The sequence below is a fragment of the Henckelia pumila genome, chromosome 4 (assembly GCF_033568475.1).
Source record: "Henckelia pumila isolate YLH828 chromosome 4, ASM3356847v2, whole genome shotgun sequence".
NCBI lineage: Eukaryota > Viridiplantae > Streptophyta > Magnoliopsida > Lamiales > Gesneriaceae > Henckelia > Henckelia pumila.
The window spans coordinates 58,802,411-58,874,499 of NC_133123.1; the positions used below are offsets into that span (position 1 = coordinate 58,802,411).

Below are 72,089 nucleotides of genomic sequence, written 5' to 3' on the forward strand. Positions count from 1 at the left end.
TCTCTCATCCTAATCTGATGATAACCACTTTTAAGATTAATCTTGCTAAATGTAACACCCCAAAATTTATCTTAATTGAGCTTATTTGAGTTAATCGAAGATTACAGAGTTCAAGAGCCGACTTTACTTTGATCAGGGTCTATTTTTCAATTTTTGGATTTTTCAGGGACTAAAATGAAAAATTGGAGTTTAATATATTATCTTGACTTGGTTGTCATTCTGGAGTCACTCCACCACCTTCCTCCATCGCCTCCTCCACCATTGTTGCGCCCCAACACCAATTCAAGCTTTCAGATTTCAGTCCGAGCTCAATCCGTCCGTTAGAATTTATTTTTGAAGGCAGTTTAGCGATCACCGCAGCGAGAGATTTGTTCTATCGTAAGTTTTTATTCGATCAGCTAGACTTATATTTTTGGATGTTGTTAGAATCGATTGAGTTTCGGTTATGTTATTCTTGATAGAGTTCTGATCGTTTATTCTCAATCGATTTTGAATTAGATTGTCGTTCGAAATTGTTATGATTTTTGGAAGATTATTTCGAAAATTGAGTTTTGAGATTTGAAGGATTTGAATTGTTATTGTTGTATTAGCATTGAATTGAGTTGTTTGCAATGCTGTACTGCTGTCTGCGTTTCCGGTTTTTTTAGATTATAGCCGTTATGCCGCCGATTTGAGTTTTGAGATTTTGAAACGTTTGAATCGTAGAACTTTTGATTTTGAGTTGGTCGTCATTGTTGATAATTTATTGTCTCTGAACAGATTCGTTTTAATTTGTTGAGCCTAGAGTTAGCAGCTGTCGATCGTCTAAGAGATTGGACGAAGAATGGTAAAGAGATTACCTTGAGCAGTTGTTATTGTTAGGTTGTATAGTTTCTGATATAACCTTTCATTGTAGCTTATCCAGAGTCGGAGCTAATTGTATTGAAAGGTACAAGAAGTCATCATTTAGCGGGATAGCATACTCGAGACAGTTAGTTCTTGAGTTTCCCTTAAGTCACATACTTGCATCGATACTTGTTCTAGAATGTGGGACTTGTATTTTGTTGTTTGAGATTTTATTATATGGCTTAAATGTTTTATGTTTTTCGTATGCATTTATCTTGAGCCAAACCTTTGTTTTCAGTGGGCAGAACGACCCTTTTTGTTTAAACGTTTTGGGGGCTATACTGCGAGTGGCCTGGGTTGTAGAAGTTCACCTAGCGTCAGCATACTCCTTATAGTCGCACCAAAGTATAGAGGTTTGAGTTACATGACACCACCTCGATTGGGAGAGTTAGTGAGTTGTTACGTGGTCTCATCCTCAGGATCCGAAAAGCATAGCAGCAATCCCTTGTTTATCAGAGTTGATATCCCGATTTTAAAGACGTAATATTATGTATGAATTGTTCTTGCAGTATTTTCTTGGTGGCGTGCCAAAAATTGTTAGAGGATATATAATTCAACGGAGACACATGGAAGGTACAAAATATTTCTTTGCATCATATTGAGATGTACTTTTATTTGAAAATATTGTTTCTCTCCTCGCCTGTATATTTCAATATTGTGTGTAAATCCCTATCTATCCAATTCTCCACCATCTTATGGCCATGTTGTTTAAACTTAAAAGGCGCGGTGATAGCGGTTATGAGTCCAACAGGCGGTGTCGGACGGTGCACGGTGGTGTGGGGCATGTCTTGAGGAGAGGCGGCAGGAAGTGGATAAGATGTAGTCGGTGGCGGTGATGGGCGGATCTGGAAAAGAGCCAAGAGCGGCGGACGAACTGCTTGAAAAAGGAAAACTCGCTGCGACTGATCTTGGAGAGGAAAGAGCCGAGGCAGCAGAGCTTGTAGAGGAGGGAAGATTTGGCAGCATGAGCAGATCGGGTAGATAGTGGTTGCGCGTGGTCGATCAAGATATTCGCAGATTTTTAGGTGACGACGAGTACATCCCGAGAAGAAGCAGGCGGCGGTGGCAGAGCTGGAGGAGACACAACGGCAGCTGGTGGTGATGGGAGACGGTTTGCCGACTGCTACATTCCCAGATTGAATTGGAGCTCCGACCATGGCTGTCGGCAATGGGCGGCGAAGGATTGGCGGTGAAGATGCGGAGGCGACGGGTCTTTGGGCCGTGAGAGAGATGAATAGATATATGTATATACACACTTATGCATATACATATATATTTTTCTTCCTTGACAATATATAAATATTGTTTATTGTTGTGTGCATTTGTGATAATAATTATTTTCTTTTTGGTTAAATACATGACCTAATATAACTTAAAATCACGAGAAATTGGATTTTCCCACTGCAACATATTTTTCCAAAGATTAAAATTATTATGACTCAATTAATGGCATTGAGTGGTATTTTTAAGAGGAATGAATTATGCATATATATTTTTAAAATATATATATTTTTGCAGGGTTTCCGTCTCGAGGTAAGGTATTATCCTTGTTGAGGGCGAACCAAAGTAATAATGTATCTCCTTGCACGGAGTATAGTGACAATAATGATTTTGATGGCTGTGTTTCTCCTTTGAGTGATTTAGATGCCCCTTTGCCGCGTGATTCGGAGAGTCCGACACCCATAAAAATTGTTAGTGAACCTGAATATTATGAAAGGAGTAGATCCTGAGGTTTATCGGAGGGGGTTGACGAGTGTGTATTGGGTAACTTGAAAATTTCAAACCCGTGCGAGAAACTTGAATTATTGAAAAGACATATTATGAAGATTCCTACAAAAAACAATTCTTGTCAGTACCCTTCCGCGGGATATTTCACCGTTTACTTGGAGTATTTCAATTATGGGTTTTTGCTTCCTCCTAATGCAATTTTGATAGCAATTGTTTGTAGGCTTGGTGTGAGTTTTATTCAGTTGACCCCAGGGGCTATCCTTGTGTTTGCATGTTTTCTACGTAGAATGAGAGAAATTCAATTGAGTTTGACTGCGGAGCTATTTTTCTCGCTCTTCGTGGTGCGTCGTTCCATGCTAGACTCTTATATTTATTTCCAACCTCGTGTGGACTGTAAGTTTTTATCCCGTCTTTCTTCTCCAAAGAGTGCGAGGAGGGGGTGGGGGTGCCCACGAGTTGGAGTCCGGGGCCTAAAAAAATCATACTTGGTAAAACTCACCGCACTTTGCAGCTTGAATGCCAATCCTTAGGTCTTTTTGACGAAATAGTTGATCCTAGGAGTTTGGTTCCTACTGGTAATGCTTTGCCCAGGTTGTTTTTTGATAATTGTATTTTGCGTCTTCTTGGGATTATTCTACTCGTGTTAATTTAAAATTTATTAAATTTATTTATGGATCATTTTCTCTTTTCTCTCTGTTTTTTTATAGGCGACAAAATATACTTGGCGGAGGTTCGTGCTTGCATAAAGAAAAATGAGAAGACTTCATCAAAGATGTCGAAAAAAGAGTCCACAATGGATCGGGGTATCCAATTCCCAAGATATTCCAAGGCAGAGGAACTCTCCCGGGCTATCCGATTGTGTCATTCATTCTGGTCCACCATCTAAAAATACTGACGTTAATGACAGAAGGAATAGTTGTAGAAGAAATGATTCTACAATAAGAACTGACGTCGATTCCAATATTAGGGAGTTCAATAATGGTAGAAGGAATCCAAAAGGAAAACGTGATGATGAACGAGCCGTCACTCTTGACACGCTTGAAGGTCGCCACTTGTTTGTGGAGGGCGTGAATCATAAGAATAATGCTGGCTCTTTCTGGGATTTGAAGGATCCAGAGATTGGTTGGATAACCGGAGGTAACCTCATTGGAGATCATGATAGGTTGCATCTACTGCCTCAGCCTACCGAAATGTTAAATCGTTCTCTTGCTTCGTCTGCCTTCTAGGTATATTATTATTTTCTTTTTACTTATTATGATTTTTACGTAGTAAATAATATTATTTACCTGTGGGTGTTTGCATATTTTATTGTTTTCCCATACTTTTAAATTTCAAGAAGAGAGATCTCGAAATTCCGATAAGAGATTAGATGAAGAAGTTGCGTCGTTAAGGGAGAGTATAAAAGACTTGGCGAGGAAGGATCTAAGGCTCGAGCTGATTTTCTCAAGTCGCAAAAGGAGCTTGAAGAGAAATCCAAAAGATATGATGCATTGTGCAAGGAGATGGAGCAACTTAGGGGGGGAAATATTCCCATGAATCAGAGACCAGTGAGACTTTTCTCAATTCGTCAGTACGCAAGAATATCTTGCGGAGTACCGGAAAAAGACAATAGAAGGCTACTGAGAATCCTCGGCTTTTAGAGATGAAGTGATTCAGCGGGCGATTGTTATTCATGAAAAAGTTGTGGTGGATTGTCGCAAAGAACTGCGGAAAACTAAACTAGTTCCGGAAGAAATTATTATGATGATTCACCCTAAAATTTCGGAGCCTAGTACTGCAAGAGTTGAGGATGACTCGGGCCTTCCCTTGGGAGAATTATTGGGAGGTTTGGGTGACGAGGAGATGATCGAAGCTTTGCGCTCGAAGTTATAGTTTGAGTAATCAATAACGACGATGGGTGCGTGTCGAAGCTGAGTAGAGACTACTCTTGGGAGCCATGGAACAGTTTAGTTTTATTATTTGTTGCCACTGGGGCAATTTTTTTATTTGTAATAAAGACTTTGAAGTCGCAGTTGGTGGAGGAACAAAGGAAGAACAATTATTCCTTTTTTTGTATATTCAATTTTGTCGATTATTATATCTCTTTTCATTTTGGAGTCTCTATTGCATACTTGTTTGATGAATAAGATACTATCGCTTTAATATTGGAGTATTTGGGAGGGAATCCGTCTCCCAAGATTTTGTCTTATGGGAAAGTCCTAAACCCACTTGGTGAGTGGTGAGGTATCCCGGGACTTATAATAATATTATTTCGTCCTGACCTCTTACAGCGTCATAAGTTCAAATGCCCCATGGGGCTGGACAAGCCTCTTATTGCTGGGATTTTTTTTTTTTTTAATTTCTAGGGTTTGTGACGTTTATGTCGTAAGTAACCGTTAGTATATGAGAGGAGATATGATATGGTTTTGACAAAGTAATATGCTTGTATAACAAAATAATCAAATTAGTTGAAAACTGCATCACAAAATTGTAATATAAAAACATAAGGAAAATATGCTAATAACAAAAAAGGTAAATATAGCCTATTATTGGTGAGAGTTGCAGTTTATGCATAAAACTTCTTCAGGTTGACCACGTTCCAAGGTCTGGGAAGTATTCTTCCATCTGAATGTTGGAGGCGATATGTTCCCATCTTCACAATCTCAATTACTTTGTACGGGCCTTCCCATTTTGGGTCCTATTTACCAGTGTTTTCGGAATCGGACCGGACCGACCGAGAACCGATTCGGTCCGACCCCAAAACCGGAAAACCGGTCCAACTGGTCAGAACCTGTCAAAACCGATCAAGCCGGCCAAGAACCAGAACCGGTTGAACCGATTTTTCGAATTTTTTTAATTTTTTTTTATTTTGAAAATTTAAATTTTTTTATTTTTAAACCTTAGATCTAATATTTTTATATATAAATACATTATTATTTGAAATTTCTACTTCATTAAATTTTTTTTTAATAATTATTGGTTTTTTTAAAAAATAAATAATTATTATTTAAATAATTTATAACTATTATTGATATTTTAAATATATTTACATATTTATTTAGCTTTTAAACTATGTTAAATATATATTTTATGTCTATTTATATAACTTTTGAGTTTTTAAAATTCCAAAATATATTATTTATTATATTAAATTATATAAACGATTTTACGGTTCAACCGTCCGGTTAAAACGGTTCGACCGGTTGGACCATTTTTTTAAGTAAACCGGTTCGATCACCGGTCCGGTTATTAAAACAGTGCTATTTACCCACGGACTTCAAGATGTCAGATTTTCTCAAGACCAGGTCTCCTACTTGAAAAGACCTTGGTTTGACTCTATCAATATATGCTTTAGTCATGCAAGATCGATATTTTTCGGCTCGTGTCGAAGCTTCATCTCTTAGTTCATCCACCAAGTCCAATAAAATTCGGAGGGCTTGATCATTTACAGATGAAGTGTATTGTTTCACTCTCCATGATTCCTCGCCTATTTCTGCTAGAGCCATAGCTTTCGCTCCATAGGTTAGGTTGAAAGGAGATTCTCCAGTTGAAGAGCGTGCAGTGGTTCGATATGCCCATAGAACAATTGACAACTCATCTACCCATTTCCCTTTTGCAGTTCACAGACGTGTTTTGAGGTGCTGTATAATAGTCCGGTTGGTGTCCTCGGTTTGCCCATTGGCTTGAGGATTTCCAACAGAGGTGAAGAACTGCTTGATGGAGAATCCTTTGCACCAGTCTTTTATCTTCGCTCTAGAGAACTGAGTTCCATTTTCCGAAACCAAGGTTTGAGGAATGAAAAATTTGCATACTATATTTTTCCATAAGAAATTGATTACTTCTCTTTCAAATATTTTGGCCAATGGTTCATATTCGAACCATTTGATGAAATAATCCACAGCAACTATCAGAAATTTTCTTTGTCCGGTAGCAGGAGGGAAAGGAACTACCAAATCCATTCCTCATTGAGCAAAAGATAAAGGACTTTCTAAGGGTTGCAAGGTCGTGGCTGGCTGGTGATTGAAGTTAGCATGTTCTTGACATGCATGACAAGGCTTAGCTAACTCAATAGCTTCTTGCTTCATCGTTGGCCAGAAGTATCCTTGGCGTAGTGCTTTCCCCGCGAGAGTTCTTCCGGCTAAATGATTTTCATATATTCCTTCATGAATTTCACGGAGCACATAGTTTCCTTTGGCTAGCGTTAAACACTTTAGGTAAGGTGAAGAGAAACCTTTTTTATACAGTTCTCCGTCAATGATCGTGAATCGAACATCTCTCACTCTAAGTTTTCGAGCTTTGACTTGGTTAGCAGGTAGGTTACCTCGCATCAAATAGTCGATTATTTCATCTTTCCAACTAGGTTCTTTGCTGTTAGCACAAAAGATTGTAACATCACTTCCATCAGTTTCTTCCTTGCAATATGTTAGGAATGTTATTTTCCTATTATCAATGTTGGACAATGAGCTTGCAAACTTGGCGAGACGGTCCGCAGAATCATTTTCCACTCTTGGTATCTGCTTTACATCGTAGCTGTCTAAACGCGAGAGAAGCTCATTCACTTGAGTCAGGTATCCAAGCATTTTATCTTCCTTTGCTTCATAATTTTCCTTAACCTGACTGATGATAAGTTGAGAGTCACTGTGTATCGTCAGTCTTTTTGCTCCTACCAACAGGGCCAATTTAATTCCCATGATGAAAGCTTCATATTTTGCCTCATTATTTGTTGCAGGGAATAGAAATTTGATGACATATTGAAATTTATATCCCCGTGGGCTCTCCAAAACTACACCCGCGCCCTTCCCATAGAGGTTGATGACCCGTCGAAATAAACCATCCATGTCGAGTTGGAGCTTTCTTCTTGATTTACTGTCATCTCTACTAGAAAATAAGCCAGAATATGTGCTTTAATCGCTGGACGCGGGTGATATTCAATTCCATCTTGACTCAGCTCAACGGCCCACTTAACCATTCTTCCTAATGCTTCAGGACTCGAGATAATTTGTTTGAAAGGATGATTTGTGAATACAATTACTGGGTGAGATTGAAAGTAAGGAAGCAATTTCCTTGCTGCAGTAACCAAGGCCATTGCCAGTTTCTCGATCTTCGTATATCTTAATTCTGCTCCGTGTAAAGTTCGATTGATATAGTAAAATTTTTTGTGCTCACGTCCTACTGCAAAGACCAATACTGCACTTACCGCCTCAGTGGATATTGCCTGATAAATCAGCAGGGTGTCACCTTCTTTTGGTTTTACCAACGGCGGAGAGGTCGGATGTCTTTTCAACTCGTCAAATGCTTGCTGACATTCTTCTGTCCATCAGAAACTTTTTACACTCCTCAACATTTTGAAGAATGGTAAACCATTGTCTGCAGATCTTGAGATAAAACGGTTGAGGGCGGCCAAACGTCCTGTTAATTCTTGGATGCCTTTCACACTCTTCGGGGGATTCATGTTAAAAATTACTTTGATTTTTTCAGGGTTGGCCTCTATTCCTCGTTTTGACACCATGTAACCAAGAAATTTGCCTCCTCGTACACTAAAAGTGCATTTATCCGGATTAAGTTTCATCCTGTTTTTTCTAAGTTTACCGAAGCATTCTCCAAGATCTTCCAAGTGATGAGATGCTTAGTTACTTTTGACTATAATGTCATCTATATAAACTTCCATGTTACGTTCGATCAAGAGTTTGAACATACTAGACGTTGATAGGTAGCTCCAGCATTTTTCAGCCCAAACGGCATAACGTCGTAGCGATAAATTCCCCGATCAGTGATGAAAATTGATTTTTCCTTGTCTTCTCGCGCAAGTACGATCTGATTGTATCCTTGATATGCATCAAGAAAAGTGAGCAACTCGCATCCTGCTGTTGAATCGACTAATAAATCAATTCTTCGGAGTGGAAACGGATCTTTGGGGCATGCCTTACTGAGATCAGTGAAATCGATACACAAATGCCATTTTCCTCTGGGTTTTGGTACTAAGACAACATTTTCAAGCCAATCTGGGTATGAAACTGGTCTGGTGTATTTTTTCCGCTAAGAGTGTTTCCACTTCAGCGGCTATATGCCGATTTTTCTCTGGGCCAAATGATCTTTTCTTTTGCTTCACCGGTCTTATTTTCGGATCAACACGGAGGTAATGGAGCGCATATTCATGAGTTATTCCGGATATAGGATCGTCGCCCCAAGAAAACACGTCCAAGTTGCGACCGAGGAAAATTTTCAGCTTTTGTTCCAATTCAGTAGGTAACTCGGTCCCGATATTCAGTGTCTTATTGGGATCATTTGGAATGATTTCTATGTGCTTTAGAGTTTTGGTTGCTGTTATTATTTCTTTGATCTCAGCTTCTTCATCCACCAAATGTATCCCATTTTCACGCAAAAGTTTTTCTGGTTTCGGTGCTCTTTCCTCACTAGAAACTTGTATTTTTCGATTTCTTGATGAACCCCATAGTGTCACTGCATGACACTCTCTGGGTAGATGATTGTCAGCAATGAATTCTCCTACTCTTCCTGGAGTTGAAAACTTCAACTTCATATGATAGGTCGATTCGATGGCTTGGAATATATTGAGACTTGGTCGTCCCAATATCATATTGTATGCAGATGAAGTCTTTATTACAGGAAATTTCACCATCTTAGTAGACCGCTTAGGGTAAGAACCCAAGGAAAGAGGAAGGGTTACTTCGCCCAAAGCTTCAACTATTTCTCCAAAAAATCCGACTAGTGGAGTGTTGACTGGAGTTAACTGTACATTACTAATACCCAACTTGACAAATGCATCATGAAAAATTATGTCAGTTGAACTTCTTGAATCCACCAGCATTTTCTTTACCCAAAAATTGGAGATTGTGGCTGAGATGATTAAGGCGTCATTATGGGTATCCCGAGGGTTCTCCAGATCTTTGTTGCTGAATGATAATCCACCTTGGATGGTTTCAATTTCATACAGCGGAAAGGATGTGGGGCTAGATAAATTGTTGGTTCCTTTTGCTGCCCGCAAAAGGGCTTTTCTTGCATTGTTCGATTCGCCACAAGCAAGCCTCCCCAGTTATTGCAGCGATTACTCCTCCAGTGGAAAAAATTTTCATCAGCTCATTCATGATGTTTCCCAGTTTCATCATGGCGCTTCTGATAGTCATGTTTTTGTTGTTCGTCCCGACGCCTGTCATCTCGCTTTTCACCACGAGACTTTTCCACAAAATTCCCTAAATGTCCGCGCTTTATGAGTTTTTCAATTTTTGCTTGCAAACTGAAGCAATATTCTATAGTATGACCTTTATCTTTATGAAAATGACAGTACTTGTCCAAACATTGGCGCTTTGGGTTATTCTGCATTGGGCGAGGGGGACGCAACAATTCTTGTTTTTCATCCACTACTAGTATATTGGTCATACGTGCATTGAGGGGTATATTCTGGAGGCGGGGGCTCTGTGCTATTCGCTTCTCGTCTCGATTCCTAATATCTGGTTTATCTTCTTCTCTCTTTATTTTATTCAAGTAGTGTGACTCTACAGTTTCTTCAACCCGTATATATATATATATATATATATATATATATATATATATATATATATTTCTTAGCTATTTCCAGTAATTCCTCTAGGTTTTTGGGTGGCCTTCACGCTATTGATTCCTTGAACTTTCGATGGCGCAAGTTGGGCTGCATTATTCCAGCTAACAAATCATGGTTCACGTGTAAGACCTCGTGAACCGCGTGAGTAAACCGCCGAACATAGTCCCTCAAACTTTCCTCTTCTTTCTGAATGATTGTGAACAAATACGCTACTGTTTTTTGGTATTTCTTGTTAATTGAGAATTGCTGGATGAAGCAGTCAGTAAGTTTCTCCAAATTGGCAATACATCCAGAGGGTAGCTTATTGAACCATGCGAGTGCTCTTCCTATAATGTTTTTTTGGAATATTTTATAGTATGCAGCATCCGTAAAGTCATACAAATCCGCTTTCGCGTAAAACTAGTCAATATGGTCTTGGGGGTCACTCCTTCCATCGAACTCAGGTAAGCTGGGGATTTTGACCCCCTTTGGTAACGCTTCAGATAGGATGTCATCAATTAAGGGACTTCGACGTGATGGCAAGATTGCTGACGAATTCTCTCCAGTTACATATGTGCGAGACCCATCCTTCCGGGTTGGATTAATGGTTTTGTTTTCGTCAGAGGTGTCGTGAATTGTGTGAACACTTGTTTTACCGTATTTTTTAGTAGTATTTTTCTTGGTACTGTCAGGCTCTTTTTCATTCACTTTAGACTTATTTTTCTTTGGATTTTCTTTATTTCGGTCACTTGATGATGAGCCCTCACTCTGAACCTTCTTCTTGGTGCTTTTGCGCTTACGGGATTCTAAGAATGAAGCAACTGCTTCGGTTGCTGCGCGTGAAGCTGTGTTTTCCATTAACACAGTCAAGGCTTCCTGAGTGATAGTAATGCTTGGACGTTTCCATTGTTATTATTTCCTCGAGAAATTTTTGAAGTAATATGTGCTCTCAATGATGTAGAGAACAATTTCCCACGGACAGTGCCAAGCTGATGTAGCCAAAAATTACTTGTATCTAACACGTTGCTTCCGAAAAATTAGGAGTATCAACAAATCCTTGGATGCTCCCTGTCGAGATCCTTAGTAGGTTGTTCCTATGTCACAAAACAAATTCAGAGGAGACAGGAGGGTTCCCGGTGAAGTTACTCCGACGCTCAAGTCAGTTATTACTCAAGGAATAATAATCAAGAGTAGAGCGTTATAGTGCTAAAGAAAACATGTACCTTAATAATGAGGTGACTTGAGCTATTTATAGATGATCGGAGAGTTTTACGGGCTTGAGCCTCTTATGGGCTTTTGTAGAATTCAGGGTCTGCTTGATTTAAATATAAATAATACTTAAATAAGCTTGTGCCTCAAAAATATTTGGAGTGAATATTTATGATTGGGCCTGGACCCAGTGGAATTTTTAGACATAACCCATCAATTATGTTGCACGTGTTTTCATATTGAGCTTGGATCTCCTTATAGATAAGCCGGTGTTATAGGGTGCTCAGCCCTTGTTAGGACATTTTGTCACTGAGAGTCACTATGACCGACGGGTATGTCGGACTCTAGTGATCTGGGGAAATTTGGTCCACGTACAGTTAGGATTTTGTGTTTACATCCAGTGGTTTGATTCCCCGAGATTACAGCTCACATCCTAGGCGCTAGTCTGAGCAGCTTCTGATTTGTCTACCCATATATAATACCAGTTCATCACATTGCATGCATCATATATGTATGTTTACCCGTACTAGAATACTGAGTTTTTGCGCTCACGTCCAGTTATTTTATGTTGTTTGGATAGCCCATTCGACGGGGCAGTTGTAGGCAGATCTTCCAGGGATTTGGAGATTAGGTGGTGAACAAGACAGGATTTCAAAGTTAGCCACTAGGTTTTACTTTACTTGTATTAAGTTAATATTCGATTGGGTTGTATTTATTTGGATTTAATTACCAGTTGTATTCTGCTGGTTTTGGATTTTGCTCTGATTATGTTCATTTATTGTTATATTGCATGCCTAAGTTTTTGATTAGTAGGTGATCTGGGCTGGGGTACTACATTTATGGTATCAGAGCATGCAATAAGATTATTTGGGACATAGTAATGATATTTGGATTATCCTTGTAGATTATAAGATGGATACAATGAGGATAACAGTAATAGGAGTTGGAATAGCAAGATATTTATCATTTTCCAAGATCGTCATAGCCGAAAGTGGCATTAGAGTTTCGCTTTATGAGGATCCCGGCAGGATGGAGTTGGAAGAGAAGATCCAGATTTAAAATATAGGAATTTCTCGAGATCTATTGGAATGTGGAAAGACGTAATCGTCTAGATTCCATATCATCCATAGATTCCCCTAAAGACTTTTCACAGGTAGTTGGAGAGATTGTTAGAAGATCCTGCCAAGAGAATGGCTCATGATGCTTTGAGCATCTATAATAGGATAACATATTTTAGATCTTGTAAAGAAGAAGTCTGCTGACATGCTTGTATCGATGCTTTTGTGTGTGACAGATGGGAAACTTCACGTTCAAGATCATTAGACAGAATGAAAGATTTCCATATATAGTCAGATTGTAATATTTTCGTTGTATTTGAGTTTTAATACTGTATTAAGATTTGCTGTAAACATTATTTTAGTTGTAAGTATTTGAATCATTGTATTTTGATTATAAACATTTGATGTATTAGTAAAATATCATTTTACATCCTTCGATGTAAATTGATTTGGAATTGTAATAAGAATTTTACAAATACTTGGGTTTATGATTATATTTGCTTGTTCCATTTTGGGACTGTAATCAGTTGTACAAATTTTGGTTTTGAGAATGAATTCAGAGTTGAAATTGATTCCAGTGTTTGGTTGACTGGTTATAAAAATTCATATGGACTGTTCTAAGTTGCTGTCAAGTGATGATGGTTTTTTATCAGGGCATGATTATACCAAGTATTGTGGACTGTCTGAATTATCTAGATGGAAAGGAAGTGCGAACCTATTTACCGCTTAATTCGATATTTACTAGCAAGTGAACTAGGTCAAGTAATAGTAAAGTAGACATAGTGTCCAAGTATCGATCCCACAGGAACTGTTGTCAATTCTCAAGATTTGATTATTTTACTTAATCTAGAAAAAAATAATAAAACGAGTGCTAAGAATTAAATAAAAATTTAATTACTAAAATAAAATAAAAATAAAAATAAAAATAAATTCAATTAAATAGAGACAACCAAGACACACGCAGATACCAAACAAATTATGCAAACAAGTGGACAAACTAGGTCCAGATTTAATCTTAAATCACAACGAATTCTCCTAATTTATTTAACAGTCTATTTCTAGAACAGTTAAACCTATTCAAATATTGATAGATTAATTTTCATAATTCTAATCAAATTCAAATGCATTGGGAATTATGAGAATTCAGTTTTCACCTAAAACTTCACGATGAAATCGAAAACTATTTCTAGTCAATTTTACCTCGTGTTAATTATTAGAGTTATCGAAATCAATTCCTCCTCTGTTGACTTAGAATCGATTAACATGCAAGCAAACAATTGGTCAGATCATTTAGAAGACAAATATAAATATAATAATCAATAATATAAAAAGAAATCTAAAAAATCTCAAACAAACATCCAAGTTTTCTACATAAATTTGTTCGGCCCAATCACGTGGCGTTGGTTGAATAAAAACTACTCAAATAACAAAAATATAATTCAAAAATAAAATAAAGAAGAATATAGGAAGATGCACGTAAAATAGAACCCGACAAGTTAAGAATTTTAATTTACAAAAATTATATTTTTTCTGATTCTGCGACATGCACGGACATTGGACATGGATCCGTGCATAGGTCCGTGAATTAAATTTCCGTTGCCAAAATTTTACGAAGATGCACGGATCCTTATCCGGACCTATGTCCGGGTCCGTGCATGTGTCCTTGCAACGCGCAACATTCTTGAAAAATTTATATTCTCAGTTCTAGTCGTCAGATCAAGATGAAATTTGGATATCAGCTTCAACACATCTTGAACTTTAATTTGAATGGTGGAGATCGGATTTCGATGTATATAAAATAAAAAATTCTTTTTGAATCATGACTGCTCCGTAATTCATTCATGCGGCTCTACTCTTGCTCCAAATTCTTGATTTCTTCAATATTTCCTTCAAATAAAACACGGAGAGTGAAATGAACATGCATGAAATAAATTATAAATAAAACATGTAAAAACACACATGAAACCATATGAATGCATGCCAAAAAAAATCTAAAAATAACACAAAATAATGCACACAAAAGACACTTATCAATTCGCCAACATTACTCTGGAAAGAGAGGCAAGTTGTCACCGTGATTTATATGGCCATATGAGATTCTGGAGAAGATAGACGATCTTTCTTATCGACTTGCACTCCTTCTAGCTCTTTCTAGCATTCACGATGTCTTTTATGTCTCTATGTTGTGATATTTGTGCCCGCAAGCGCGCGGTTGTCAAGTTTCAGTAAAGAATGAGTAGAGTGTCGATCCCACGAGAAGTAATATGAAAATATTCAATACTTTTAATTAAAATAGTCTTAATTTTATTTAGAAATTTAAACTTTATAGATTTGCAGGCAAATTAAAAAATTACTTAAGTTTGTAAGCACACGCACACACAATCCTTAAGAGATAATCAAGCAGAGAAAAAGGTCTAGATGTTTGATTTCACTTGATCTCGACAATATTCATTCCTAATTAATCTATTTTCATGAATTTATTTCAATTAATAACCAATAACACAGATTATACTATTTCCCTCTCCCAAGTGCCAAATAGAATGTATCAACTAGACAACTATAGATCAATTCTAATATACCTATTAAAAATCTACTTGTAGTGATATGTGTAAACGATATTCTTTCAAGGTTCTATTAAAGTTATAAACTCTCCCGAGATGAATAAAAAATTAATAGTGTGAATTCTATTGATCCTATTCAAATTTCCCTCTCCCGAGTGCCAGATTCTAAATAAATATAACTAATCAATTTATGGCCAATAAATTGAAAATACTTTCAAAACTAGAATCACAATCAATTTAGAGAAATTCAATTTAATAAAATCAAAAAAATATGTCTTAACCAGGCTACATCAACCTCTAGACTTAAAAAGATTCCGAATGGGGGTTTATCACACATTTGCACGTATGCCATTCATTTTTCAATTAAGCTCAAACAAGGTACTAGGTATAACATGCTTCAATAGGTAGCTTGAAAGGCACAAGCGAGATCATAAAAATTGCCTAAATCATTCCTAAGTCACAACTATGTTCGTATTTCTCCTCGAAGGATGTCCGAACTAGTTCTAGACAATCTCAATTCACAATCAAATCACATGAATTTGTCACCAGTGCAGAAAAGGAGCAATCATCAGCAGTAAACGATGATTTCAACAAGAGTTCAGAACATGTACCTAAAGTACTCATGTATCTTGTGAAAGCTCAAAGGGAAACTAAGGATATATTTAAACAAAATTTAGGCCCAAAAGATCCAAACACGCCTCAATCATATCAATGTTTGTATATGTCAAACTCGAACTCAAGTAAAAATCACAGAGTGTATAAGAAACCAGTTCAAAGTTAGTAAGACAAGCAGAAATTTTATAAAAATTTATCATCATTGGCCAAGTTTTCCAATTCTTTCTCAACTTCGTATTTACAACTCAACAACTCCAAAAACTCTTAAAACACTAGCGAAAATCAGATCAACGCAAGCAAAACAACAATCAACTCATCAAAATTCACAGAATTGAACACCCCCAAACTTAGGTACAATCATTGTCCGTAATGATTGAAAATAAGAAAAAGAACATGAGACATGTACCTACGATACCAAGCGTCAAAACTCGGCATCTATATCATCATCATCGCCGCTATCACCAAAAAAATAATCTCCCAAAATTGAGGCATGTGACTAGGGTGGTGGGGCAGCATACGCAGGATCAGAAGGTCCAGCTGGAGGAAAATGCTGAGCAAGAACGGCGTGGAAATCATGAACATAAGCCATGTTCTGTCACGTCATATCCCAATAGGACGTCATACGTCCTTCCAAGGCAGTAAATCGAACGAAAACAGCTTGCTCAAAAGGTGAAAACTGATGCTGCTTAGTGGTAGGCTGCAAAGGCTGTGGCATAGGCTGGATGGGATGTGGCATAGGCTCATCATCATCATGAGGTAACTGTCTACCCTTTTCCCGTCTCAGTGGTCCAACAAGATCAATCAGAGCCCTTGGCGATAAGATCAGCTCATTGTCATCCCAAACTACGCCAGCACGTTTACAAAGGCCCGTAATGACCGAAGGATGGACCAAGATAAGGGTGGTGGTACCCTTTATAGCATCAACTATAGAATCTTGAATAATACGTCCCACATCCATTCTCTTCCCAGTCACAATACAATAGACAAGAGTTTCTAGATTTTTTTTTTAATTTAAAAAGTGTGACTCGAGGGAAGCATCCGAGCCGCGACAAATTCATGCCAATTATTGGCCTCTCGGTTAAGAAATCTTGAGTGGAACGTGAGAGGAACCTTTTGATTATTGACCTTCCAAGTGGCTTCAACCGAGCATAAGGAGCGAATCACAAGTTCAGCTGGAAACTCTCCGCTCTTGAATTCACGATACTGATCACTCGATTCACCGGGCATGTTTTAAAGTGCATTGATCGTTTTCCTATCAAATTTTACCCAACACCCTCGCAATTTCACTTTATAGTTATCGTGATTGACCATCATATTTGCATAGAACTCACAGACGATGGACATAACCGCATCCTGCGGTGTTTTCAAAAAATCCTCCCAACCTCTTCGTCGTGCTTCAAATAACGCGGTAGAATTATACTCACGAATGTTCATACCCCTCTCCCGATGGATGTTCTTTTCAAGTTACTTGGCATAATTCTCAGCCGCCGTCGCGTCACATAAACTCTTCTTGTCATAAGATGCAACCGATGAATACGAAGCAAGGGAACCTCTTCCTTTTGTTTTAGGCAGCATATTCTCCGTCAAGCAGTCACAACAACTAAATTCAATACGTCACAATACTCCACAACGCACAAGCCACAAATTAACAATGCATAAAGTCTCTCTGACCATTCATCTAATACTTTGAACACAAGACCGTAACTCTTTCTTCTTCACCTAATTAAAACCAACAATTCTAGAATAGCCAAGAGTATAGCCAATTACCTGATTACAATCGACCCAGCATGATGAGAATAACAGAAATCCTTAAAGGAATGTGACGTAGAGCTTGTTCCGGATCCTTAAATCGGCTAGAGTGTCCGGAGGGTTGAATGTATCTTTGAAGACCCAAATACCACATCCAGAACAAGTGTAACAATGTGCAGGGAATGGAAGAGGTGTACAGGCCGATCGGCTCTTGAGTTTGAGGAGATAGATGTAAGCGAGAGGGCTTGAGAGGAAGAGAGAATGAAAGTACCCTGTGTCTTTTAATTTTGAGGGTGTTAAGTTTTTGCAGACACAATTTTAAATAAGTGGGTAGGCGCAGATGCCGTGAGTGAGGGCGCAGATGCGCGGAGTGTGGAGCGCAGATGCAAGGGTAAAGACGCAGATGCGCTAAGATTTATGTGAAGTTTCTGTAATTTTGTGCAGATGGGCCATTAGTAAGCGCAGATGCGCGTCCCCGTGGAATGAAAATTAGCGCAGACGCGCAATAAAAGCGCCGCAATGCGACTCAACAATCAATTTTCTGTCTTTTTTCGCTGTTGCGGGTGAATAGCCAACAGCTGCGCAATAATCTTTCTTAAACTTGAACCAACATTCGGAAAAGAACATGAAATAAAATTAAAAAGAAATTTGCAAAAAAAAAAAATAAAATTTTGAACACTCATAAAATAAATTAAAGCAGTAAACATGGGTTTCCTCCCAAGAAGCGCTTGGTTTATAGTCATCAGCCCGACTTTCACCAGATTTAGGCAGGGTCTTTGAGCAAGGTGCTCTCAGCACTTCGTACTTCGTTGCCAAAATAGTGTTTAACCCTTTGCCCATTCACCTTGAATGTCCTTCCATCTGTACATAGAAGCTCAATTGCACCATGTGGATACACCGTCTCCACAATAAATGGCCCAGACCATCGTGACTTCAATTTTCTTGGAAAAAGTTTCAAACGAGAGTTAAAAAACAATACTTTTTGACCTGATTCGAATTCTCGAGGCACAATGTGTTTGTCATGCCACTTCTTTGTTTGTTCCTTGTAGATCTTGGCATTCTCATATGATTTTCTTTGAAATTCGTCCAATTCATTCAACTGTAATTTCCGCAACTCCCCAGATATTTCAAGATCCATGTTCAGCTTCTTGACGGCCCAAAATGCCTTGTGTTCCAACTCCAATGGCAAATGACATGCTTTACCAAACACCAACCTATAGGGCGACATCCCAATAGGTGTTTTGAATGCAGTGCGGTAGGCCCATAGCGCGTCATCCAGCTTGATTGCCCAATATTTACGATAGTCGTAACCGTTTTATCCAAAATTTGCTTGATTTCTCAGTTAGAGATCTCCGCCTGACCATTGGTTTGGGGGTGGTATGCGCACGCCACCTTATGCTTGACACCATTCTTAGTGAGCAAGGTATTAAAAATCTTATTGCAAAAGTGCGTACCTTCGTCACTGATTATTGCTCGTGGAGTTCCAAACCTCGTAAAAATGTTCTTTTGCAAAAACTTTACTAAAACACGAGCATCATTAGTAGAGATGGCAATTGATTCCACCCATTTCGATACATAATCGACTGCTAGTAAGATATAAGTGTAACCAAAAGAAGGGGGAAAGAGACCCATAAAATCAATACCCCACACATCCAATAACTCCACTTCTAAGATATTTGTGAGAGGTAATTCATGCTTTTTAGATATATTCTCCATTCTCTGAAAATTATCGCATGATTTCACTAAGGTGTAACTATCTTTAAACAGAGTAGGCCAATAAAAATAGATTGTAGTACCTTAGCCGCAGTCCATGTTGCTCCAAAGTGACATCCATAAGGTGATGAATGGCAATGCTCTAGGATTTCTTGTGCTTCTTGACCCGCCACACATCGCCTAATCACTTGATCAGCACAACACTTAAAAACATAGGGATCATCCCACAAGTAGAACTTAACATAATGGAAAAATTTATTTTTCTGATGTCGGTTCAAATCTGGAGGCATAGTATCACACGACAAAAAATTAGCGATATCAGCAAACCATGAGAGATGTGAACTTACTTGAAAGATCTGTTCATCTGGAAACCATTCTTTTATGCTTTCCTCCTCCTTAACATCTTCTAGCTCCAATATCGACAAGTGATCAGCAACTTGATTTTTGCTACCCTTCTTATCCTTGATCTCAAAATCAAATTCTTTTAGGAGCAAAATCCACCTTATCAAGCGTGGTTTGGCATCCTTCTTGGCAAATAGATATCGAATTGCTGCATGGTTAGTGTAAACAACTACTTTACTGCCAATTAAATAAGGACAAAATTTATCAAAATCAAAAACTACTGCAAGCATCTCCTTTTCTATAGTAGTGTAATTTTGCTGTGCAGCATCCATGGTGCGACTTGCATAATAGATGGCTCGAAACATCTTTTCTCTCCTCTGACCCAACACAGCCCCACGGAAAAGTCACTAGCATCGCACATCAACTCAAAAGTCTCCTTCCAATCCGGTACAATCATGATGGGTGTTGTGATCAATGTCGTCTTGATCTCCTCGAAGGCCTGCAAACAGTCATCATCAAATATGAATGTAGAATCTTTTCAAGAAAATTACAAAGGGGTTTTGTGATTTTAGAAAAATCTTTGATGAAACTCCTATAGAACCCCGCATGGCCTAAGAAACTTCTGATGCCCTTGATATTCTTCGGAGGTGGAAGCTTCTCAATGGCATCCACTTTGGCTCGATCCACCTCAAAATCATTTGATGACACTTTATGACCAAGGACAATGCCCTCTTGAACCATAAAGTGACATTTTCCCAGTTAAGAACTAGATTCTTTTCTTGACATCTCTGCAACACATGGGAAAGGTTATGCAAACAGTGATCAAAATATGACCCAAAAACTGAAAAATCATCCATAAATATTTCCATCACATCCTCCACCATATCTAAAAACATGGCCATCATGCACCACTGGAATGTTGTCGGAGCATTACACAAGCCAAAAGGCATCCTCCAGAAAGGAAACGTGCAATAGGGACACGTAAAAGTAGTTTTCTCCTGATCCACCGGTGCCATATCAATTTTATTATAGCCTGAATAACCATCTAAGAAACAGTAGTAGCAATAATCAGCAAGTCTATTAAGCATTTGATCAATGAAAGGAAGTGAAAAATGATCCTTACGAGTAGCTTTGTTCAACTTTCTATAATCTATACAGACTCGCCATCCAGTTACGGTACGTGTGGAGATTAACTCATTATTTTCATTTTTAACTACAATAATCCCACCTTTCTTAGGCACCACTTGCACAGAAGATACCCAACTACTGTCAGAAATAACATAAATCATAGCTGCATTCAAAAATTTTAAAACTTCTTTCTTAACTACTTCTTTCATGGCGGGATTCAATCGCCTCTGATGATCAACATAAGGAGTATAAGACTCTTCCATCAAAATTTTATGCATGCAGATTGTTGGACTAATACCCTTAATGTTAGAAATTGACCATCCTAGAGCAGTTTTAAAATTTCTTAAGACTCTCAACAACTTATCTTTCTCTACATCAGAGAGATGAACAGAAATAATGACAGGACAAGTAGAATTCTTACCAAGGAATGCATAACATAAATGTGCAGGCAACTCTTTAAGATCATGAGTTTTTGCAGATAACTCTGGTGCATTATTTTCCAATGCTGCAGATTCCTTAGTACTCAATGGACATCTATTAGTGCTCTAAAAGTAGCCAGAAAGGGTCGCCCAAAAATCAAGGGAGTCTCTTCATCTTCATCCATGTCCAATATTACAAAGTCTGCTGGAAATATGAATTTGTCAACCTTCACCAAAACATCCTCCACAATACCTCGTGGGTATGTGATACTTCGATCTGCCAGCTGTAATGTGATGGTGGTCACCCTGACTTCCCCAAGCTCCAAAGTACTGTAACAGAAAAAGGCATCAAATTTATAATTTATCCAAGATCACATAAAACACTATTTACTTTAAAACCACAAATAAAACAAGGAATAGTAAAACTCCCTGGATCCTTAAGCTTTTGTGGCAACTTTTTCTGCAGGATTGCTCGCACTCTTCTGTCAGGTTCACCACCTCATTGTCTTACAATCTTCTATTCTTAGACATCACATCTTTGATGAACTTGGCATAGTTGGGCATTTTTTCCAAAGCATCTGCAAACAAAATATTGATGTATATCTTCTTAAAGATGTCTAGAAACTTGGAAAACTGCTCATCAAGTGCTTTATTCTTGAAACATTGTGGGTAAGGAAGCTGTGGCTTGTACATTGGTTTTGATTCAAATTCTTTCTTGTGCTCTTCAACAATGATTTCTTCAACCACTGGTTCTTCAAATTCCTTTGCTTTGCTCTGATCCTCAGCCTCTAGCTTCTTACCACTTCTTAACTCCACCGCTTTTCATTGCTCTTTTGGATTCACTTCGGTATTGTTGGGAAACTGTCCTCGATTTTGATCCTTTAAAGAATTTTCAAGCTCCCTGTAGTGACCCGCAATTAATCGAGGTAATTAAGGTATTTAATTACTAAAATGTACCTAAATATTCCAAGGTAGATCGGATGGTCCGAAGAGGAGTTCGGAGGATCCGAAGTGGATCGGAAGCTCCAATCGAGATCGAAAGCTCCGTCAGCGAGATCGGAAGCTCCGATCAAACTCAGTGTACACTTCATCGCTTACATCAACAAGGTGACATCATGGCTGATGTAATATCGGGCGATCGGAAGCTCCGAAGAGGGGTTCGGAGGTTCCGATCGTGATCAGAGGGTCCGAACCAGGTTCGGAGGCTCCGAACTGTGTCTATAAATAGGGGATCCAAAATTTATTTTTCTTCGCACCAATTCCTCTCTTCTCTCTGATTCCTAAGCCTTCTAACTCAGATCTAGGGAGATCTAGGCATCCTATCGGTAATCCAAAAGTGGCTTAGTGATCTAGGCGTCGTCGCGGAGCTATGGCCTAGTTTTGAGGCTATCGATAGCAAAGGGCTAACGATGGACGCAGGTATAGCTTTGGCATCCTAAAAATATTTAGGAGTACGCTTTATCTTAGTTGAGGCTTTTAGATATTTATTGTTGATGCATGGATATTTGCATTGTAGTAGCAGTAGACTGAACTAGTAGGCTTGGAGTATAGGCCAGTGGAGCTAGGTTTGTCCAACAGTGTTAGAGGTACGTAAGTACTGACCGAGATAGCCGGCATGATATATTTGCATGTATTTTGCATGAGCATGTGCTATATTTTTATCATGTTTTATCGCCTTAGCACATGCATGATTTTACGTATGACTGTATCCGGAGAGATGTGAGTCATTGACAGTCTCCATAGGGAACTATGATCTCATTTTGGACTCGAGTCAGGTATGACAGTTTCCATATGGGGCTTGTATCCTGTTTTGGATTCGGGTCAGGATGGGGTTGGCTCAGCCCTGATATGGAGTGTACGAGTACCCCGCGGAGTCGCTCTCTAGCCGGTATTGTATATTCTAGGCGCCATGAGCAAGTGTTTTCACTTGAGTTTTAAATCATCTGTGTGCGCATATTTGTATTTATATCATTGCTTCGTATTGAGCGTTCTAGCTCACGCCCTTGTGTTTGGGTATTCGTTGTGTACCTTGTGGCGGGGCAGGTTTGAGGCTGGACGGTCCAGGCGGCTCTCAGTAGGATTGAGCTTGGGAGGGTGTGAGGTTGTAGAGGGTAGGGATTTATTTACCCTGAACCTTCGATTTGGTTGTATAACAGTACTTATACACTTGTAATATTGTCGGTTGTATTCTGCCGATTGGATTTGTTGTATTTTAATTATCCGCACTTTACGCTTTAAGCTTTTATTGCGTGCACTTTTGCTGTAACTCTGATTAGGTAGTGGATCTGGGTTGGGTCACTAAATATTTGGTATCAAAGCACGCACTGCACTGGAAATATCGTAAAGCGGATTAAGTAATTATCTGTTCTTATGCAACAGATGGCAGATTATGATGAGAGCCACGATAGCGGAGGCGGCGATCGTTGGGGCGATCCAGATGATCGTAGACATCGTCGTGTTCAGCCAGAGGAGCGCAAGCGAGTGAGTATGCGCAGATTCAATGAGGTTATTCCGAAGCCTTTGATTGGAGGTGAGACAGCTGAAGAGGCGGAGGATTGGCTTGAGAGGATGGAGCAGTGCTTTCAGGAGTTCCGTTGCACGGCTGAGGATAGGATAGAGATTCTTGCCTTTATGCTTGAGGGCAGAGCGAGGAAGTGGTGGAGATCTACTTCCACGCCGTTCATAGGAGCTAGAGGTGCAGCTACTTGGGTTGAGTTTCGTACTGCTTATCAGAGACTGTATTTTCCTCCAGATCTTCGTCAGGCGAAAGCCAGTGAGTTGTTGAGTTTGCGACAGGGGAAGATGAAGATCGAGGAGTACCAGCAGAAGTTCTTTGATCTGATACCTTTTTGTCCTCATGTTGCTGATAGTTCTATATCAAAGTTTGATCATTTCCTTCAAGGGTTGAACCCTGATATTCATCGGATGGTTGCTGTGGGAGGCGATGGGACTTACGAGGATTTGGTGGACCGTTGTTGCCAGGCCAAGGATAGTATTCGGAAGAACAGGGGACTTTACTCTTCTTCTTCCAGGTCAGCGAGTGCTAGTGCTTTGGGCCCTACGGGGCAATCCTTCAAGAAGCCAGGAGGTACTTCTTCTTCTTCCTCTGGATCTGGTTGAGTGCATAACTTTGGTGGTCAAAGGCCAAACCGTTGTCGTTAGTGCAGACGCAGACATCTGCCAGGGCAGTGCAGTCGATCGACCAGTGCATGTTTCCAGTGTGGCCAGGAGGGTCACATGAAGAGAGATTGTCCTATGCTGATTGGGGCAGTGAGTGGTTACGGAGGTTCTCAGGCATCTGTTCAGCCACCTCAGTACCAGCAGCCACCTTTCCAGCAGCAGTATTCGCAGCAGCGCCAGCAGCCGCAGCAGTCTCAGAGACAGCCTACTCAGACTCCTTCTCGGGGTCATTCTTCTTTGAGGCCACGTGCCCAGGGTCTTTGCGCTTAATCAGGAACAGGCAGAGGCTGACAGTGATCGGATGATCGCAGGTACCTGTAGTTTGTGTGGTTTTCCTACATTTCTTTTGATTGATACCGGTGCATCGCATTCTTTTGTCTCAGCACATTTTGCTAAGAAGTATAGATTGCCGTTTATTCCTTTAGACGTGTTGCTAGTGGTTTCTACTTCTATGGGGAGCGAGGTTTTAGCCAAGCGTCTAGTTGTGGGTTGTGTTTTGGATTTTGAGGGACATCAGCTTAGTGCTAACCTGATGATTCTAGCAATAGAGGATTTCGATTGCATCATTGGGATAGATGTCTTAACTACCTACCGAGCAATAGTGGATTGCTATCAGAGATTTGTTCAGTTTCGTCCAGAGGATGACGAGTCATGGTATTTCTATGGTGAGGGAGCACGACCCCCGATGCCAGTGGTTTCAGCTCTGAAGGCCCGGTGTGCTTTAGAGTCTGGCGGGGAAGGCTACCTTATTTACGCCATTGACGAATCCTTAGGAGAGCCAGATATCCGAGAGATACCAGTGGTTTGTGACTTTCCAGATGTATTTCCGGAGGAGATTCCAGGTTTGCCACCAGTAAGGGAGATTGAGTTTGGCATTGAGTTAGTGCCAGAGACTGCACCGATTTCCAGAACTCCTTACCGATTGGCACCGTCAGAAATGAAAGAGCTGCAGAAGCAATTGCAAGATCTTCTTGATAAGGGTTATATTTGACCTAGTGTTTCGCCATGGGGAGCCACAGTACTGTTTGTCAAGAAGAAGGATGGGTCGATGCGGTTGTGTATTGACTACCGTCAGTTGAATCAGGTGACAATGAAGAATAAGTATCCTCTTCCGCGGATAGATGATATCTTTGATCAGTTGCAAGGTACTTCTGCCTATTCGAAGATTGATCTTCGGTCTGGATATCATCAGTTGCGAGTTCGACAGGAGGATGTGAAAGAGTGGGTGCCCGGTTAGCCAACTTGTGGCTAATTTCTTTTATGACTCTATGTATAAACAATCTTTGTTTAATATAATTTACATTCATTAATGGCATTTTCTTTGTCTTTCTTCATATTGTTATATTGTGATATACTATTGATGTTTTGATAAATACCTTGAATATACTATAGTGTAAGTAAGATGAGATAGTGAATAAAGAGAGATCACTATTATGAAACACATCTTATAGTCATTGTATATTTTAAACAGTTCTTAGTCAATTGAGTCGTCCGCTAATAAGGATAAGGATCGCTCGAGATTGAGACTAGCATTTGTGATGCCAGGTACCATGTTTCATTGGTAATGGACATGGAGATGTTCAAAGCATGCAAATGGATATTCATATGATGAATGATCAAAATACCCTATTCGAACTTTTCAAGTGGTTATCACTTATCGAGTGGATAAAGTCCGCGGTTTTGGTTGTACACCATTAGTCCTTACTACTTGAAACATCATTGAGACTGTATATGCTAGTACTGTACTTTGACTCGTTTACCAACTCTATTGGGGTCATCAGGTGTCGGGATTGGGTACAGTTACGACACATATAGGAGTCGATGCTTTGTTGTCAAGGATTCACCACATACTTGCGAGTGTGGATATCCTATGCGATCTGAGGAGATATTAGTGTGACGAATCTCTGGCCATAGTACATGATGTGTTTTAGGTTACTCGGTTTTCCTAGTAACACATGCGATGTCACTATTTGATCTTCAAGATGTAATGCATAGTTATCGAATCTCGAACGACGCTCGATGCACCAATGGTTATTGATTCGATCGGGATATATGGATGAAGGGACCGTACTGTATGCTAACCAAAATCTACTGGTTCTTGCAGGCACTATCATGGATACCTAGGGAATCATGGGGCGATGTTGCTAGATGCTCTTACCATGATTCGTTGGGCAAGTCGGAAATTGTTGTTCCGAGTCACAAGGAGTTGTGAGCCCACGGCTAGCTGTATCCCTGAACCATTGAGGTTCACACAAGTAATGGATTACTAAATCCCGTTGAGATAGTTAAATTTAAAGATTTAAATTTAATGAAAGAGAAGTTGGACTTCTTAACTAAAAGAGAATGGAATTTCTTAAAAGGACATAGGGATGGGCATTTTTGGAAATCACTGAATTCGGATTCAGAAAAATTATCTTGACTTTAAAAGGTGAAAAAATGGTTTCTATGCACATTGGTGAAATCAGTTTATCAATCGGAGTCATGATGAATTTTATATTAATTTCTATAATAACGGGCTTGGCTTGTTGGGCTTAAGTTATGGATTGTGGGCCCTAAGGAGTTAGAGTCCTAATACAATCATAACTTAATCTAGTCTAGAAATTATCTATAAATAGATGAGTAGTGTTCAAAAATCACAAGAATTCATTATAGCAATTTTCGAAAATCACTCATATTATTTCAAGGGGATTTTCGAAATCCTCTGTCCCTTTTTGAGAAAATTCAGTTTGTGATTTTTTGGAAAATTACATTCTGAATTGACAGATCAAATCTGTTTATTCTCATCGATAAACATCTGATTAATTTCTAGTACAATCAATCAGAGGGTTTCTATTTTCTGTTCGTGGACCTTATTCCGGAGATTGATCGTGAAGCCATCGGTTCCCGGGATATACAAGAAGAGCAGATTAAATTCTGTTGGTGTCCATAATCAAGACGTTGCTTGAATAGGTAAAAATTTAATTGTGATTTTATTTTTACTTGCATAATTTAATCGTAAAGTTTTGATACCCATAATATGGAATCGTTCCATATAGAAAAATAAAATTTTTAAACTTCCGCTGCACCGGGTATCAATTCTTAATTGATCTGAACACGATTTTCCAACAGTGGTATCAGAGCCAGGTTGCTCAGATCAAACGATTAAATTAATCGATTGTACAAAATATTTGGCCTCGATTTTTTGAAAACAAAACGAATTTTAAAAATTAAAATTTTGACGGAACAGGGGCATCGGGGTAGCGATCGTCGATGCCCACGGGCAGCGACGAAGCTGCCCGCCTCCACGTGGACAGCCCTATCCCACGTGGAGGAGGGGGCGGCCTGGGAATGCCCTGGGCAGTCCGGGAAAAATTAAAAGTGATTTTTTAATTAAAATTTTAATATTTTGGAATTTTAGTTTTCGATCCGATCGAAAATTGTTTTTGATTGGTCCACGAGGAATCGGATCAAATTGTTTGAGTCAAAAAATTTTAAAATTGATTTTTGGATAAATTTGAATTTTTGGAAAATTTGTAAATCTTATCCGTTAAATTAGATTTTATAAAATTAATTATTTTGGTACAATTGATGATAAGATATGATCTTATGAATGTATTAGATAAAATATGATTTTATCTTTTAATTATGATGTCATTGCATGTTATCCAATGTTTTAATTATTGAATTAATTATTGGATAAAAAGATGATCGATTGCCATGACTAAGTTTGTAGGTGTATGTTAGGTTATTTACAATTGGTTTTATTGTTGTTGGGTTTTATTAATGGGCTTGGTTTATAGCCTAATTTGAATTGTCATTAGTAATAAAAAGTGGGCTTGGTTTATGGCCCGTTCCCACCCCTTAATGTATCCCCTACTTGTCATCGAAATTTATTGTAAATTTGTTAGACTTAGTGGGAGATAAAGATTTGAAGACAAAGGTGGGCCCAGCAGACAATAAAGACCGAAGAAATGTAAATTGGAAGCTCAATGTAATAGGATTGCATTGCATACTTGCATATCACCTAGGATTGGACTTAGACTCGTGATTGGCAACCACGGTTCGATTAATGATTGGGATCGATCATCCTTTAAATAATATATGATATTATTGTTGTATGCATGTTTAGACAAAATTGTATGAATCCCACAAGCATACAAACTTTAAAAGATGAGACGAATTTTCAAAATTAAAAATCCCTCATTTTAAATATGATTTAAAATTGATATCAAGATAAACAAAAGGAAAATTAAATATTGTTTAAATGTTCCTACCTTCCATCAACGATCAATGTATGAGATGCTACCCGCGGGCACGGTCCGGCTCATATTATTGGGGGGGCCCGTTCGTCGGAAAGCTGCACATTGTATCGACACATGTTGTAAGTTGGGTGGAACTCCCATGGGATGGACTCATATTATTGGGGATCCACAAGGCGACCGCCCATCACAACTTAATATTGATGGGTCATCTTGACATGTCACAATAAACGGCGTCATATTATTGGGCCCTTATTGGACATGAGGTAAAAACATGGGGGTTGCTTTGGAAGCAATTGGGCTCTACCTTTTGAAAATTATGGTTGGCTGATATTATTTGGGACTATAGTTTGTCAATTGGACTCCATGTTCCCACTAAGGAAACTAGTTTTTCGTTTTCACTAGAGGGTAGTGAAATCGTTAAAATAGTGGGAGTGAAATTCATAAAATTAAATTTTGCCATATTTTATGTCTTAGTAAATTATATTAAACAATCACTGATTATTGTCTGTTTCTTTTCATTATTTCATTACAATGAATTCGCAAAATCCACTATACTCAATTCTCGAACAAAACAAATTGACTGGCGCAAACTATACGGAATGGTTTCGTAAATTAAAATTTGTTCTAAACTCGGAGAAGATTTTCTACGTGTTAGAAAAGAATCCTCCAAAGGAAGCACCGACTAATATAAGTCCGGAAGAATTGGCAAAACTTGATCAATGGTGGGACCATGATGTCAAGGCCAAGTGCTATATGCAAGCTTCAATGTCTGATGAACTCCAGAGGCGATTTGAGGATGCCGTGAATGCTGCTGACATACACATGCACCTCAAGGAACTTTTTTGAGCTCAGTCAAGGTCGGAGAGGTATGCCACCGTCAAAGAGCTCATGACATGCCGCATGCGAGATGAGACTTCGGTCCGTGAGCATGGGGTACACATTATTGGGCTCATTGAAAAATTGGTAACACTCGATTTGACTTTGGAGCATGAACTAAACGCGGACTTATTGCTTCTTTCCCTTCCTTCGTCGTTTGACGGATTTGTGGTGAACTTCAATATGAACAAGATAGAGGCCACCCTTGAATAGATGGTCAATATTCTTGTGTCTTATGAGGCCACATTAAAGAAGGATAAACCGGTACTCTTGGTTGGCTCCTCTTCTTACTCCAAGAAGGGGCCAAGTGGAAAGGGTAAGAAACGTTCTGCCCCACCCAAAAAAATTGTACCACAAAAGAAGGCCAAGACAAAAGCTTCAAACGTGAACATATCTGGAGATGTTTGCCATCACTGCAAGAAACCCGGTCATTGAAAACGTAACTGCAAGGAATACCTCGAGCAGTTGCGAACTGCAAAGGGTATGTTTTACATTGAAATAAATGTTTCACTTAATACTACTTCTTGGGTATTGGATATCGGATGTGGATCTCACATTTGCAATGATTTGCAGGTAATGACAAGAAGTCGTAAGCTTAGGATGGGTGAGACCCAGCTGAGGCTTGGAAATGGTTCCAGAGTTGAAGCCAAAGCAGTGGGAGATGTTTATTTAGTTTTGCAGAAAAATTTTAAGTTATTTTTGAGAGATGTTTTATTTGTGCCAGATTTAGTTAAAAATATTATTTCTGTTTCTATGCTTGATAGAGATGGTTTTTCTTGTAATTTTGTGAATGGGATTTGCAATATTTACAAGAATGAATGTTTGATTGGAAATGGACAACTTGAAAAAGATCTATATAACTTAAAATTAAAAGACGTTCCAATTAATTATGTTGATAAACCGGTAACAACAAATAAAAAGAAAAACAATAGCCAAAACCCGACAAACCTTTGGCATGCTAGGCTAGGTCATATTTCCTCGAGGAGGATGAACAAGCTAGTGGGAGAGGGCATGTTTGATATGTCTGATATTAACTCTCTACCTACTTGTGAGTCCTGCCTAAAAGGAAAAATGACTAAATCTCCTTTCAAAGGGAAGCCTTAGCGTAGTCAAAACCTGTTGGATTTGATCCATACAGATGTTTGTGGACCATTTAGTATCGGTACTAAATTTGGACACACCTACTTCATTACCTTTACTGATGATTATTCGAGGTATGGGTATTTATATTTAATGAAATATAAGTCTGAATCATTTGAAAAGTTCAAAGAATTCAAGGCTGAAGTAGAAAACAAACAAGGTAGAAGTATTAAAGCACTTCGATCGGATCGAGGTGGAGAATACTTAAGTACCAAGTTTTTGAGCTATCTAAAAGAGAATGAGATTCTCTCTCAGTGGACTCCTCCTATGACACCTCAGCTGAATGGTGTCTCGGAGCGTCGCAATCGAACTTTGTTGGACATGGTTCGATCTATGATGAGCTTCACTGAGCTCCCACCTTCGTTTTGGGGCTATGCGCTTGAAACAACGGTATTGTTGTTGAACATTTCTACACTAAAGCAGTAGATAAAACTCCATATGAGTTATGGAATGGCAAAGCTCCTAAGTATTCGTACTTAAGGATTTGGGGATGTCCTGCTTACGTGAAGCAGACAGTGGGAGATAAGTTGGATAGTCGATCCACCTTATGTTATTTTGTAGGATATCCGAAGAATTCAATCGGATATTATTTCTATCATCCTTATGAGACAAAAGTATTTGTTTCAAGGAATGCCACCTTCATGGAGAAGGAGTTCTTATTAGATAAGAAAGGCAAGATGATGGAACTCAAAGAAATTCGAGAAAAACCCGAGATACAAAATAACGACCACACACCTCAAGAACCTTCAACGGACACGCCTCTATCTAGGAGATCCGAGAGGACTTCTAGATCTCCTATTCGATATGGTCTTCTTCTTGAAGGGGATCAAAGTGAACCCGACATTGGATGTGATCCAAGAAACTTCAAGGAAGCAATTTCTGATGCGGATTCTAATTTATGGCTTGATGCTATGCAGTCGGAAATAGACTCGATACATACAAACCAAGTTTGGTCTTTAGTAGATCCTCCCGATGGAATTGTTCCAATAGGGTATAAATGGATCTACAAGAGAAAACTTGGGCTTGATGGTAAGGTACTTACCTACAAGGCACGATTGGTAGCAAAAGGTTATACTCAAAGACAAGGAGTTGACTATGATGAAACCTTTTCACCAGTCGCAATGTTCAAGTCCATAAGAATCCTTATTGCCATAGCAGCATGGTATGACTATGAGATATGGAAAATGGATGTGAAGACTGCATTTCTTAATGGAAACATTAAGGAAGAAATCTATATGATGCAGCCCAAGGGATTCACATCCATGGGAAGCGAGCATAAGGTATGCAAGCTTCAGAGATCAATTTATGGTCTCAAACAAGCATCAAGAAGTTGGAATCAAAAATTTGATGAAACAATAATGGACTTTGGTTTCATCAAAAACCCGAAGGAACCGTGCGTGTACAAAAAAGTAGTTAAGGATGCGGTGACATTCTTAGTGCTTTATGTTGATGACATCCTACTCATTGGAAATGACATAGGGATGTTGCAGTCAACAAAGATATGGTTATCAGGTAGATTCTCGATGAATGATTTTGGTGAGGCATCCTATATTCTAGGGATACAGATCTATAGAGATAGATCTAAGAGAATGATAGGACTCACTCAAGCAACCTACATCGACACCATATTGAAAAGGTTTTCTATGGATGAGTTCAAGAGAGGACATCTACCTATGTGTCATGGAGTTTCTCTATCCAAGTCTATGTGTCCCAAGACTGACAAAGAGATAGAGAAAATGACACACATACCATATGCGTCAACCATAGGTAGTATTATGTATGAGATGATATCTACCAGACCGGATGTAGCCTTTGCTCTGAGTGTCACAAGCAGATATTAGGCCAACCCCGGTCAAATGCATTGGAAAGCCGTGAAGGATATTCTTAAGTACTTGAGAAGGACTAAGAATATATTCATGGTTTATGGAGGAAGAGAATTGAAATTGGAAGGCTATACCGACTCTAGCTTCCAAAGCGACGTGGATGACTCGAAGTCAACCTCAAGATTTGTATTCATGCTCAATGGCGGTGCTGTCTCTTGAAAGAGTTCCAAGCAAGACACCACAACAGATTCCACCACTGAGGCAGAATACATTGCAGCATCAGCTGCAGCTAAAGAGGCCGTTTGGATGAGGAACTTCGTCCAAGAGTTGGGCGTAATTCCTGAAGCTGTTGGTCCAGTTCTGGTGTACTGCAATAACACTGGTGCCATTGCTCAGGCAAAGGAACCAAGGTCTCATCAAAGATCCAAACACGTACTGAGGAAATACCACATCATCCGGGAGATTGTGGAAAGAGGAGACATCACTGTCGAGAGAGTGGCCTCTACAGACAATATCGCTGATCCACTTACTAAGCCCTTGCCAGGACCATTGTTTGACAAACATCGCGAAGCAATGGGATTGCGTAGTATGACTAGTTGGCTTTAGGGCAAGTTGGAGATTGAAAGAGTGGGTGCCCGGTTAGCCAACTTGTGGCTAAGGGCTTTTATGACTCTATGTATAAACAATCTTTGTTTAATATAATTTACATTCATTAATGGCATTTTCTTTGTCTTTCTTCATATTGTTATATTGTGATATACTATTGATGTTTTGATAAAGACCTTGAATATACTATAGTGTAAGTAAGATGAGATAGTGAATAAAGAGAGATCACTATTATGAAACACATCTTATAGTCACTATATATTCTAAATAGTTCCTAGTCAATTGAGCCGTCCGCTAATAAGGATAAGGATCGCTCGAGATTGAGACTAGCATTTGTGATGCCAAGTACCATGTTTCATTGGTAATGGACATGGAGATGTTCAAAGCATGCAAATGGATATTCATATGATGAATGATCGAACTACCCTATTCGGACTTTCCAAGTGGTTATCACTTATCGAGTGGATAAAGTCCGCGGTTTTGGTTGTACACCATTAGTCCTTACTATTTGAAACATCATTGAGACTCTATATGCTAGTACTGTACTTTGACTTGTTTACCGACTCTATTGGGGTCATCAGGTGTCGGGATTGGGTACAGTTACGACACATATAGGAGTCGATGCTTTGTTGTCAAGGATTCACCACATACTTGCGAGTTTGGATATCCTATGCGATCTGAGGAGATATTAGTGTGACGAATCTCTGGCCAGAGTACATGATGTGTTTTAGGTTACTCGGTTTTCCTAGTAACACATGCGATGTCACTATTTGATCTCCAAGATGTAATTCATAGTTATCGAATCTCGAACGACTCCCGATGCACCAATGGTTGTTGATTCGATCGGGATATATGGATGAAGGGACCGTACTGTACGCTAACCAAAATCTACTGGTTCTTGTAGGCACTATCAGTGATACCTAGGAAATCATGGGGCGATGTTGCTAGACGCTCTTACCATGATTCGTTGGGCAAGTCGGAAATTGTTGTTCCGAGTCACAAGGAGTTGTGAGCCCACGGCTAGCTGTATCCCTGAACCATTGAGGGTCACACAAGTAATGGATTACTAAACACCGTTGAGATAGTTAAATTTAAAGAGTTAAATTTAATGAAAGAGAAGTTGGACTTCTTAACTAAAAGAGAGTGAAATTTTTCTAAAATGACATAGGGATGGGCATTTTTGGGAATCACTGAATTTGGATTCAGAAAATCTTGACTTTAAAAGGTGCAAAAAAAGGTTTCTGTGCATATTGGTGAAATCAGTTTATCAATCGGAGTCATGATGAATTTTATATTAATTTCTATAATAACGGGCTTGGCTTGTTGGACTTAAGTTATGGATTGTGGGCCCTAAGGAGTTAGAGTCCTAATACAATCATAACTTAATCTAGTCTAGAAATTATCTAGAAATAGATGAGTAGTGTTCGAAAATCACAAGAATTCATTATAGCAATTTTCGAAAATCACTCATATTATTTCAAGGGTATTTTCGAAATCCTCTGTCCCTTTTTGAAAAAATTCAGTTTGTGATTTTTCGAAAAATTACATTCTGAATTGACAGATCAAATCTATTTATTCTCATCGATAAACATCTGATTGATTTCTAGTGCAATCAATCAGAGGGTTTTTGTTTTTTGTTCGTGGACCTTATTCCGGAGATTGATCGTGAAGCCATCGGTTCCCGGGATATACAAGAAGAGCAGATTAAATTCTGTTGGTGTCCATAATCAAGCCGTTGCTTGAATAGGTAAAAATTTAATTGTGATTTTATTTTTACTTGCATAATTTAATCGTAAAGGTTTTATACCCATAATATGGAATCGTTCCATATAGAAAAATAAAAATTTTTAAACTTCCGCTGCACCGGGTATCAATTCTTAATTGATCCGAACACGATTTTCCAACAGGATGTTCCTAAGACAGCATTTCGTACGAGGTATGGACACTATGAGTTTCTAGTGATGCCATTTGGTCTGACGAATGCTCCAGCTGTTTTTATGTATCTTATGAACAGAGTTTTCCGCGAATTTCTGGATATGTTCGTAGTGGTGTTCATCGATGACATTTTGGTGTATTCTCGCAGCATGGATGAGCATGCCTACCATCTCTATACTGTACTGCAGGTCTTGAGGGAGAGACAGTTGTACGCGAAGCTGAGTAAGTGTGACTTCTGGATTGACCGAGTTGTGTTCCTTGGTCATGTCATTTCTCAGGAGGGCGTATCTGTTGATCCTAGCAAGACAAAGGCTATTTTGAATTGGTCACGTCCGACTACAGCTTCTGAGATTCGTAGTTTCCTTGGTTTAGCAGGATACTATCGTCGTTTTGTGGAGAATTTCTCTCAGATAGCTAAGCCTTTGACTCAGTTGACGAAGAAAGATGTTTCTTTCGTTTGGTCTGATGCTTGTGAAGACAGTTTTCGTGAGTTGAGACGTCGTCTGACGACAGATCCAGTTCTTGCTTTACCGTCTGGATCAGGTTGTTTTGTAGTCTTCTCTCCAGGGTTTGGGGTGTGTGTTGACTCAGAATGGCCATGTGATCGCTTATGCCTCCAGACAGCTGAAGACTCACGAGGAGAACTATCCCGTACATGATTTAGAGCTTGCAGCCATTGTCTTTGCTCTTAAGATATGACGTCACTATTTGTACGGAGAACGATTTGAGATCTTCACCGATCATAAGAGTTTGAAGTATCTGTTCACTCAGGTTGAGTTGAACATGCGGCAGCATCGTTGGATGGATCTGTTGAAGGATTACGATTGTGAGATCAAGTACCATCCAGGTTCTTCAAATCCTGTTGCTGATGCGCTTAGTTGCAAAGTCTATGCGAGTTCCGTTCGTACCAATTCGGTACGGAAGGCAGTGGAAGAGTGTTGTTCTTCAGGATTCACATTCCGTCATAAGAAAGAACAGCAAGGGATTCGTGTTTCTTCTTTGCTTGCAGAGCCAGCGTTGTATCGACGAATCCGGGAAGCTCAGAATTCTGATCTGAAGACGCAGAAGTTAACCCGTTTGGCTAAGGGTGATAATACTTCTGGTTTCCATTTGCAGGGAGACGGTCTGTTGTGTCTTTCTGGTCGAGTTGTGGTACCCGAGGATTCTACTTTGAGGGATGAGATCTTATCGCAAGCTCACCGCAGTCGATTCTCTGTACATCCAGGTAGCATGAAGATGGATAAGGATCTTCGCACTCGATTTTGGTGGAAAAGGATGAAGCGCAGTGTCTATCAGTTTGTGTCCCGATGCCTTGTGTGTCAGCAAGTCAAGGTAGATTTTAGATGACCCGGAGGGTTACTTCACAGCTTAGAGATTCCTGAATGGAAGTGGGAGCATGTGACGATGGACTTTTTCACCCACTTGACTATGTCTTCCAGGAATTGTGATGCTATTTGGGTTGTCGTGGATCGGTTGTCGAAGTTAGCTCATTTTCTTCCATATAACCGCGATTACACCTTTGATAGGATGGCGCAATTGTATGTGCGGGAGATTGTTCGATTGCATGGGATTCCGTTGAGCATTGTCAGCGATAGAGATCCGAGATTCACCTCGAGATTTTGAGGTAGTTTCTAGCGAGCACTTGGTACTACTTTGAGCTTGAGTACGTCTTATCATCCAGAGACGAACGGACAGTCGAAGCGTACTATTCGCACTCTAGAGGATATGCTTCGCGCGGCGATGATGGATTTTGGTCCAACGTGGCATGATCATTTACCCTTGGTGGAGTTCGCCTACAACAATAGTTTCCATTGCAGCATTGGCATGACACCATTTGAGGCTCTTTATGGACGTCGTTGTCGTACACCTTTGTTTTGGGACGAGGTTGGCGAGCGTCAGGTTGAGGGTCCTCAGATGATTCAGCAAATGATTAGTGCAGTAGAGTTGATCCGTCGCAGAATTAAAGCGGCCCAGGATCGGCAAGATAGCTACGCGAACACTCACCGGAGGCCGTTACACTTCGAGGTGGGAGAGCATGTTTTCTTGCGTGTGTCACCTTTTCGGAAGGTGATGAGGTTTGGTCGCAAGGGTAAGCTAACATCTAGATTTATTGCTCCTTTCGAGATTCTCGAGAGGGTTGGGGATGTGGCTTATCGTCTGGCCTTGCCACCCGATCTTTCAAAGATCCACAATGTGTTCCACGTGTCCTTGTTGAGGCAGTATATGGCGGACAAGTCGCATATTTTGCATCCGACCGAGGTAAAGGTAGATCGGGATCTATCGTATGTGGAGAAACCCCTGCGGATTCTTGACAGGAAGGACAAGGTACTTCGTAACAAGCGTATACCGTTGGTGATGGTACAGTGGCAACGCAGATGGACAGAGGAAGCTACTTGGGAGCTGGAGAGCCGGATGTTAGCCGAGCACCCCGAGTTATTTTGAGATTTTGTATTTCATTATATCAAGTTGTACTTGTTCAGTTGTAATAAGATTATTTGGTTGACTATTCCTACTTTCCTCTAAGACTTAAATTTCGAGGACGAAATTTCTTAAGTGGGGGAGAATGTAGTGACCCGCAATTAATCGAGGTAATTAAGGTAATTAATTACTAAAATGTACCTAAATAGTCCAAGGTAGATCGGACGGTCCGAAGAGGACTTCGGAGGATCCGAAGTGGATCGAAAGCTCCGATCGAGATCGGAAGCTCCGTCGGCAAGATCGGAAGCTCCGATCGGACTCAGTGTACACGTCATCGCTTATGTCAGCAAGGTGATGTCATGGATGACGTAATATCGGGCGATCGGAAGCTTCGAAGAGGGGTTCGGAGGTTCCGATCGTGATCGGAGGGTCCGAACCGGGTTCGGAGGCTCCGAACTGTGTCTATAAATAGGGGATCCAAAATTCATTTTTCTTCACACCAATTCCTCTCTTCTCTCTGATTCCTAAGCCTTCTAACTCAGATCTAGGCGTCCTATCGGTAGTCCGGAAGTGGCTTAGTGATCTAGGCGTCGTCGCGAAGCTATGGCCTTGTTTTGAGGCTATCGACAGCAAAGGGCTAACGACGGATGCATGTATAGCTTTGGCATCCTAAAAATATTTAGGAGTACGCTTTAGCTTAGTTAAGGCTTTTAGAGCTTTATTGTTGATGCATGGATATTTGCATTGTAGTAGCAGTAGACTGGACTAGTAGGCTTGGAGTATAGGCCAGTGGAGCTAGGTTTGTCCAACAGTGTTAGAGGTACGTAAGTACTGACCGAGATAGCCGGCATGATATATTTGCATGTATGTTGAATGAGCATGTGCTATATTTTTATCATGTTTTATCGCCTTAGCACATGCATGATTTTACGTATGACTGCATCCGGAGAGATGTGAGTCATTGACAGTCTCCATAGGGAACTATGATCTCATTTTGGACTCGAGTCAGGTATGACAATTTCCATATGGGGCTTGTATCCTGTTTTGGATTTGGGTCAGGATGGGGTTGGCTCAGCCCTGATATGGAGTGTACGAGTACCCCGCGGAGTCGCTCTCTAGCCGGTATTGTATATTCTCGGCGCCATGAGCAAGTGTTTTCACTTGAGTTTTAAATCATCTGTGTGCGCATATTTGTATTTATATCATTGCTTCGTATTGAGCGTTCTAGCTCACGCCCCTGTGTTTGGGTATTCGTTGTGCACCTTGTGGCGGGGCAGGTTTGAGGCTGGATGGTCCAGGCGGCTCTCAGCAGGATTGAGCTTGGGAGGGTGTGAGGTTGTAGAGGGTAGAGATTTATTTACCCTGAACCTTCGATTTTATTGTATAACAGTACTTATACACTTGTGATATCGTTGGTTGTATTCTGCTGATTGGATTTGTTGTATTTTAATTATCCGCACTTTACGCTTTAAGCTTTTATTGCGTGCGCTTTTACTGTAACTCTGATTAGGTAGTGGATCTGGGTTGGATCACTACACTCCCAATCTGTGTTTCCATGGATTTCATCATAGCCCCCAAACTGCACATATGTGTCCATGCTGTCCATTCGATTCTCAGTCCTCGACATCCTCTTGTTAGATTCAATGACATATGTAGCGACAACATCCTCCAAAGACGCCTTTCATTCACCCTTGTTTGTAGTGAATCCCGGATGGGGATTCAACACATTTTTGTTGTTGGCATAGGAAATATTTTCATGGTTACGTAAGCCATGATGATAAGTATTAGGGGGAGGGTTACCTCGATAATTTCCATAGCCTCTGGGATTTATATATTGAGCTTCCTCAGGTGGATGAGATTCTTCGATGGCAACTAACACACCTGATGCTTCTGTTACACTCACCTTATTCAACGCAGCAACTTGTGTAGTCAACGCAGATAATTGTGCAGTGATGGAGGTGAGAGGATCAACACTGTACACTCCCTTCTTGATTCCCACGCATTCAGATGGCCATTGATAACTATTGATGATTATTTGTTCCAGCATCTCATAGGCCTGAATGGGGTCCTTGGAAAATATGGTACCATCAGCAGCAGAATCCACTGACATTCTTGTAGGAATGTTCAAACCATTGTAGAAAAGCTCGATTTCTTCCCAATCTGCAAAATTATGGTTATGACAACGCCTCAACAAATCTTTATACATTTCCCATGTCTCATATAGCTGTTCTGAATCATGTTGATGAAAGGTGCTGGTCTAAATCTTCAATTGAGTGGATTTGGCCGGTGGAAAATACTTCGCTAAAAATTTCACAGCCATGTCCTCCCAAGTAGTTATGCTTCTTAACGGCAACGACTGCAACCAGCTCCGTGCCTTATACCTGAGAGAAAAAGGGAACAAGCGTAAAAGTATAATATCCTCAGAAACACCATTTATTTTTACCGTATCAATAATCTCTAGGAAAGTTCGCAAGTGTAAGTGAGGATCAGCTGTGGCGCTTCAATTGAACTGGTTCTGCTCAACCATGTTGATGAATGTCGGCTTCAACTCGAAGTTGTTGCCATTTATCGTCCCTCGAGCGATTCCAAAATAGTGAGCCTGGATCGTCGGCCTGAAATGATCTATGATTGACACCAAGGGAATTTCATTAAAATTTCTTCAGCCATGTTTTTTTGTTCTTCTCTCCTCGCTCTTCTCAAAGCACGTGCAGTTTGTTCGATCTCTAGATCAAAGAGTAAAGAATTTGCGCTTTGAGATCTTCGCATAAACTACAGTTAAGAACAACAACAATTTATTAGTAACTTAAAATAAATTAAATAAATGCTCTAAATTAACTTATACTAATTGGTAACAAGACTAAACCAAATCAAAAATTACTCCACGGCAACGACGCCAAAAACTTGTTGCGATATTTGTGCCCGCAAGTGCACGGTTGTCAAGTTTTAGTAAAGAATGAGTAGATTGTCGATCTGACGAGGAGTAATATAAAAATATTCAATACTTGTAATTAAAATAGTTTTAATTTTATTTAGAAAATTAAACTTTAGAGATTAGCAGACAAATTAAAAAATTACTTAAGTTTGTAAGGACACGCACACACAATCCTTAAGAGATAATCAAGCAGAGAAAAAGGTCTAGATGTTTGATTTCACCTGGTCTCGACAATAGTCATTTCTAATTAATCTATTTTCATGAATTTATTTCAATTAATAACCAAGAACACATAGATTATACTATTTCCCTCTCCCGAGTGCCAAATAGAATGTATCAACTACATATCAATTCTAATATCCCTATTAAGAATCTACTTCTAGTGATATGTGTAAAACGATGTTCTTTCAAGGTTCTATTAAAGTTATAAACTCTCTCGAGATGAATAAACAATTAATAGTGTGAATTCTATTTATCCTATTCAAACTCCCCTCTCCTGAGTGCCAAAATCTAAATAAATATAACTAATAAATTTATGGCCAGTAAATTGAAAAGACTTTCAAAACTAGAATCACAATCAATTTAGAGAAATTCAATTCAATGAAATAAAAAATTCATAAATATGTCTTAACCAGAATACATCAATCTCTAGACTTAAAAAGTTTAGTTCATAATCAAATTTGAATAACACAATTCATGTTTTCAAATTGCAACATTAATTCAATAAATAAAGAGTTCAGAAAAAAATAACAAATTCGTCGTCGGTCTTCCGTGTCCGGTTGAAAGATCTCTGTCTTTGTTCTTCAGAAGTTCTTCACAGATTTTTTCTCTCCAATTGCACGATGAATCTCTCAAAATGCTTTGTTGTGTTGCGGCGACTGATAGCTCTTTCGATGCATTCAATTCATTTTTTTATATCATCCTTAAAATACAAACAATTAACCCTACAATACAGACTCCAAACTTTCCAAAATTCTACTTTTTTTACATACACGAACAGGCGCAGATGGGATTTTTATCCCATGCAGATGCGTGTACATTGTTCTTTCACGATTCGGCACCGGCACAGATGCGCCTCCCATTCTTCGAAGCTGCGCCTCATGCATAATTCTTCAACGGCGCAGATGCGACTCTCTCATAGCGCAGCTGCGATTGTTCAATTCAAATTCTCTATTTTTTCACGCAGACTTCCCTTTCTTGTTATGCATCTGCGCCACCCAATTCTTCAATCTCTGGAATTTCACGCAGAGGCGCATGGAACTGAGCAGCTGCGCCATTTCACTTTCTTGAATTTTTCAGAACTCTGCTTCTTTATTACAAATTCTTCACCAACTCCTTCTTTTCTCCAACAAATTACAACTCTCCTACATAAACATAAACAACAACGAAAACACATAAAACCGCTCCAAAAGTATCAAAAATCAGTTAAAATCACAAATAAATTAAGTGCATAAAATACACTTATCACTTTATGCTGCGGAAATATCAGCCAGATCCATCTCATATTCTTCAACCAAACGAGACAGAGCTTGACGAGACTTTGAGTTAATTCGAACAACCAATACAGATTCTTGATCTTAAAGAAAATCAACTTTGAAACAAGTTATTTCGTTAGTCAAAGTTCAGTGGAGTCGACATGGAGTTAAAAAAGTTGCATGGTAGACTGAAGACGATTTGTGACAGAGATTTTCAGAGTTATTTCACTGATGGAAGTTATTATATTCATTTTCATTCAGTTAATTATCTTATGTGTTCAGATTGCATACGATTTCGAGGACGAAATCAGTTTTTAGAGAGGGAGAATTGTAAAGCCCAAAAATATTTAATTTGAGAATTTATGGAATTAAGATTTAAATTCCAATATTATAAATTAAAGTATTGAATTAGAGTTGTCAAAATTAGCTCAGGGACTGATTTGAAAATTATGAAGATTTTAGGGGCTAAAGTGCAAATAAATTATTTGATTGGGACACTATGATTTTATATATATATATATATGTAAATGTATGTATTTATCCATCAAATTCAGCAGCAAAAACCGAGATTCCTTTCCAAATTTCAGATTTTAGCCAATTTTGTTCTTTTGAAGCTCGAATCTCGCAATCCTCCTGGTATAATTCAGAATCGAATATATATTCTCGATCACTACTTAGAAGGATACGTTTTTACGTAAGTTTTATGAAGTTTTATCATGTTTGAATGTAAATTTGAGGGAATCTGAATTTTATGATATATATGTTCTTCAACTAGTAATGGTTACATATTCGAAGACAAATCGGGAAAAGAGCAACGTTTGGAATTTTTATGAATTTTAAAAATTATTTTCGAACATAGGGGTACTTCTTATATGATATTTGAGTTGTTTTTGGTGATATGATATGTTTATGAGTTGTATTGGATTGTTGAATTGATATAGATATAGTTTGGATTGCCTATTTATAGCCGTTGAGACGCCGGTTTAAGAATTGATTGAGTCTTAAGTCTTGTTGATCGAGCTGAGAATTACTTGAGTTGTAAGCTGATATTCCTTGCTTGTGAACACTATATTTTCAGATTTAAAAAAGCTTTAAGAACTCGAGAAAATCAGAAACCAAATTGATAAGGCGAGTGAGCAAGGTTTGCAACCATTTTCTACTTGGAAGATTGTCATGAACTTGAGCAGATTTTTGATATGAGTTCCTTGTAGTAGATTGATCAGAGGTGAGCACTTTGGAACCAAGATTTGAAGGTATAAGCCGACTTCAGTCTAGATGGAATAGAACACTTGAGATAGATAAGATTCTCGAGTTTTACCTAAACCACATGATGAATGGTTTTGTTCTCTCTATATAAGCTATTATGGAATTTCTTGTTGGCATGAGTTATAATGGCTGGTTTTGGCATGATGCATTGTGTTAGATTATATTAATTTTATATTATTATTATTAGGCTTTTCTATTTATTAGCTAATAAGGATAGAGTAGTCTTTTTATTGTTTGCTTGTATTTAATCTAATTATATAAACATCTTGTTGTGTAACTTTTATACATAATTTTTCATGATATAGAAAACCTAGTTTTCTCTTCTTTAATTTCTACATGGTATTAAAGCCTCAATCTCTATGGATTTCGATCGTTTGATTGAAGGACTGTTAATCTCGTCCACAGCTTTCACGGGGAAGGACTGTTAATCCCGTCCGTCCAGTTTTTCTCCTCTCTTCGTATTTTGATTAGTTTTTTTTCTTGTTTTTGCATCAACTTGGTTTTCTGCTTCCTATTTGGTTGTCCGTGCACACTGTTTATTGTCACCATGGCTGGTCGTAAAGATGAATCTCTTCAATCGATTAGTGTCCAATTGGATGGAAAAAATTATTCGTATTGGGCCTATGTTATGAAAAATTTATTGCGTGGAAAATCTATGTGGGGTTATGTTACTGGTGTGTTGTTAAACCTGCTGACATCAAAGCTGCTGATTATGAAAAGTTTTTGGATACTTGGGAGGCCGATAATGCGAAGATTATAACGTGGATCAATAATTCTGTTACACACTCCATTGGTGCTCAGCTGGCCAAGTATGAGACTGCCAAACAGGTTTGGGATCATCTGTCAAAATTGTACACACAGTCTAACTTTTCCAAACAATATCAATTGGAAGCAGATATTCGTGCTCTTTGGCAGAGAGATATGGGCATCCAAGATTTTTATTGTGCCATGTCCGAACTATGGGACCAGTTGGCACTCACAGAATCTTCAGAATTGCAAGCATTCCCGTCTTACGTCACTCATAGAGAAGAAAAACGTCTGGTCCAATTTTTGATGGCTCTTCGTGATGATTTTGAAGGATTGCATGGGACAATCTTGAATCATAGTCCTCTTCCTTCCGTTGATTCGGTGGTACATGAATTGCTTGCTGAGGAGATTCGATTTAAGTCTCAAGCTGATAAGGGGACTCATGTCCCGTCTACGCCATCTGTTTTTGCCGCACCACAGCGCCCTCTTCCTCATAACCAAAATCGGTCTACTTTGAAGATTTCTACTGATGAGTGTGCTTATTGCAAAGAAAAGGGACATTGGAAGTCACAATGTCCACAATTGTTGAACAAAGGTAAACCACAACCGTAGAAATAGAAATGACCACCTCAACAACGACCTCAGCAGCCGTCTTTGCTACCTCAGAATGCTTCATGGAAACCTGGTACTCAACCACAACAGTTTCCATATCGACCACCACAGTCCAGTAATGCAGTGGCTGCCCCCACTTTGGATCCGTATCTGTTTGAGCAGTTTCAGCAGTTCCTTGCTTCACAGTCCTCTGCCCAGCCATCTACCATGTCAGTCTCCTCTCATATAGGTTTGTCGTCGTCTGCTCCTTCAGGTATACCCTCATCCTTGTGGGTCTTGGATTCTGGTGCCTCTCACCATATGTCACCCCACTTGTCCTCCTTTGTCTCTTTTACTCCCAGTTCATCTATATCTGTTGCAACTGCTGATGGTACTGCTATGCCATTAGTAGGTGTTGGTTCCATTGTTAATTCTTGTTTGTCTCTTACAGATTTTTACTATATTCCTAATCTCAGTTTAAATCTTGTCTCTATTAGTCAATTATGTGAGTCTGGATACTTAGTCTACTTTTCTTCCTCCAATTGTTATGTTCAGGACCCGCAATCTCAGAGGCTAATTGGGATAGGCCGTAGGCAAGGAGGACTCTATGTCTTGGATTATCTCAATGTACCAGATGTTGCAGCTTCGAGTGTGGATTTATCTTCTTTTCGTTTGAGTCGTTTGTCTTCTGAGTTTTATTTGTGGCATTCTCGTTTAGGTCACGTTTCAGCGTCTTGTTTGCAGTTTTTAGCTTCTACATGAGTCTTAGGATCTTTCAAAAGTTCTGATATTTCTGATTGTAGTGGTTGTAAACTGGCTAAATTTTCTTCTTTACCGTTTAATAAAAGTATTTCATTTTCTTCTGCTCCATTTGATCTTATTCATTCTGATGTGTGGGGACCCTCTCCTGTTTCTACAAAAGGGGGGTCACGATACTATGTTTCATTTATTGATGATTTCACTCGTTACTCTTGGGTTTATCTTATGAAACATAGGACTGATTACCTTACTATTTTCAATAACTTTAGAGCTCTTGTGAAAACTCAACTTTCTAGTGTCATAAAGTGCTTTCGTTGTGATTTGCGGGGTGAATACACTTCAACCGATTTTTCCCGTTTACTGGCTTCTGATGGTACTATTCATCAAACCTCTTGTACGGATACTCCTGAAAAAAAATGGTGTAGCTGAAAGGAAACATAGGCATCTTGTTGAAACAGCTCGGTCATTTTTATTGTCTGCTAGTGTTCCTAGTGCCTTTTGGGGGGAAGCAATCCTTACTGCTGCTCACGTGATTAATAGAATTCCAACCTCACACAATTCAGGCTTGTCAGCTTTTGAAAAATTATATGGGCATGCTCCTGACTATTCCTCTTTGCGTGTTTTTGGTTGTACTTGTTTTGTCCTACGTCCACATGTTGAGCGTAATAAATTAGCCCCTCGGTATGCTCTGTGTGTCTTTTTGGGTTATGGTGTTGGTCAAAAAAGATACCGTTGCTATGATCCTGTTAGTCAAAAATTGTATATTTCTCGTCATGTTATGTTTCTTGAACATATTTCATTCTTTTCTATTCCTGCTGGTTGGCATAATATGACAAAGTCAGATCTTCTCTGCATTGATCCCTTTGAAACTGATACTGAAGAAGCTTCAAAAACAGCCCCTACTGGTAGCTCAACCAAATCTGGTACTGAGACACCTGCAACACCTCCTCCTGCTTCTATCACTAACAATCATCTCCTGAGGTTGCGGATGATCCTTCTAGTCGTCGTCAGTCTACTCGTGTTCGTAAGTCTTCTAAGCTACCATATTTTTCTTACTCTTGCTATTCTCGTTCTTTTGCTTCATTTATTGCATTTGTTCGTTGTCTATCTGAGCCTGTATCCTATAGAGAAGCTGTTCGTAACCTTGTTTGGCAGAATTCTATGGCCGAGGAACTGACTGCTCTGCATCAAACTCATAAATGGGATTTGGTACCGCTGCCACTAGGAAAACACACAATTGGTTCTCGTTGGGTCTATAAGATCAAAACTAAATTTGATGGGTCTATTGAACAATACAAAGCTCGTCTTGTTGCTAAAGGATATTCTTAGGAGTATGGCATGGATTATGAGGAAACATTTGCCCCTGTTTTAAAAATGACGACTGTTCGTACTCTGATTGTTGTTGCTTCTATTTGTCGATGGCGAATATCTCAGATAGATGTCAAGAATGCATTTCTTAATGGTGATCTGCATGAAGAAGTTTATATGACACCTCCTCCTGGTGTTCCTCACCAACCTGGTGAAGTTTGCAGGCTTAGTATAGCACTTTATGGTCTCAAACAAGCACCCCGTGCTTGGTTTGAGAAGTTCACTACAGTTATCACTTCGCTTGGTTTTCTGCCTAGTAATCATGATTCAACATTGTTTGTTAAATGTACTAGTGCAGGTCGTATTCTCTTATCATTATATGTTGATGACATGATAATTACTGGTGATGATTCTAATGGAATTGCTTCCTTGAAGTCTGAGTTGGCTCGTTGTTTTGCTACGAAAGATTTGGGTATACTACACTACTTTCTGGGCATTGAGGTCGCTTCTTCGCCAAATGGTTATCTCTTATCTCAGTCAAAGTATATATCTGATCTATTTGAGCGTGCACGTCTCACTGATAATAGAGTTGTTGATACTCCTCTTGAGACTAATGCTCGGTATTCACCGTGTGATGGCCCACCTTTTCCGGATCCTAGTTTGTACCGAACTATTGTTGGGATTTTGGTTTATCTCACCGTGACTCATCCAGATATTGCGCATGCTGTTCATGTGGTTAGTCAATTTGTCACTGCACCAATTATAGTTCATTGGGCTGCTGTTCTCCGTATTCTCAGGTATCTTCGGGGAACTCAATTTCAAAGTCTTTTATTTCTTTCTACTTCATCTTTGGAGCTGCGTGCATACTCTGATGCTGATTGGGCTGGTGATCCTACGAATCGCAAATCTACCACTATCTTCTGCATTTTTCTCGGTGATTCCCTAATCTCTTGGAAGAGTAAGAAACAAGATGTTATTTCTAGATCTTCCACAGAAGCTGAGTACCGTGCATTGGCCTCTACTACTTGTGAGATAGTTTGGTTGCGTTGGTTGCTTGCGGATATAGGTCTCTCTCTTGCTTGGCCTACTCTGTTATTTTGTGATAATCAGAGTGCTATTCAAATTGCACGTAATTCAGTCTTTCATGAGCGGACGAAACATATTGAAATTGATTGTCACATTACTCGTCACCATCTTCAGCTTGGCACCATCATGTTGTCGTTTGTTCCTTCTTCTCTATAGATTGCTGATATGTTTACCAAGGCACATTCCGCTTCGCGCTTCCGTTTCTTGTCTGACAAACTCTCAATGCTTTTAGCTGTAGCATCGTGAGTTTGAGGGGGGATGTTAGATTATATTATTATTATTAGTATTTTCTATTTATTAGCTAATAAGGATAGAGTAGTCTTTTTATTGTTTGTTTGTATTTAATCTAACTATATAAACATCTTGTTGTGTAACTTTTATACATAATTTTTTATGATATAGAAAACCTAGTTTTCTCTCCTTTAATTTCTACACATTGATCATATATGTTCTCATCTTGAGCCTAAACCAATGAGCATAGAAGGCGGATTGGACTAGATTGCGATAAACATTTGGGAAGCTATAGTTGAGTAGCAAGAGATGTAGAATTATTCCTAGATCTAGAATACTCAATATAGTTGGCCAAAGTCAGGGGATTGAGATGCTTGACACCACCCCAAATGGAAGGGTCGGTGGTTTTCTTTGAGGTCTTCTTCCTCGGGATCCCAAGAATCAAGATTTCTATTATATCAAAATTTGATAATCATTTTATTTTCCACATGCATTCATTGATGTTTTATTTAAGTAAGAAGATCACCTATGGTATTGGATTTATGATATTCTATGCCTCTTTATGTTTTAAGATATGTCGTTTATACTGGGAATATTATTCTTGGCTATTGTTATGTTTTGTTTGTGTGCTCACAATAGGTGGGGCATGAGCGAGTCAGAGACGACCGGGATAGCTCAAGATCAAGATTATAAGTGGAGAATTTGGGTTAAGATGTAGACGTGCTATTAGTTTGATGTTTTGATCTATGTTAAGAATGTATATATTCTATCAAATCTTTGTATGAATTGAGTGTGGAAATGTCAGATCTAAAATTGAATACATGTAGCCATTTGTGAACTTGAATTTTAGATAAACATGTTGAGATTCATGTCCAATCTAGTTATTACATGTATAGAATTCTTTAAATAGGTTTATATGTGAAATACATCAAAAGAGCAGCATAGCAAAACACAAGAGCACGTTTTTTATTTTTCGGGCAGAGTTCCTCTCGCTCGAGCACGACTTTGTGCGCTTGAGCGAGGCTACTTCACCCGGGGCAACACAACTCTCACTCGAGCGCATGTAGTGCCGCTCGAGCGAGTCCACCCTTTTTTTTAAAAAAAAAAATCTTTTAATAAATTGATTTATTAAGCATAAAGAATGATTCGTTTAATCATAAAATATTAGCGCCCAATGTCCCCAGTCTCACTTCCTCGGTTTATTTTGGACACCCCATACTGCGGAGCAGGCCTTAGGTTGTGCGGAGCAGAAGCCTCGAGGCAAGATTTGTTCAGGGTTGCAGCAGCTACTGGGAGTTGGTTTGTAGCAGGGTTGGTTATAAATCCTTTTCAGTTGTATCGTTAATTCGATATGGTTGTATGACTTAATTTTTTTGTTTACAGATTTCATCCCTTGGAATTGTATTATGTTTATGGTTTCCGCTGTATTATTCTGATTTTGATTTAATTAAGATTATTTCATGCTTAGCTCTTGTTTAGTAGGTGATCACGGTGCGAGTCACTACATTTGTGTTATGAGAGCATGCATAGATATTTGGGATATAGATTTTTTCTTTGGGTTGATATTTGTTTTGTCTTATAGATGGCAGGACAAGATGACGAGAGTAGTAATGGTAGTGTTGGATGTTGGGATGATGATGCGGGGCGTGCATGGCATAGAGTGTATCGACATCATCAAGGAAGACACCACCATGAGGAGCATCACCATGATGGTCGTCGTCCTTTTGATATGCATAAGTTTTTGCAGATGGGTCCTAAGTCTTTGGTCGAAGGTGAGTCTGTTGAGGAGGCAAAGGACTGGCTTGAGCGTATGAAGTGCTATTTTTGTGACTTCCATAACATTGAGGAACAACTTCTGGAAACTCTTAATTTCCAGGTGGAGGGACGTGCTAGGAAATGGTGGAAATCTATTGCTACGTCGATTCTGCAGGAACGTGGCAGTGTTACTTGGGTTGATTTCCGTGCTATTTTCAAGAAGTTGTACTTTCCACCTATGCTTCGGCAAGAAAAGTCTATTAAGCTATTGAATCTAGAATAAGGGAATATGTCTGTTGACGAGTATCAATAAAAATTCTTCGAGCTGTTGCCGCATTGTCCTCATATGCATTCTAGTTTTGGGGCCAAGTATGATCACTTTTTGTAATGCCTAAATTAGGAGATCTTCAATCGTGTTTCTATCTGAGATGATCCCACTTCTTATGAGGGGATTGTGATCAGATATCTCCAAGCAGAGGTTAGCTTGAGAAGATGTAGGACAATTACTTCATCTTGAGTTTTTGTTCTTCTTTGGGTCCTCGTGCCCAATCCTTCAACAAGTCTACTTTTTATTCTTTTTCTTATGGATCCGGAGGCATCAAGCGTTTTGTTAAGAAGGGTCAGTGTGATCACTGTGGGAAAAACCATCTGACCGATCGGTGCCGTAAAGCGTCGGGAGCTTGTTTCCATTGAGTGGATGTTGGTTACATGAAGAAGGATTGTTCACAAGCCGGTGGAGGTTCTGGGTCTGGTTCTCAGAATACAGTGCAGCAGAGGTTGCCAGGGAAATATACTGGAGGTTCTAATCTTTGACCTCGTTATCCGAGTCAAGTATTTGCCCTGAGCCATTATCAGGCAATGGATGATAATAAAAGGGTCATCGCAGGTACGTTTCATTTATGTGGTATACCTGCTGTTGTACTTATCGATACTGGTGCATCTCATTCCTTCATATCTACATGTTTTGTTAAAATAAATAAGTTGTCCTACATTACCCTTGACATAGTGCTTTGTGTTTCTACGCCGATGGGTCAGTCTTTGTTGGCTAAGAGACTGGTCTTGGGTTGTCCTTTAGAGTTTGAGGATAATGTCTTGATAGTGAATCTCAAGATCCTAGCGATGGAACTTTGACTGCATATTGGGTATTGACAAGTTAACCACGTACCGAGCTACATTGGATTGTTTCCAGAGACTTGTTTGCTTTCATTCGGTTGGAGATGATAGCTGGTATTTCTATGGTGAGGGAGAGCGACCTCCGATTCCTTTGGTGTCTGCTTTGAGAGCTTTGATAAAATCATTTTGTGCACTTAATTTGTTATGATATTACTTGATTTTTTTGAATTATTTGGGAGATATTGCGCGAGTTGTTGTTTTTGGTGTTTGTAGGAAATAGTGGAGTAGATGAGTTCATGTGAAAATAAGCCAAAAGATTGGAGGAAAAAGTGGAAATAAATACTTGAACAAGTAGAAGAAAATGCTCAAATTCAAAGTAGAGGCGCACCCGCGCGGTGAAGAAGCTGTTGAAGGATTTGAGTGCAAACGTGTAGCGTGCCCACGCTGGTTGAGTTGCGCGCCCGCGCGACGGGATTTTCAGATGAGAGAGTTTGGTTTTGTAAGGAAACTTGGGTATTTTTGTGGGCTTTTTCTTGGACGATTTGGAGGCCATATAAAAGGGATTTTCTGACCCTAGAAGAGATCATCAGCCGCCACACACATCAGAACATAATTTGGAGAGCTTGAACATGATTTTGGAGAGAAGAACATCAATCAAAAAAGACGAACGTCGATCGACTAGACACAGAAGACCGACTACGGATTTGTTTTCTTACTTTGAATTATATATATATTTATTGAATTTATGTTGGGATTTATAAACATGTTTTGTGTTTATTTAAATTCGATTAGGAACTAAATCTTTAGAGTCTAGAGGTCGGATGGAATCTGGTGTAGACACTTTCATGAATTTGTGATTTTATTGAATTGAGTTTCTCTAGTTTAATTGTGTTTCTAGAATTGAATGTCTTTTAAATTACCTGATCAATAATTGAATTGTAATATTTATTTGAAATCTGGCACTCGATAGAGGGGATTTTGAATAAGACCAATAGAAATTACACTGTTAATTATTTATATAGCTCAAGAGTATATAATTTTAATGGAAGTTAGAAAAGAACATTGTTTTACATAGATCACTGCAATTAGGTTATTAATAGGGATATCGTAATTGAACTGTAGTTGATATATTTTATTCGGCACTCGAGAGAGGGAATAATACAATTAAGTGTTCTTGATAATTAATTGAAAGGAATTCATGAAAATAAATTATTTAGGAATGATTGTTGTTGAAATCAGGTGAAATCTATACCTCTAGACCATTTTTCCTCTGATTGATTAATCTCTGAACTTTGTGTGCATGCTATAAAATATTCTGCTTATTTAAATTTTCTGCAAACCTTTTGATCTTTGATTTTCTAAATAAAATTAAGACTATTTTAATTACAAGTACTGAATATTTTTATTTTACTCCCTGTGTGAATGATACTTAATTCATTACTTTATTAAAATTTGGAACTCGTACGCTTGTGAGCATTTTTCAAAAAAAGTTTTTGGCGCCGTTACCGGGGAGTAAATTTTGATTTTGTTTAGTCTTGTTACCAATTAGTCTAAGTTTTAATTTAGAGTTTTTATTTTATTTTTAAGTTACTAATTAATTTAGAGCAAATTCACTAATTTTTTATCCGGAGATCGAGCGAACTGCACGTGCTTTGAGAAGAGCGAGAAGAAAAGAAGTCAATAACATGGCTGAAGAGAATTCACAACAAGCTCCTTTCGTTCCAATTAGAGAGCACTTCAGGCCACTAATCCAGGCTCACTACTCTAGAATAGCTCGTGGAACTATCAATGCGAACAATTTTGAGCTAAAGCTTGCATTTATCAACATGGTTCAGAAGAACCAGTTTAATGGGAGTGCAACTACTGATCCTCACCTATACCTGCGCACCTTCCTGGAGATAGCAGACAAGATAAAATTTAATGGAGTTTCTGAAGATATAATTAGACTGCGTTTGTTTCCTTTTTCTCTCAGGGATCAAGCCAGAAGTTGGCTACAATCACTGCCATTGGGGAGTATTACTACATGGGAGTAGATGGCAGAAAAACTTCTTGCAAAATATTTTCCATCTGCCAAGTCCACCCAGTTGAAAATTGAAATCAACACCTTCAAGCAGATGGACGCTGAACAGCTCTACAAGGCGTGGGAAAGGTATAAAGAGTTACTTAGACGTTGTCCTAACCATAAATTTGTAGATTGGGAGAAAATCGAGTTGTTCTATAATGGGCTGAACGCACCTACTCGATTGTCGGTGGACTCTGCTGCTGGAGGCACCATTTTTGCTAAGGACCATGTACAGGCCTATGATATGTTGGAGAAAATGACGATCAATAACTTTCAATGAACATCTGAGCGTATAGGTGTCATGAAACCTGTGGGAGTGTATATCATTGATCCTCTTACATCTATCACTGCCCAATTATCTACATTGACGACACAAGTAGCTGCGTTGAATAAGGTGAACGTTGCAGATTCAGCTTGAGTTTCAGTTGCCATTGAAGGATCTCATTCCCCAGAGGAAGTGAATTATCTCAATCCTAATGGCTATCGTGGATATGGAGGCTTTAGAGGTAATCCTCCTCTCGCTTGATCGGTGAAATGATGCAGATCGAGCGAGATGCCTTCTGAACTAATTCCTCTTTAAAGTGCCTTTTCCTACACAATAAACCCGGGAACATGTAATGTTGACATGATGCATGAAATACGAACAAAATACTGAATTAAAACATATAAATGCATGCAAAACAACAAAAAAATGATATTAAAATATGCAACAAAAAACACAACTATCAAATTCCCTCACACTTAATCATTGCTTGACCTCGAGCAAGATATGAAAAAGACAACATAAAAACATAACAAAAACATAAGCAATGACGAATAATGAATATCATAGCCTCAGAGAAGTTTCTCACACAAAAACAAGCTCATGAATACTCTCGATTTCCATGATACACCTCCAGTCTAATGTGAACGTATGTGTGTGTCATGTTATCCCAGCTACATGCAACTTCAAAATACATAATTTCAAGACTGTTCGCCGACCTATAACAATCCAGTGTAAGTATTACCATCTAGAACCCTCCTCTCAACACTCCCTCAACATAGCACAACTCTTTTGAGATATAATTACGCACCATCGGATTTTGCACCCGACATCTAGTCCCAATAATTACCCGCAACTTAGCTATAACTAAGATAGGATTTGAATTTCAATCTCCTCGTCTATAGTTCGGATGGAACTACAATCTCATTATGTCCGCAAACTTAGCTATGAACTAGTGACTAGAATTTCAATCACTTTCCAAGTGGTAAGTGTATTTTATACATTTAATTTAATTATGATTTTTATTGTTAATTTTTTGTTTTGAGCAGATTATGCGTGAGTTGTGTTGTTTTTGTGGATGTAGGAAATGATAAATTATTAAGGAAATAAGAAGAAAAATAATTATTGAGAGGAGAAAAGGAAGAAAAATAAGGAAGCTGTGAAGAAAAGAAGAAAAGAAAATAAAAGGAAAAGAATGAAGAATCGTTATTGGGCCTTCTATTGGGCTTAAAGAGTTTAGTGCTGAGTTTAGCGCTAAAGAAGAAAGAACTAATGCAATCGCGCTTTGCCTAGTGAGATTAATGCGAAAGTTGTGCGCGCCCGCGCAATTCCTTTGAGCGCCCACGCGACGGGATTTCTGAATTTAGAGTTTTATCGGGAAAGGAAACTTTTATATTTTTAATGGGCTTTTTGATGGGCTTTTGTGTGACGTATAAAAAGAAATCTGGAGAATTAGATTGAGGTTAGCAACCGCCATACATACACACGTATAATTCAGAGATAAGATTTGAGATTTGATCGTGAGAATTTTGGAGAGGAATCTGCACTTTTTTGCGAAGAACAAATACAGAAGATCGACGACGGGTTTGATTTATATCTTTTATTTTATTCTGATTATGTTTAATTTTCATAATATGTTTTGTGCTTATTTATATTTTATAAGAACTAAATTTTTAGAGTCTAGAGGTCAGATGGAACCTGGTGTAGATACTTTCATGAATTTTTGATTTTATTGAATTGAGTTTCTTCTAGATTAATTATTTTTCTAGAATTGATTGTCTTTTCAATTACCTGATCAATAATTGAATTGTAATATTTATTTGAAATCTGGCACTTGGGAGAGGAGAATAGAAATAACACTGTTAATTATTTATATAGCTCGGGAGAGTGTATAATTTTAACAGAGCTTTTAAAAAAAACATTGTTTTGCATAGATCACTGCAAGTAGAATCTTAATAGGGATATTGAAATTGAAATGTAGTTGATACACTTTATTCGGCACTCGAGAGAGGGAATAATACACTTAAGTGTTCTTGGTTATTAATTGAATGGAATTCATGAAAATAAATTATTTAGGAGTGATTGTTGTCGAAACCAGATGAAATCTAAACCACTAGACCATTTTTTTTCTCTGATTGATATTCTTTGAAAGTTGTGTGCATGCTAATAAAAACTTAGTGATTATTTATTTTTCTACGAATCTTCTGATTATTAATTTTCTAAATAAAATTAAGACTATTTTAATTACAAGTACTGAATTTTTTCAATCTACTCCTTGTGGGAACGATACTTGATTCATCACTTTATTAAAACTTGACACTCGTATGCTTGCGAGCATTTTTCACAACAAGTTTTTGGCGTCGTTGCCAGGGAGTAAATTTTGATTTTATTTTAGTCTTGTTACCAATTAGTCTAGATTTTTATTTAGAGTTTTTTTTATTTTAATTTAAGTTTCTAATTTTTTACGCCTTAAATGCATACAAATCTCGTGTTGCGAGATTAATGTTTTTAATGTATTAACAAGTCTCATACTAGTATGTTTTGATGATTACAAAACTCGGTTAATTGTTACTAACCATTTAAAGTGAGATTTTGCAGATTAGATTTATTAACAAATAAATTATTGGAAGTTATTTTGAAGCTATCAATGTATTTATGAAGTCTAATATTGCTCATATAATTGACACAATATTATGTGGATGCCATGAAACATTGTTATGAAGATATGAAGAAAAGGACAAGAAGAAGCCAAAGTATGAAGCAACAACTTCCGAAAATTACTGGAAATTTTATATGACTCCAAATCCAATCTCCACCAGTCACCATTTATTCGAGGATGTTTTAAAACTTCTGTCCAAATTTGAGAGCCATCCAACAGAGACATTGAGAGATATGATTTTTTCAAATTTTCTGCACAGTACCTACTTCTGTCAGGAACAAAACCGTGAAGATTTAACTTCAGAAATTAACTGGGAATTATTAAGACATACACATCTAATCTCCACAAATCAGATTCCATTTTAGGATGGTATACAACGTTTGTCCAAATTTCAGATACATCCAACGAATGGATTGGGAGATATGAATTTTTCAAATGTGTCGCGCAGAACAAGATGCAAAAACATGATGAAGAGACTTCAGAAAATTACTGGAAATGTTTTATTTGTTGAAATTAAATCTCTACCATTCAGAATGAAGATCAAGATGTTTAAAAGCGTTAGTCAAAATTTCAAATCAATCCAACGGTTAGATTGTGAGATATGATTTTTCCACAAAATCCGCTAAGTGCAGGGTAAAAGCAGGCAGCGGCGCCGAACACTTTTTTGCCTACTTCTTGACTTTCCAACGCACGCTCCATGCACTCAAATCAGATTCAAATCCTTGCCATTATAAATAGAGGTTTTCCAAGGTCATTTGGAGACATGCCAACTCATTTCTTCTCTCCTTTGCAAGCAATCTTCTCTCTATCAAAGTGTTTGTGTGATATATTCAAATATTTGAGACTGTTTGTAAAAATAATTTGTGAGTTGGTTGTGCTATTGTTGTAAACACTTGAGTGTGAAGCCAAGTTTGTTGTGCTATCATTGTAAACACTTGAGTGTGAAGCCAAGTGTGTTGTGTTGAGGCTATCCTTGGAGCCCTTAAGGCAAGGTGTTCGAGTTGTATTGACGTGGTGATCGTATTGAGTTGTACGGCTATCCTTGGAGCCATCAAGACCAAAAAGTTGAAGTGCTAGTGGATCCTTAGTTACTCGATCTTAACCAAGAAGGGGAGACGTAGACGATTTATCGTCGAACTTCCATAAACATATCCTATCTCATTTATCGCTTTATTTCTTTTACGTATTTATTTACCGCATTTATTTTTGATTGCTTTAAGTCTTCTGTTTGCGTATTTGCATAATCGTTTTAAATTCCTAAAGTTGCCAATAGAACCTAAATCCCCCCCCCCCCTCCATTAGGTTCTAACATAATTGATCACTTTTTGTTCGTTATTGCAGTTCATGCGAAGATCTCAAAATGCAAATTCACTACTTTTTGATCCGGAGATCGAGCAAACTGCACGTGCTTTGAGAAGAGCGAGAAGAGAAGAAGTCAATAACATGGCTGAAGAGAATTCACAAGAACCTCCCCTGGTGCCAATTAGAGAGAACTTCAGACCAGTAATCCAGGCTCACTACTCTGGAATAGCTCGTGGAACTATCAATGCTAAAACTTTTGAACTAAAGTCTGCATTGATCAACATGGTTTAGCAAAACCAGTTTAATGGGAGTGAAAATGTTGATCCTCACCTACACCTGCTCACTTTCCTGGAGATAACAGACAAGGCAAAATTTAATGGTGTTTCTGAGGATGTTATACGCTTACGGTTATTTCATTTTTCTATCAGGGACCAATCCAGGAGTTGGCTACAGTCACTGCCGCTAGGAAGCATTATTACATGGGAGGAGATGACAAAAAAATTTCTTGAAAAATATTTTTCACCTGCTAAATCCACCCAGTTGAAAATTGAAATCAACACCTTCAGGCAGATGGACCCCAAACAGCTCTACAAGGCATGGGAAAGGTATAAAGAGTTATTAAGACGTTGTCCTAACCACAATTTTGCATATTGGGAGCAGATCAAGTGGTTTTACAATGGACTGAATGCACCTACAAGGATGTCTATGGACTCTGATGCTGGAGGTACTATATTTTCAAAGTGATATGAATCTTGTTGTGTAAGATTAACAAACACGATTACAATTTGAATCGCACCCTCTAACCAATAAACAAAAGACTCAAAGTTTTGCCCAATCTTTGAAACAAGTAAAATTGATAGGGTTTTGGATTTCCACCTTTAATTGACGGTACGATTAACAACAGAAACCACAACAATTGAAACCAAAGAAAACCTTCAGATAAACTTGTATCTGACAATCTTCAGTGAGAAACAATCGACAAACGTTTCCAAGTAATTAACTAGAAAGTTTGATTTGAAGAACAAAGCAAAGCTTTGAATAAAATTCTTGAGAGAATTTTCAATAATTTTTGTATAAACTGAATCTGAATTATTATTAATGAAATAAACAAAAGTATTTATAGTTTACAATCAAAAATAAAAGATAACGCAAAATATAGCTTAAAGATATCAAAGATATCATCTAAAAAGTTTCCTAGTGTAATTAAAAGACTAAAAATATAGAAAATAATACCAAAACATCAAAAAGTCTCGCACACACACAACATGCCGAACTGTGTGAAAACGAGTACAGGCGCGGGCGCGCATAGCTTTCTGAATCGACGCGTGGGTGCGCGTGAGCAGGCGCAGGCGCGCACAGGACTCTGTCCAAAAAAACTTGAAAACACCAGTCAGGTGCGGGCACGTGTCAAGGAGGCGCGGGCACGCATAAGGGTCTGTCCGCCAAACTTCAAAATTGCATCCATGCGCAGGCGCTCGTGGAATGGCGCGGGCGCGCATGCGTGACTGTCCAAGACACTTGTTTTGGTGTTTTCTTTGATATTTCCTCCACTTTCTTTACTTCCTTGGACTTCAATAAGATTATAGCATCCCTCAAAATGATCTTCAAGCATTCCAAAGTCCATTATCAACGATTGAAGCGCATCTTTGAATTTCTTAGCTCGACCTCTCGTAATCGGTCCTCTTGGCATCTCCAACGGATCCTTAACCACTTGATCAACATGCGAACTATCCATGATCGCATCATCCTCCCCTTCTTTGAAAAGGATTTGTCCTCAAATCTTGATCATCTCCTACATCAAACAGAGACAAATCAGAAACATTGAAAGTAGCACTGACGTTATACTCACCTGGTAAATCTAATTTGTAGGCATTGTCATTGATCCGCTCCAAGACTTGGAAAGGTCCATCGCCTCTAGGTAACAATTTAGAATGCCGCTTCTCCGGAAAACGCTCCTTCCTCAAGTGCAACCAAACTCAATCACCCGGTTCAAATACAACCTTCCTTTTACCTTTATTTGCTTGCTTTATGTATTGCAAGTTCTTTTTCTCAATGTTCGCTTTCACCTTCTCATGCAAATTTCTCAAAAACTCAGCTTTTTTCTTTCCATCCATACTAACCCTTTCACTCATAGGCAAAGACATCAAATCCAATGGAGTTAAAGGATTAAAACCATACACAATTTCAAATGGTGAAAAATTTGTAGTAGAATGCACACTACGATTATATGCAAACTCAACAAATGGAAAACATTCCTCCCAATTTTTCAAATTCTTTTTAATTATAGCACGTAACAAAGTTCCTAACGTCCTATTAACAACCTCAGTTTGACCATCCGTTTGAGGATGACATGTAGTTGAAAACAGTAATTTAGTACCAAGCTTGCACCATAATGTTTTCCAAAAGTAGCTCAAGAAACGAGTATCTCTATCAGAAACAATACTCCTAGGCATGTCATGCAATCTAACAATTTCATTAAAGAACAAGTCCGCAACATGAGATGCATCATCAGATTTATGACACGCAATGAAATGAGCCATCTTAGAAAATCTATCAACCACCACAAACACAGAATCCCTCCCCTTCTTAGACCTTGGTAGTCCTAAAACAAAATCCATAGAAATATCTACCCACAGTTCACTAGGAACAGGAACTGGAGTATACAATCCATGTGGTTGTGTCCTAGACTTAGCTTTTCTACAAGTTACACATCTCTCACAAATATTCTCAACATCATGCTTCATTTGTGGCCAATAAAAATGTTCATGCAAAGTATCATAAGTTTTAGCCTCACCGAAATGTCCCATCAAACCACCCCCATGTGATTCCCTAACAAGTAACTCACGAATGGACGATTTAGGCACACACAATTTATCTTCCTTAAACAAATATCCATCATGCATGAAAAATTTATCCCTCGGACCATGCAAACATGACACATAAATCTCACCAAAATCATGATCATTGGCATACAACTTCTTCACATACTCAAATCCCAAAAACTTAGAATCTAGAGTAGTTAAGAGCACGTACCTTTGCGACAATGCATCCGCCACTACATTCTCCTTACCTTACTTGTACTTGATTACATAAGGAAAAGTTTCTACGAATGCTACCCATTTGGCATGTCTTTTATTCAACTTTTTTTGTCCCTTGAGATGCTTCAAGGACTCATGATCCATATGAATCACGAACTCTTTTGGACTCAAGTAATGCTGCCATGTCTCGAGTACCCTTACCAACGCATAGAACTTCTTATCGTAGGTAGGATAATTCAAAGACTCTCCACTTAACTTCTCGCTGAAATACGCCACTGTCTTTCCCCCTTGCATCAAAATGCCTCCAATCCCTACACCTGATGCATCACATTCAATTTCAAACATATTAGTAAAATCAGGTAAAACAAGTAAAGGAGCATTAATTAACTTTTGCTTAATAATATTGAAAACTTCTCTTGATCCTTGCCCCAATGGAATGGAATGTTTTTCTTGATGACAGCAGTCATAGGCGCCGCCAATGTGCTAAAATCCTTCACGAACCTCCTGTAAAAACTCGCAAGGCCATGAAAACTTCGAACTTGACCAATAGAAGTGGGTGTTGGCCAATCTCGAATAGCACTTACCTTTTCTTCATCAACTGTCACACCTTGTGAACTCACAACAAACCCAAGAAACACGAGTTCTTTTGTACAAAACACACATTTCTTAAGGTTAGCATATAAATGTTCAGCACGCAATGTGATTAAAACAACTCTCAAATGTTCCACATGATCATCTAAGTTTTTGCTATATACCAATATATCATCAAAATAGACAACCACAAACTTCCCAAGATATGCACGCAAAACATGATTCATTAAACGCATGAAAGTACTAGGTGTATTAGTCAAACCAAAAGGCATAACCATCCATTCATACAACCCATACTTTGTTTTGAATGCAGTTTTCCATTCATCTCCCTCTCTCATCCTAATTTGATGATAGCCACTTTTAAGATCAATCTTGCTAAACACACAAGCACCATGCAATTCATCTAACATATCATCAATCCTAGGAATAGGATGCCTATACTTAATGGTAATGTTATTTATAGCTCTACAATCAACACACATACGCCAAGATCCATCCTTTTTAGGTTCTAACAATACAGGTACAGCACACGGTGACATCGACTCACGTACAAAACCTTTGTCTAAAAGCTCACTTACCTGTCGTTGCAACTCCTTAGTTTCCTCCGGATTGCTCCTATAAGCTGGACGATTCGGCAATGCAATCCCAGGTACCAAATCAATTTGGTGCTCAATTCCTCTCAACGGTGGTAATCCTTGAGGTAGCTCCTCCGGAAATAAATCATCGAATTCCTGCAATAGAGAGACAACAACGCTCGGAAGATCTCCGGCTATATCACTTGTGTTAAGGAGTACCTCCTTATAAATCATCAACACAAGTGGAATTTGAGAATTCATAACATCTCTCAACTCACTCTTTTGGGCTATATATATTTTTTTTTCAGCCTCTTTTCGCTCAATTTTATTTTCATCTTTTCTTGAATCATTCTTTTTTTCTAAGGCCACCTCACTTTTTTTATCACTCTTTCTTTCGGCCTCATCCCTCTTTTTCTTTTTCATTTGGTCCTCCAACACTTGCTTTGGAGTCATAGGCAAAACTACAATGGACTCTTTTTTCATTACAAACGAATATTTATTTTTAAATCCATCATGAACCACTCTCCTATCAAACTGCCATGGTCTACCCAATAAAATATGACACGCTTGCATAGGGACCACATCACACAAGACCTCGTCAACATATTTGCCAATAGAAAATGGCACCACAACTCGCCTATTAACTCTCACCTCCGCACAGTCATTGAACCATTGCAACCTATATGGTTGAGGATGCTTCAGAAGAGACAACCCCAATTTTTTCACAAGTTCGCAACTCGCTACATTGGTGCAACTACCCCCATCAATGATAAGACTGCATACCTTTCCCTTTACAAAACAACGAGTATGGAAAAGATTTTCCCTCTGGCTCTCTTCCTCTCCTCTAGGTTGTGCATGTAACGCTCTCCTACTCACCAATAACTCACCAACAACAGCCCCAAACCCATCCTCATCATCAGGATCTACCAACGCAGGCATTTCATCATAACTTTCCTCCTCACTCTCTGACTCCACATCACCACAAGCATTAACAATCATCAATTTCTTATTTGGGCATTGGCTAGAGATATGTCCAATACCTTGACACCAAAAATATTTAATATCTCTAGATCGAGTATTAGAAGTTTCAGATGTACTTTTAACCACTTGCTTTGGTGTCTCCGACCTGGTGTCAGGTTTTGGTTTGAACCCTTGCTTGTTGTCCTCCCGTTTTGTAACGCTTGGACGCCAAGAAGTCGACGATCCTCCACCTGAAGGAAATCGACCAGCTCCTCTTCTCTTGAGCTGTTGTTCCACCTTCATGGCCGTCTGTACCATCTCATCCAAATCTAGACAATGGCGAAGCTCCACTTGGTCTTGGACTTCTCTATTCAAACCGCACAAAAATCTGGCCATTGTAGCTTCATTATCCTCCTCAATATTGGTACGAATCATCGTGGTCTCCAACTCCTTGTAGTAATCCTCCACGCTCCTTGGACCCTGCTTCAAAGTTTGTAAACGCCTGTACATTTTACGATAATAATGGTTAGGCACAAACCGCTTCTTCATGACACGCTTCATCTCTTCCCACGTCTCAATAGGCGGTTCTCCACATCTCCTTCTAGTGGTCACTAATTGATCCCACCAGATTAATGCATAATCTACATACCCAACCACTGCCAACCTCACTTTCTTAAGATCAGAATAGTGATGACAATCAAACACAAACTCTACACGCTTTTCCCATTCCAGATACGCCTCCGGATCAGATTTTCCCTGAAACGCTGGAATTTTCATCTTAATACTACTGATATTCCCATCCTCCTTACTACCCTCCGTATATTTTCCTCGCACCGCTTCTCGCCTATGTCTACCCCTATGTACTCTTCTCTCCTCCTCCAAATTCTCATCAAAACTTTACTCATCGTCTTCAAAATCATTCCCCTTCCTATTTTTATTTTTCTTTCCACTACCACTACTCTCCTCCAACTTACTCATCCTCTCATGAAGAGGTTCTAACTCCGATATCATCGCCCTAGTCAACTGCCCCATCAACTTATCCATTTGAACCTTGAAAATTCCTTGGTTCACACTTTCACTAACATCCTTATTGGGGTTCATGGTACCTGCAAGAAAATCGTTAGTAATAAACTTCCTCACACAAATTCTCACAGTTCACTCCAAACGAATCACTCAAGCACTCCTTTTTTTTCACTCAAATTTATGGAGAGGCTTTGCTTTGTAGAATAAGATTCAAACCTTCAAGTTTAAAACTTTTAGACGCTTGAAAATTGACCCACAAAGATTGCACAAACACAAGTAGGAAATTTTATGGACAACTTGACTCTGACTCGCTTCAAGGATGAATAAAGACAAAGAAACTGGCCACAAGTTACTTTTCTTCACTTTTTTTTTTTTTGAAATTTATAAATTGTAGCACAAGACACGAGACTTGGATAACAAGTTTGAAAGAAACGACACAGAACTTTGATAAAGAATAGACTTAGATAAAGAACGAAGAACACGAAGAACACGAAGAACAGAGATAGATGAAGATAGGTACTTACTTGATTCAAAACCTTGGCTTTGATACCAAATGATATGAATCTTGTTGTGTAAGATTAGCAAACACGATTACAATTTGAATTGCACCCTCTAACCAATAAACAAAAGACTCAAAGTTTTGCCCAATCTTTGAAACAAGTAAAATTGATAGGGTTTTGGATTTTCACCTTTAATCGACGGTACGATTAACAACAGAAACCAAAACAATTGAAACCAAATAAAACCTTCAGATAAACTTGTATCTGACAATCTTCAGTGAGAAACAATCGGCAAACATTTCCAAGTAATTAACTGAGAAAGTTTGATTTGAAGAACAAAGCAAAGCTTTGAATAAAATTCTTGAGAGAATTTTCAATAATTTTTGTATAAACTGAATCTGAATTATTATTAATGAAATAAACAAAAGTATTTATAGTTTACAATAAAAAATAAAAGATAACGCAAAATATAGCTTAAAGATATCAAAGATATCATCTAGAAAGTTTCCTAGTGTAATTAAAAGACTCAAAATATAGAAAATAATGCCGAAACATCAAAAAGTCTCGCACACACACAACACGCCAAACTGTGTGAAAATGAGTGCAAGCGCGGGCGCGCATAGCTTTCTGAATCGACGCGCGGGCGCGCACAGGACTCTGTCCAGAAAAACTTGAAAACACCAGATCAGGCGCGGGCGCGCATAAGGGTCTGTCCGCCAAACTTCAAAATTGCATCCACGCGCGGGTGCTCGTGGAATGGCGCGGGCGCGCATGCGTGACTGTCCAAGACACTTGTTTTGGTGTTTTCTTTGATATTTCCTCCACTTTCTTTACTTCCTTGGACTTCAATAAGATTATAGCATCCCTCAAAATGATCTTCAAGAATTCCAAAGTCCATTATCAACGATTGAAGCGCATCTTTGAATTTCTTAGCTCGACCTCTCGTAATCAGTCCTCTTGGTATCTCCAACGGATCCTTAAACACTTGATCAACATGAAAACTATCCATGATCGCATCATAAAGGATCCCGCTCAGGCCTATGATATTCTGGAACATATGACGATCAATAGTTTTCAATGACCATCTGAGCGTATGGGAGCCAAAAAGCCTGTTGGAGTGTATGTAGTGGATCCTCTCACATCTATCACAGCCTAATTGTCTGCAATGACAACGCAAGTAGCTGCTTTGAATAAGGTGAATGTTGCAGATTCAGCTGGAATTTTCATCGCTAGTGAAGGATCATATCCCCCAAAAAAAGTGAATTATATAAACCCTAATGGCTACCGAGGTTATGGAGGCTAAAGAGGTAATACTTTGCCAAATACTTATCACCCTAGTTTGCGAAATCATGAAAATGTTTCTTATGCTAACAATAAAAATGTGTTGAATCCTCCTCCGGGATACAATGAAAATAAGGGTGAGGGTAAGCCATCTTTGGAGGATGTTGTTAGTAATTTTGTGCAGGAATCGAGCAAGATGATGGCATGGACTGAGACTCTCCTGGACAGCTTAGAGACGCACATAGCCAACATGGGTGATGTGCTTCAATCCATGGAGACTAGCATTGGGCAGCTGGCGAATGACTTGAAAGATAATAACTGAGGCCAGTTCCCTAGCAACACTGAGGTAAATCCCAAGGATCAGTGTAATGCTATCACATTGAGGAGTGGGAAGTAGGTGGATAATGAAGAAGGCAAACCGGAGAGCAAGACGTCTGAAAACGTTGTAGTTGAAGAGAAGAAAGTCGAGGAGAAGGAGCCTGAACCTGAGCAGAAACCGATGTACAAATCTCCTATTCCATATCCCCAAAGGTTTAAGAAGAAGGCTTTGGATGAGCAGTTCTCCAAGTTCTTGGAGATTTTCAAGAAGATTCATATCAACATCCCCTTTGTTGATGCTTTGAAGCAAATGCCAAATTATGCAAAGTTCATCAAGGAGGTGATGTCCAAGAAAAGGAGGCTGCATGAGAATGAATTGGTCAATCTAACTGAAGAATGCAGTATCGTGCTACAAAAGAAGATGCCACAAAAGCTTAAGGATCCAAGGATTTTACTATTCCTTGTTCAATTGGTGGATCTCATATTACTACTGCATTATGTGATTTCGGGGCCAGTATTAATTTAATGTCATTTTTTGTTTACAGGGCATTGGATCTTGGAGAGATGAAACTGACATCGACCACTGCATTTGGCAGATAGAAGCATCAAGTATCCATGAGGTATTGTAGAAGAAGTAATCATCAAGGTGGATAAATTCATCTTTCCGGTGGATTTTGTGATTCTGGATATGGAAGAAGAGCACGCCACACCATTGATTTTTGGGAGACCATTTTTGGCTACGGCGGATGAAAAAATTGAAGTGAAGAAGGGTGAATTGTCTATGGGTGTGGAACGAGAACGGGTGATTTTTAACTTATTTATGAAGACACATAATCCACCCATTGAAGAACTATGTATGATTGAGCCGGTTGTGAAGCTAAAGGGCTGTAAAAATGGTGATATTGTGGTTGAATCATCAAAGGAGAAAGCGACAAGTTCACCAAAGAAGAAGACCATAAAAAAGAAATCAAAATTTAAAAGGCAATTTGTGGAATATATTTGGCGAGTGAAAGAGAAGAGGAATACATAAGACCGGTGGCAGTCGGGCTGACGACTATAAACCAAGCGCTACTTGGGAGGCAACCCAAGCTTTTTCCTTTAGTTTATTTTCTTTTGTTTTTATTTTATTTAAATTTTTTTTAATTATTTTCAGTGAATTATGGTCAATTTTTGAAGCCTAATTTTTGTCAATTTTAAAATTTTTTCAGGCTTTGGAACATACAATTCGAAACTGATGCACGCCCATCCCTTCTCACATGCGCGCCCGCGCGATGAATGCCCAGAAGAATTATGTGAATTTCGAAACTGATGCGCGCCCGCTCCACCTATACTGCGCGCCTGTGCGATCTCTGGCATGTTTTTAATCTGATATGCGATATTGAAGCGCACCTGCGCTACCTATATTTTGTGCCCGCGCACAGTCTGGAAGAAATTACATCTGTTTTGCGTACGTGACGCGCACCCGCACCTCCTTCAATGCGCGCCCGCGCAACGTGTTTTTAAAGGCTGAAATCACCCCGATCTTCATTATTTCTCGACCACTTTTTCTAAATCATTAATCCCTAAACTTCTTCCATATTCTTCTTCTTCTTCTTCTTCTTCTTCTTCTTCTTCTAATTATCCTTCCCTCTTCTATATTTCTCACATGTCTAACTTCTTCCCCTCCTTATCTTCCTCATATCCATATATTATCCATCTTTTATACCATCCTCTTCAAGTGACGGGTTGTTTCTCATGTTCAATCGGCTGCTCTGATTTTGTTGGTTCAAGGGGTGGATTTCTTGCTCTGATCATACTTCTATCACAATCCGGAGTGAGGTATTCATTATGGTAATATCTAATTCCAAATCTTATAGTGAATAAGCGGAAGTTGTATTTCTTGGTTTTGAAGTTGTGATGTGCCGGGTTGGTTTGATTGTATTTGTGGGGTGGTGCTCTTTGTTGTGTTGATTGTAGTTGGCGTTGTGGATTATTGTTGAGATTGAAGTTGAATTTTGGGGGAGTAGTGTGGGGTTGATATTGTCAAAAGTTTGTATTGTGTTGTGCTTGGAAGGTGTTTGTTAAATGACCCCAAAGAAAAAGCAAAAATATGGGGCATCTTTTTCATCCGCTTCAGCCTATGACGATCATCATTTTTGGGATGAGAAAGCTGCTGAACACTATCAAAAACTCTTGTCTAAGAGTATGTTGGCCGAGAGAGGATTCGATATGACATTGGGATTTGATCCCGACCATCCTGTCTGTGCGGTTGGGAGAATAGTATTTTCTAGACATTGGGCTACTTTTTTCAAGCCACCTATGGATGCTGTGATGATATGAATTCTTAATGTATGGAAGGCAAACACGACTATATTAAAATCATACCCTCAATCCAATAGCAAAAGAAATCAAGAAATTGCCCAATCTTGAAAACAAGTAAAAGTTTTGGATTATTCACCTATAGTTTACTTGAAACTAGCAACAAACAATCACAAAGAAAACAACTGATCACAACGGGACATTCAGAAAACCTGTTTCTGACAACCCACGAGGATAATCAATCGACAAACGCCACAAAGTTGAAGAACTTTGATAAGTTTGATTTTTGAGTAAGCAAAAGCTTAATAAAAATTCTAGAGAGAATTTTAATTAATCAATATCAAAAATCTGAATTCTATATCAATAATGAATCTTTTTGTTGTATTTATAACACAACTACAAATAATAAAAGGTATCGCAAAATAATTCAAAATATATCTAAAGATATGATAATATCTTCCTAAAAAGTTTCCTAGTAGAAATAAAAAACTCAAAATAAGAAAATAATGCCAAAAATATCAAAAAGTCTCGCACACACACAAACACGCCGAACTGTGTGTAAAACTCCAAGGCTCGGGCGCGCAAGATGGACGCGCGGGCGCGCATGATGTTCTGTCCCAAAGTCTTCAAATCCGCAGGGATGCGCGGGCGCGCATGCGTCTCGGGCTGTGTCACCTATTATTGTATTCTCTTTGACATTTTCTTCACTTTCTTGACTTCTTTGGACTTCAATAATATTGTAACATCCTTCAAAGTGATCTTCAAGCATTCCAATGTCTTCTTGACAATTCATCATCAACGATTGAATCGCATCTTTGAATCTCTTAGCTCGACCTCTCGTAATTGGTCCTCTTGGAATCTCCAACAGATCCTTAGCCACGTGATCAACATGCAAGCTATCCATGATTGCATCATGTGATGTCTCTGGTTAGAGAATTTTACACTAATCTGAAAGTGAGAAATGATGGAATGAGGGTTTTAGTGAGAGGAAAATTGGTACCTTTCGATGCACACATTATTAACATTGTTTATGAGATTCCTCCACTTATGCATGTTGAATATGCTGAGTTTAAGGGTGAGGCAGTTGATCATGATGCTGTTTTGAGGCGGTTATGTGTACCGGGAGCTGAGTGGAACTTGGGTCAGGAGAATACGCCACATATTTTGAAGAAAACTGATTTGGTGGACCTTTGTTTGTGCGAGATTGAAGCCCACTGACCATGACCATGAAGTTACACATGAGAGAGCACTGCTGGTTTATTGTATTCTTGTGGGCAAGACCGTTGATTTGGGCCACATTTGTCAAGATACGATTTCTAAGGTGGTGGCCGGGCGAACCACTGGTGGTCTTGCTATACCATCGTTAATTACTAATTTATGTATTGCTACGAGGGTGACTTGGCCTGATAGAGAGGAGTTATTGAAAGTACGGTATCCGATTCCTTGTGTGCCTTCTAGGAGATTTGTGCCAGAGCCTGAGAGGCGTGCACGTGCTGAGCAAAGGGAGTTCAATGCTCGAGCAGCTACTCGACAAGAAGCAGCACCACGTCCTGTTGCCCCTCCTACATTGACTGATTGGGTTACTTCTCTAGAGGAGGCGATGCATCAGCAACTGACTTTTCAGCAGGATTCCAGAGCCTTTATGCATTACATGATGGATTTTACATCGGTATTGGCTCATCAGTTTCCTGGTGCTGCGAGTTCTTCATATCCGTTCCCTCCACCCCCCCCCCCCCCCCCAAGTGGAAGCCCACGCATAATCCTTTTGAGCAACCCCCTCCTTTTGATGACGAGGATGGTGGCGACCACTGAAAGTCGTCGAATAAGGTACATGTCCTTTGGTCTTTCTTGTTTTATTCAATGCGGACAGTGAATGTACCAAGTTTGGGGGGAGGGGGGGGGGGGTTGTCAAATTCTGAAAAATTTGTGCTGAACTTTTTGCTTGCTGAACTTTTTATTTATTTTGCTTGTTTTTAGTTTAGTTTTCTTTTTTTTTTTTAGAATATGTGGTGGTTGGCTTCCATTTATGTGAAAGTTAAAGTTGTGTGAATGTGAACTGAGTGTGTTTGCTAAGATTCTAGAAAGTCATGAAGGAAGTGAAAAAATGGCCAATGATGGTTATTTTTTTTGTGTGCGCTAAAACTGAAATCCATGATGTCCACTTGTCTGACAAATTTTTGAACTAGTGAAACCAATTAGATGAATGGATTCCTATATACTCTGTGATGAATTCTTGAGCTTAAGCTAAAAACATGCAGACATAGATGTGATTGAGGCATTGTTTGAATATTGGGCCTGATTTTCATTGGAAAATTTTTATCCCTAGTTGCCCTTTGAGCTTTCACGTATTAGATGAGTACTTGAGGTACAATCTGAAATTTGTTGGAAAATCATTGTTTACTGTTGATGATTATTTATTCTGCACTAGTTGAAATTCATATGATTTGATTGTGGATTGAGACTTGTGTAGAACTAGTTCAGACACCCCTCGAGGCAAAATACGGGCATAACTGTGATTAGGAATGATTTAGGCAATTTTTCTGAAATTGTTTGAGCCTTTCAAGCTACGTATTGATGTATGTTTTCCCTAGTACCTTTTTTGAGCTTTATTGAAAAAACGAATGACATGCGTGTAAACGTGTGACAAACCCCCATTCGGCATCGTTTCAAGGTCCTACATTTACTACCCATGAATAGCCTAGACACTATTTCCTACGTTTAAGGGAGTAATTTGAATGTTAGATTATTTTTTATGCTGCTAGTTTATATTTGTGAATATGGAATGGTGTGGTAGAAGAGTTAAAAAGAAAAAAAAAGGGTAGTAGTGAAAAGAAAAAAAAATAAAAAAATGATGAAAAATGGATTGAAGAAGTTGAGAAAAGAAAAAAAAATGTTGTGGAAAAATGAAAAATAATGAAAAAATCAATGAGGTAAAGAAAAAGTGAGAAGTGAATGAAAAGGAGTGGAAATTAGAGATAGAGCATGATTTACTCCCTCTTTTGAATTCTTGGTGTTTGTAGGAAATAATGGAGTTGATGAGTTCATGTGAAAATAAGCCAAACGATTGAAGGAAAAAGTGAAAATCAAGACTTGAACAAGTAGAAAAAAATGCTCCAAGTCGAAGTAGAGGCGCGCCCGCACGGTGAAGAGCTGTTGAAAGATTTGAGTGCGAACGTGTAGCGCACCCGCGCGACGGGATTTTCAAATGAGAGAGTTTGGTTTTGTAAGGAAACTTGGGTATTTTTGTGGGATTTTTCTTGGACAATTTGGAGGCCATATAAAAGGGAGTTTCTGACCCTAGAAGAGATCATCAGCCGCCACACACATCAGAACATAATTTGGAGAGCTTGAACGTGATTTTGGAGAGAATAACATCAATAAACAAAGACGGACGTCGATCGACTGGACACAAAAGACCGAATACGGATTTGTTTTCTTACTTTGAATTATATATTTATTGAATTGATGTTGGGATTTATAAACATGTTTTGTGTTATTTAAATTCGATTATGAACTAAATCTTTAGAGTCTAGAGGTCGGATGAAACCTGGTGTAGACACTTTCATGAATTTGTGATTTTATTGAATTGAGTTTCTCTAGATTAATTGTGTTTCTAGAATTGAATGTCTTTTAAATTACCTGATAAATAATTGAATTATAATATTTATTTGAAATCTGGCAATCGACAGAGGGGATTTTGAATAGGACCAATAGAAATTACATTGTTATTATTTATATAGCTCGAGAGAGTATAAAATTTTAACGGAACTTAGAAAAGAACATTATTTTACATAGATCACTACAATTAGATTCTTAATAGGGATATTGGAATTGAACTATGGTTGATATATTTTATTTGGCACTCGAGAGAGGGAATAATAAACATAAGTGTTCTTGGTTATTAATGGAAAAGAATTCATGAAAATAAATTATTTAGGAATGATTGTTGTTGAAACCAGGTAAAATCTATACCTCTAGACCATTTTTCCTCTGATTGATTAATCTCTGAACTTTGTGTGTGTGCTATAAAATATTCTGCTTATTTAAATTTTTTGCAAACCTTTTGATCCTTGATTTTCTAAATAAAATTAGGACTATTTTAATTACAAGTACTGAATATTTTCATTTTACTCCATGTGATAACGATAATTAATTCATTACTTTATTAAAACTTGACACTCGTACGCTTGCGAGCATTTTTCACAACAAGCTTGTCGAGCACTAGAGTCTGGTGGGGAAGACTACCTCATCTATGTTATTGATACATCCACTGGTGGTTTTGGTATAAGGGGCATGCCAGTTTTGCATGACACTAGTTAAGGACCCCACACACACACTCACACACACACACACACACACACGTGTTTGGGGCTATATCTTTCGTTGAAATGTTTGGGTATTGAACTTATTCCGTTGTTAGAATTTTAACACCTTTCTTGATCATGCATTGAGTTAGTTGCTGAGGCACACATGTGTAAATCATGGTTATTTTTTATTATGAGATATGAGCTCGAACTTATTTTTGATTTTGTTTTGCTCGAGGACGAGCAAGGGTCTAAGTATGGGAGAGTTATGATTAAATGGGTATGAAATGATAAATTTTGTTTTATAGTCACTAATCATTGTTTGTGATTTAATTTAGGAAAAAGAGAAGAAGTTGAGCAAAGTATGGAAGAAAAGCGCTGAAAAAAGAAGAAATTAAACAAATCGGGCAGAGAATGTTCCGCTCGAGCACGACTTTTGTCTGCTTAAGAGAGCACGCGAGAACAAAATAAGAAGAGGAAAATATAGAAAATA

The 72,089-nt window shown here is 38.7% G+C and overlaps 2 protein-coding genes across 2 annotated transcripts; both read right to left on the bottom strand.

Moving 5' to 3' along the window:
• Positions 1 to 8,584: 8,584 nt before the first annotated feature.
• LOC140861042 (uncharacterized) lies at positions 8,585 to 9,418 on the bottom strand. The gene has a single exon (XM_073264049.1). It carries the CDS (start codon positions 9,416 to 9,418, stop codon positions 8,585 to 8,587), a length of 834 nt encoding a protein of 277 aa, XP_073120150.1.
• Positions 9,419 to 18,102: 8,684 nt separating this feature from the next.
• Positions 18,103 to 39,270, bottom strand: LOC140861043 (uncharacterized). The gene is made up of 12 exons (XM_073264050.1): positions 39,042 to 39,270; positions 21,453 to 21,519; positions 21,169 to 21,271; positions 20,944 to 21,067; positions 20,267 to 20,439; positions 20,111 to 20,182; positions 19,814 to 19,893; positions 19,400 to 19,631; positions 19,136 to 19,255; positions 18,829 to 19,058; positions 18,440 to 18,553; positions 18,103 to 18,280 (listed from the first exon to the last, which is right to left on the bottom strand). Exons 1-12 carry the CDS (start codon positions 39,268 to 39,270, stop codon positions 18,103 to 18,105), a joined length of 1,722 nt encoding a protein of 573 aa, XP_073120151.1.
• Between the last annotated feature and the right edge of the window lie 32,819 nt (positions 39,271 to 72,089).

Excerpts from the sequence above, each read along its gene's own strand:
- LOC140861043 (XM_073264050.1), bottom strand. The coding sequence starts at position 39,270 with ATGTCAGTGGATTCTGCTGCTGATGGTACCATATTTTCCAAGGACCCC. Across the intron at positions 20,440-20,943 it reads TTTATGTTATGCATTCCTTG|ATGGTTATTCAGGCTATAAT; the intron begins GTAAGAATTCTA and ends ACTGTTTCTTAG. Across the intron at positions 19,632-19,813 it reads AAGGAGACTTTTGAGTTGAT|TAAAGTAGTTGTTTACACTA; the intron begins GTGCGATGCTAG and ends TTTAATTGGCAG.
- LOC140861042 (XM_073264049.1), bottom strand. The coding sequence starts at position 9,418 with ATGCTGGTGGATTCAAGAAGTTCAACTGACATAATTTTTCATGATGCA.